This window comes from Ranitomeya variabilis, chromosome 4 (genome assembly GCF_051348905.1).
Source record: "Ranitomeya variabilis isolate aRanVar5 chromosome 4, aRanVar5.hap1, whole genome shotgun sequence".
NCBI classification, from domain to species: Eukaryota; Metazoa; Chordata; class Amphibia; order Anura; family Dendrobatidae; genus Ranitomeya; species Ranitomeya variabilis.
In genome coordinates, this window is record NC_135235.1 from 661,036,928 (window position 1) to 661,109,016 (window position 72,089).

The window sequence follows — 72,089 nt, forward strand, 5'->3', positions numbered from 1 at the left end:
ACAAATCCTCTTGTTCCTTCCTTTCTGCACAGCTATCTTTTTTGTTTGTCCACACTTTTTATTTAATTTGTGCATCAGTCCACTCCTTATTGCTGCCTGCCATACCTGGCTGAGATTACTGCAGGGAGATAGTAATTGTAGGACAGTCCCTGTTTTTTTTTTTTTTGTGGGAGATTAAGATTGGCATTTCTGCTAGAGTGCCATCCCTGTGTGTGCCATCTCTCACTCAGTGGGCCATAGAAAGCCTATTTATTTTTTTGCTTGATTTGGGTTCTAAAATCTACCTTTAAAAAAATCACTACATCAATCAGTGGGAGAAAAATATTGGCCTCAGTCAGGGCTTGTGTGCCACTCCTGACTCCTGTGTGTGCCATCTCTCACTCAGTGGGCCATAGAAAGCCTATTTATTTTTTTGCTTGATTTGGGTTCTAAAATCTACCTTTAAAAAAATCACTACATCAATCAGTGGGAGAAAAATATTGGCCTCAGTCAGGGCTTGTGTGCCACTCCTGACTCCTGTGTGTGCCATCTCTCACTCAGTGGGCCATAGAAAGCCTTTTTTTTTTTTGCTTGATTTGGGTTCTAAATTGTCCCTGAAAAAATCATTTTATCTTATTTGGTTTCTAAAGTCTCCCTGAAAAAAAATAAATAAATAAAAAAACAGTGGGAGATTAATATTGCCCTTTCTGCTTGTGTGCCAGTCTTGACTCCTGGGTGTGCCATCTCTCTCTCTCAAATTGTGGCCAAAGAAAGCCTATTTATTTTTTTGCTTGATTTGGGTTCTAAAATCTACCTTTAAAAAAATCACTACATCAATCAGTGGGAGAAAAATATTGGCCTCAGTCAGGGCTTGTGTGCCACTCCTGACTCCTGTGTGTGCCATCTCTCACTCAGTGGGCCATAGAAAGCCTATTTTTTTTTTTGCTTGATTTGGGTTCTAAAATCTACCTTTAAAAAAATCACTACATCAATCAGTGGGAGAAAAATATTGGCCTCAGTCAGGGCTTGTGTGCCACTCCTGACTCCTGTGTGTGCCATCTCTCACTCAGTGGGCCATAGAAAGCCTTTTTTTTTTTTGCTTGATTTGGGTTCTAAATTGTCCCTGAAAAAATCATTTTATCTTATTTGGTTTCTAAAGTCTCCCTGAAAAAAAATAAAAAAATAAAAAAACAGTGGGAGATTAATATTGACATTTGTGCTTGAGTGACAGTCCTGCGTGTGTGGCATCTCTGTGATTTGGTGCCACAGAAAACAGAGTGTGTAACATTGTGCCTGATTTTCCTTGTGGTCTCACCAACCTGTTAAGGGATATTGAAATCATACTGAAGTTATAGCTCACCGTGTAAGTTGTTTGACAGCAACAAATAAAGTTACTTTGGTTAAGTTTTTAAAACAATGAGGAAGTCTGGTGCAAGAGGTCGTGGCCGTGGGCGTTCATTGTCAGCTGGTAATGATGGTAGTGGAGCATCAGGTGGTCGTGGGGATAAAAATATTCCACCTAAGTCTGGAGCTGTGGAGCCAGTTTCGTCATCTGGCTACACAAGGCCTCGAACGCTCTCTTTTCTGGGAGTAGGAAAACCGCTTTTAAAGCCAGAGCAGCAACAGCAAGTTTTGGCTTACATTGCAGACTCAGCCTCTAGCTCTTTTGCCTCCTCTTCTAAAACTGGTAAATGTAAAAGCAGCGCGTCGCTTGTGGATGTTCACGGTCAGGGACAAGTCGCTTCCTTGTCCTCTTCAGCAAAAACTACAACAAGAGAGAAGGATGCAGCAGGCGATACAACGGGTTACTCCATGGAGCTCTTTACACATACCGTCCCTGGCTTAGAAAGTGAAACACTTAACAGGCCATGCCCTTTACAAGTAGATTCTGACATGGAGTGCACTGATGCACAGCCACAGCCAGAGTACTATGCTGCTCCTTTGACTCAGACCACAACATTGCCCTCTCAGGGTACTGATCCACAATCAGACCCTGATGAGACTATGTTGCCCCGCCACGAACGCTATACCACCGACCGACACAGTGACACAGACGAAGTTGCACATGAGCTCGAAGAGGAGGTAATAGATGACCCAGTTGTTGACCCCGATTGGCATCCATTGGGGGAACAGGGTGCAGGCGGCAGTAGTTCAGAAGCGGAGGTGGAGGAGGGGCCGCAGCAGGCATCAACATCGCAACAGGTTCCATCTGCCGGGCCCGTATCTGGCCCAAAACGCGTGTCAAAGCCAAAACCTGTTGGAGGACAGCGTGGCCATCCGGTTAAAGCTCAGTCTGCAATGCCTGAAAAGGGATCCGATGCTAGGAAGAGTGCAGCCTGGCATTTTTTTAAACAACATCCAATTGATCAGCGCAAAGTCATCTGTCAAAAATGTTCAACTAGCTTAAGCAGAGGTCAGAATCTGAAAAGTCTCAATACTAGTTGCATGCATAGACACTTAACCACCATGCATTTTCAAGCCTGGACTAACTACCAAACGTCCCTTAAGGTTGTAGCACCCTCGGCCAATGAAGCTAGTCAGCAACGCAACATCCCTTCCGGCACTGTAAGGCCACCATTTTCCGCACCACCGGCAGTATCTGTGCAGGTTTCTTTGCCAGCCAAAAGCAGTCAGGGTCAGGGAATCACCAGTTTTGTAGGAGGAAATATTGCATCTAGGGCACCGGCGGAAACAATACCGTCTCCAACCGTCTCTCAGTCTGCCATGTCCACCGGCACACCCGAAAGTTACACGATCTCCAGCTCTCCAGTCCAGCTCACACTACATGAGACTCTGGTTAGAAAAAGGAAGTACTTATCCTCGCATCCGCGTACACAGGGTTTTAACGCCCACATAGCTAGACTAATCTCGTTAGAGATGATGCCCTACTGGTTAGTTGAAAGCGAAGCTTTCAAAGCCCTGATGGAGTACGCTGAACCACGATACGAGCTACCCAGTCGACACTTTTTTTCCAGAAAAGCCATCCCAGCCCTGCACCAGCATGTTAAACAGCGCATCGTCCATGCACTCAGGCAATCTGTGAGTACAAAGGTGCACCTGACCACAGATGCATGGACCAGTAGGCATGGCCAGGGACGTTATGTGTCCATCACGGCACACTGGGTGAATGTGGTGGATGCAGGGTCCACAGGGGACATCAATTTCGGGACAGTTGTGCCTAGCCCACGGTCTAGGAAACAGTTGGCTGTAGGCGTTCGCACCCCCTCCTCCTCGTCTTCCTGCAGAAGCTACAGCTCTTCCACAGACCGCAGTCGGCCAACCACTCCATCGGCAGATGACACTGTTGCACACCAATTGTCCCATTATGGGCCAGCTACTGTCAAGCGTCAGCAGGCTGTATTGGCTATGAAGTGTTTGGGCGACAACAGACACACCGCGGAAGTTCTGTCCGAGTTCTTGCAACAAGAAATGCAGTCGTGGCTGGGCACAGTAGATCTTGAGGCAGGCAAGGTAGTGAGTGATAACGGAAGGAATTTCATGGCTGCCATCTCCCTTTCCCAACTGAAACACATTCCTTGCCTGGCTCACACCTTAAACCTGGTGGTGCAGTGCTTATTGAAAACTTATCCTGGGTTCTCCGACCTGCTCCTCAAAGTGCGTGGACTTTGCTCACATATCCGACGTTCGCCTGTACACTCCAGCCGTATGCAGACCTATCAGCGGTCTTTGAACCTTCCCCAGCATCGCCTAATCATAGACGTTGCAACAAGGTGGAACTCAACACTGCACATGCTTCAGAGACTGTGCCAACAGAGGCGGGCTGTTATGTTTTTGTGGGAGGATACACATACACGGGCAGGCAGTAGGATGGCAGACATGGAGTTGTCAGGTGTGCAGTGGTCGAAGATACAAGACATGTGTCAAGTCCTTCAGTGTTTTGAGGAATGCACACAGCTGGTTAGTGCAGACAACGCCATAATAAGCATGAGCATCCCCCTAATGTGTCTGCTGATGCAAAGTTTGACGCACATAAAGGATCAGGCGTCTGCACCAGAGGAAGAGGAAAGCCTTGATGACAGTCAGCCATTGTCTGGTCAGGGCAGTGTACAGGACGAGGTAGCGGGCGAAGAGGAGGTGGAGGATGAGGAGGATAATGGGGATGAGTATATTTTTAATGCGGAAGCTTTCCCAGGGGCACTGCAAATTGGTTGCGTGGCAAGGCCAGGTTCTGGTTTTTTGAGGGACACAAGTGACGTAGATTTACCTGAAACTGCCCCTCAAACAATCACAACCGGAGATTTGACAACTGGAACTTTGGCCCACATGGCGGATTATGCCTTACGTATCCTAAAAAGGGACACACGCATTACAAAAATGATGAACGATGACGATTACTGGTTGGCCTGCCTCCTTGATCCACGCTATAAAGGCAAATTGCAAAATATTATGCCACATGAGAACTTGGAACTAATATTAGCAACCAAACAATCAACTCTTGTTGACCGTTTGCTTCAGGCATTCCCAGCACACAGCGCACGTGATCGTTCTCACACGAGCTCCAGGGGGCAGCAGACTAGGAGTGTTAGGGGTGCACACATCAGAAGTGGCGTTGGACAGAGGGGTTTTCTGACCAGGTTGTGGAGTGATTTTGCTATGACCGCAGACAGGACAGGTACTGCTGCATCAATTGAAAGTGACAGGAGACAACATTTGTCCAGTATGGTTACTAACTATTTTTCATCCCTTATCGATGTTCTCCCTCAACCGTCATTCCCATTTGATTACTGGGCATCAAAATTAGACACCTGGCCAGAATTGGCAGAATATGCATTGCAGGAGCTTGCTTGCCCGGCAGCAAGTGTCCTACCAGAAAGAGTATTCAGTGCTGCAGGTTCAATATTAACCGAAAAAAGGACTCGTCTGGCTACCCAAAATGTTGATGATCTAACATTCATTAAAATGAACCACAACTGGATTTCGAAATCTTTTGCCCCACCTTACCCGGCCGACACCTAGCTTTCCTATGAAAAGCTCTTGCCTGTGGACTACTGTGAATTACTTTTCTGATGTCTAATTTGCTGCAGCTGATTGTCCAGCATACGACATGTTTACACCTCCCTAAATGGCCAAACTCCCCACACGGGGCCGTGGTATCGCGACTTGGCGCAAGCACCCGTCAGACTGCTGTTTGTCTGAAGAGGTGGGTGTGCTCGCTTTTGGTCGACGGCATTGCTACTGGGTCCCTCATAGTACAATAAAGTGTCTCTGGTGGTGGTGGTGCGCACCCAACGTCAGACACACTGTTGTAACATGAGGGGCCCTGGGCCTGTACCGCCGGCCACAAGAGAGTTCACCCACCCCCAGGTCAAACATTGCTCTACCACTTCCACAGTTATCTCTCACACTTCCACCAATGTTTAGTCTATGCGCTGACATCCTTCCATACCTGCCACTAACAATACCATTGTGTTGACATGTATGATGGTACTTAACATAGTCAGGGGCAGTGTCCTCTATTTACCACAGTAAATACTTTGCGCTAAATTAGTAGGTCTGAAACAACGCAGAGGATCCCACCCCTGAACCTAATGATTGCACCCTTTAGTGTTTTTGTTTTGTTTTAATGCGAGACATTCACATTTATTTGTTGTTTTGGACTACTAACTGGCAGACACTCATTACAATCGGCCTCCGTTGACCAGACCACTGCTGCCCGTGTACCCCTGGAACCTATGTTACAGTGCCTACAGCCAGCCCATTTTATGATGTTAGGCCTTTGAAGCCTGTCTGCGGTCCCTCCTTCCACTAGGCCTCCACTCACCTGACCACTGCTGCCCGTGTACCCCTGGAACCTATGTTACAGTGCCTACAGCCAGCCCATTTTATGATGTTAGGCCTTGGAAGCCTGTCTGCGGTCCCTCCTTCCACTAGGCCTCCACTCACCTGACCACTGCTGCCCGTGTACCCCTGGAACCTATGTTACAGTGCCTACAGCCAGCCCATTTTATGATGTTAGGCCTTCGAAGCCTGTCTGCGGTCCCTCCTTCCACTAGGCCTCCACTCACCTGACCACTGCTGCCCGTGTACCCCTGGAACCTATTTTACAGTGCATAGAGCCTATTTTTTTATTTTATTTAATATTAATAAAGCCATGATGGACTACGCTGTACCACGCTATGAGCTACCCAGTTGACAATTCTTTTGCGAGAAAAGCCATCCCACCCCTCCACCAGCATGTTAAAGACCACATTGTCCTTTCATTCTGTCAATCTGTGAGTCCAAAGGTACACCTGACAACAGACACATGGAGCGGTAGGCATGGCCGCGGAAGGTTACGTGTCCTTTGTGGCGCAATGGGTTAATGTATTGGATGCATGGTCCACACAGGGGACAGCCTGGTAAGTCTGTCTGCAGTCCCTAATTCAAGTTGTCCTCAACTGAATAAAGCTGAGCTTCTACCTTCTGGCTCTGATTAACTGCTGTTTTTTAAAAAATTGGTGGTTCCGGCCTACTTACGGTGTCTGCCCCTGCCTGGTGTTTGCCCTCAACTGAATAAAGCTGAGCTTCAACCTTCTGGCTCTCACTAAGTGCTGTTATTTTAAAAATTGGTGGTTAGGGCCTACTAACGGTGTCTGCCCCTCCCTGGTGTTTTTCCTCAACTGAATAAAGCTGAGCTTCAACCTTCTGGCTCTCATTAAGTGCTGTTATTTTAAAAATTGGTGGTTAGGGCCTACTAACGGTGTCTGCCCCTCCCTGGTGTTTTTCCTCAACTGAATAAAGCTGAGCTTCAACCTTCTGGCTTTTGGCCTATAGTATCAGATATGAAACTGCATTTGGCCTTCAACTTTGGTTACGGCCTACTAACGGTGTCTGCCCCTGCCTGGTGTTGTCCTCACCTGAATAAAGCTGAGCTTCTACCTTCTGGCTCTGATTAACTGCTGTTTTTTAAAAAATTGGTGGTTCTGGCCTACTAACGGTGTCTGCCCCTGCCTGGTGTTGTCCTCACCTGAATAAAGCTGAGCTTCTACCTTCTGGCTCTCATTAATTTTTTTTTTTTTTTTTTTTTAATTGCTGGATGGGGCCTAATACCTCTGTTTGCTGCTCCCTGGTGTTTGTCCTCAACTGAATAAAGCTGAGCTTCTACCTTCTGGCTCTCATTAAGTGCTGTTTTTTAAAAGATTGTTGGTTATGGGCCTACTAACGGTGTCTGCCCCTGCCTGGTGTTGTCCTCAACTGAATAAAGCTGAGCTTCTACCTTCTGGCTCTGATTAACTGCTGTTTTTTAAAAAATTGGTGGTTATGGCCTACTAACGGTGTCTGCCCCTGCCTGGTGTTGTCCTCACCTGAATAAAGCTGAGCTTCTACCTTCTGGCTGATTAACTGCTGTTTTTATAAAATTGGTGGTTCCGGCCTACTAACGGTGTCTGCCCCTGCCTGGTGTTGTCCTCAACTGAATAAAGCTGAGCTTCTACCTTCTGGCTCTGATTAACTGCTGTTTTTTAAAAAATTGGTGGTTCCGGCCTACTAACGGTGTCTGCCCCTGCCTGGTGTTGTCCTCAACTGAATAAAGCTGAGCTTCTACCTTCTGGCTCTGATTAACTGCTGTTTTTTAAAAAATTGGTGGTTCCGGCCTACTAACGGTGTCTGCCCCTGCCTGGTGTTGTCCTCAACTGAATAAAGCTGAGCTTCTACCTTCTGGCTCTGATTAACTGCTGTTTTTTAAAAAATTGGTGGTTCCGGCCTACTAACGGTGTCTGCCCCTGCCTGGTGTTGTCCTCAACTGAATAAAGCTGAGCTTCTACCTTCTGGCTCTGATTAACTGCTGTTTTTTAAAAAATTGGTGGTTCCGGCCTACTAACGGTGTCTGCCCCTGCCTGGTGTTGTCCTCAACTGAATAAAGCTGAGCTTCTACCTTCTGGCTCTGATTAACTGCTGTTTTTTAAAAAATTGGTGGTTCCGGCCTACTAACGGTGTCTGCCCCTGCCTGGTGTTGTCCTCAACTGAATAAAGCTGAGCTTCTACCTTCTGGCTCTGATTAACTGCTGTTTTTTAAAAAAATTGGTGGTTCCGGCCTACTAACGGTGTCTGCCCCTGCCTGGTGTTGTCCTCAACTGAATAAAGCTGAGCTTCTACCTTCTGGCTCTGATTAACTGCTGTTTTTTAAAAAATTGGTGGTTCCGGCCTACTAACAGTGTCTGCCCCTGCCTGGTGTTGTCCTCAACTGAATAAAGCTGAGCTTCTACCTTCTGGCTCTGATTAACTGCTGTTTTTTAAAAAATTGGTGGTTCCGGCCTACTAACGGTGTCTGCCCCTGCCTGGTGTTGTCCTCAACTGAATAAAGCTGAGCTTCTACCTTCTGGCTTTCGGCCTATACTATCAGATATTAAACTGCATTTGGCCTACTAGTGTGGTTGGGCCCTTGAAACAGTGTCTGCTGCTAATGGGTTTGCTACTCCACTGAACAAAGCAATGCCGCCTGTTTAGTCCTGTTACCAATTTTGAACTGCATTTAGCCTACTTTATTCTTTGGCCCTATATCTGTTTCCTCCTCATCCTGCCCATTGCCCAGCCACTGCTAGATGAGTCTGCTGGTACATTGACCTAGACCACTACATTCCCCTTGCACTCTACACAGCCAGAATCTGACCCTGCTGAAAGTAAGGTTCCCCTTCCCGCATGTTATACCACCTTACACAGGGACAAAGAGGAAGGTGCAGATGAAAGTGCAGGTTCCTTCATCAGGTGGGGGGGCATACTCGTTGGCGACGTCACTGGCACAGGGCCCCTCAGAGTACGCAAAAGTGTCGCTGCTGGTGGGAGGCGCCCCCGCCATGCAAACACACCGCCGTACTTTGAGGGGCCCTGTGCCAGTGCCAATGCGAACGAGTGGGCCCCCCCCTGCTTGCTCAGGATCACAGCACTTGCAACGTTGAAATACTTACCTCTCCCTGCTCCACCGCCGTGACGTAGTCCGCGTTTCCTGGGCCCACGAAAAACTTGAGCCAACCCTACTCCCCCCACAACTTTTGCCAAATGACCCCCAATTTTTTATGCCCAACTATTATTATAAAGTTAATTAAGATTGACAAGCTTCAGAAACAAGAATGGATGTTTTTGGCATTAAAATGGGCACTGTAGGTGTTTTCCTGGCCTCCACTCACTGCCGACTATGCTTCCCCATTGACTTGCATTGGGTTTCGTGTTTCGGTCGATCCCCGACTTTTAGTGATAATCGGCTGACTGCACTCGACTCGACTCTGGACAAAGTCGGGTTTCACAAAACCCGACTCGATCTTAAAAAAATGAAAGTCGCTCAACCCTAGTGAGGATCCTTCATGATCAGCACTGTTCTTCCTTGTGTTAGCCAAGCTGGGTGGTGGCCTGCTTCTAGCAGTTGGTTCATCTGCCTTGCCATGCATTCATGTACTGCTGTGTGTATATATATATTATTATTATTATTGGGACAGCTCATAGAATCCCACAGTATGCAGTACCATCTCTATGCTGATGACACGCAGATTTACCTATCCGGACCTGACCTCACCTCCTTACTTACTAAAATCCCGCACTGTCTGTCTGCTATTTCAGCCTTCTTTTCTGCTCGCTTTCTACAACTGAACATGGACAAAACAGAATTCATTGTCTTTCCCCCATCTCACTCTACCCCTCCACCAGACCTATCCATCAATGTCAATGGCTGCTCACTTTCCCCAGTCCCACACGCCCGGTGCCTCGGGGTGATCCTCGACTCTGCCCTCTCTTTCAAGCCACATATCCAAGCCCTTGCCTCCTCCTGCCGCCTCAAACTCAAAAACATTTCCCGGATCCGCGCATTCCTTGACCGCGACACCGCAAAAACACTAGTGCATGCCCTTATCATCTCCCGCCTCGACTACTGCAACCTCCTACTCTCTGGCCTCCCCTCTAGCACTCTGGCACCACTCCAATCCATCCTACACTCTGCTGCTCGACTAATCTACCTGTCTCCCCGCTATTCCCCAGCCTCTCCCCTATGCCAAGCCCTTCACTGGCTTCCTATCGCCCAGAGACTCCAGTTCAAAACCCTCACAATGACCTACAAAGCCATCCACAACCTGTCTCCTCCATACATCTGTGACATGATCTCCCGGTACCTACCAACACGCAACCTCCGATCCTCTCAAGACCTCCTTCTCTACTCCCCTCTCATCTCTTCTTCCCACAACCGCATCCAAGACTTCTCCCATGCTTCCCCCATACTCTGGAACTCTCTACCCCAGCACATCAGACTCTCGCCTACCATAGAAACTTTCAAAAAGAACCTGAAGACTCACCTCTTCCGACAAGCCTACAGCCTGCAGTGATCCTGAACCTACTGAACCGCCGCACAACCAGCTCTACCCTCTCCTAGTGTATCCTCACCCATCCCCTGTAGACTGTGAGCCCTCGCGTGCAGGGTCCTCCCTCCTTATGTACCCGTGTGCCTTGATTTTGCTCATGTTTAATGTATTTGTCTATATTTGCCCCGTATTTCACATGTAAAGCGCCATGGAATAAATGGCGCTATAAAAATGAATAATAATAATAAAATAAAAATAATATTATTTATATAGCACCATTGATTCCATGGTGCTGTACATGAGAAGGGGTTACATACAAGTTACAGATATCACTTACAGTAAACAAACAATGATGGACTGATACAGAGGGGCGAGGACCCTGCCCTTGCGGGCTTACATTCTACAGGATTATGGGGAAGGAGACAGTAGGTTGGGGGTTGCAGGAGCTCCGGTGTTGGTGAGGCGGTAGCTTCGATAGTGATGATGCGGCAGCGGTGTCAGTGCAGGCTGTAGGCTTTCCTGAAGAGATGAGTTTTTAGGTTCCGTCTGAAGGATCCGACTGTGGTTGATAGTCGGACGTGTTGGGGCAAAGAGTTCCAGAGAATGGGGGATATTCGGGAGAAGTCTTGGAGGCGATTGGATGAGGAGCGAATAAGTGTGGAGGAGAGAAGGAGGTCTTGGGAGGACCGGAGATTACGTGAGGGAAGATATCGGGAGATTAGTTCAGAGATATATGGAGGAGACAGGTTATGGATGGCTTTGTAGGTCAGTATTAGTAATTTGAACTGGATACGCTGAGGGAATGGGAGCCAGTGAAGAGATTTGCAGAGGGGGGAAGCGGAGGAGTAGCGAGGAGAGAGATGGATTAGTCGGGCAGCAGAGTTAAGAATGGACTGGAGAGGTGCAAGGGTGTTAGCAGGGAGGCCACAGAAAAGGATGTTGCAGTAGTCAAGGCGGGAGATGATGAGGGCATGCACAAGCATTTTAGTAGATTGAGGGTTGAGGAAAGGACGGATTCTGGAGATATTTTTGAGCTGGAGGCGACAGGCGGTGGAAAGAGCTTGGATGTGCGGTTTGAAGGACAGGGCAGAGTCGAAGGTTACTCCGAGGCAGTGGACTTCGGGTACGGGGGAAAGCATGATGTCATTGATTGCGATAGATAGGTCAGGTAAGGAAGATTTGTGGGATGGAGGAAAGATGATGAGTTCAGATTTGTCCACATTGAGTTTGAGGAAGCGAGAGGAGAAGGAGGAGGATATGGCTGATAGGCACTCTGGGATTCTGGACAGCAGAGCGATGACGTCTGGGCCAGAGAGGTAGATCTGAGTGTCATCAGCATAGAGGTGGTACTGGAATCCATGGGACTTTATGAGTTGTCCCAAGCCAAGTGTATAGATTGAGAAGAGTATGGGTCCAGGAACAGAGCCCTGGGGGACTCCAACAGAGAGAGGGTGGGATGAGGAGGTAGTGTGGGAGTGGGAGACACTGAATGTGCAGTTGGAAAGGTACGAGGCGATCCAGGATAGGGCGAGGTCTTTGATATATATATATATATATATATATATATATATATATATATATATACACACACACACACACACACACACGTGCATCTCCAACACTTCCAGTTAACATTCGTTTGCTTTTTTTATCATTACTTTGACTCTCTGTTATATGTTCTCTGGCACAGTTTGTCAAAAATACATGGTTTCTCCCTGTGTGAGTTTTCCTTTGTGTTCAACAAATTATGATTTTCAAGTAAAGCCTTTCCCACCTTCTAGGTATGGGAATGACTTCTCCCTTTGAGAGATATTTGATGTTTAGTAAGACTCCCTTTGTTTGTATAATATTTCCCACATTCTAAACATGAAAATGGCTTCTCCCCTGTGTGAGTTTTCTGATGTGCAACAAGATTTGACTTATCTGCAAAAGATTTTTCACATTCTGAACATGAAAATGGCTTCTCCCCTGTGTGAGTTCTCTGATGTGTGAAAAGATGTGATTTCTTGGTAAAACATTTCTCACATTCTGTACATGAAAATGGCTTTTCCACTGTGTGACCTCTCTGATGTGTAACAAGATGTGATCTATATGCAAACATTTTCCCACATTCTGAACATGAAAATGGTTTCTTCCCTGTGTGACTTCTCTGATGTGTAACAAGATTTGATCTATATGCAAAACATTTCCCACATTCTGAACATGAAAATGGCTTCTTCCCTGTGTGAATTATCTGATGTATAAAAAGATGTGATTTATGTGTAAAACATTTCCAACATGCTGAACATGAATATGGCTTCTCCCCTCTGTGACTTCTCTGATGTGTAATAAGATTTGATTTATCTGCAAAAGATTGCTCACATTCTGAACATGAAAATGGCTTCTCACCTGTGTGAGTCCTTTGATGTTTAACAAGTTTTGACTTACTTACAAAACATTTACCACATTGTGAACATGCATATGACTGCTCCTCTTCATGAACTCTTTTTTGTTTAAGAAGCTCTAAATTTTGGCTAAATGAATCAGAATATAGGACCTTTTTAAAATGATCAAATGATAGATCTTTGCTGTGAAAGGATGCTGGTATTTCTGGAATGGTGCCATAATTGTCAGTTATATCTTGTGTGATATTAAGGTCATCTGAGTTATAAACTGAAGAGGTCAGTTGTCCTTCCGATCTTCTAGTGCAGTCACCTGTCAAGAATAAAGATTATTATTAGACTTTTAAAATATCCATAGAAACTTAGGTTGACGTTAAAGAGCAAAATTCAGTGATTTACTAAGACAAAAACTATATACAATGAAATAGTAAACCTCAGAGCAGAAACCAGTAGAACAAAAGGTTTGACCCTCTTTGTTCATTCTGCCTTCCAAATATTGCAATAAGCCTCCAAAAAGTGTTATGTAGCACACAATATCAATAAAGACTTCTAATCCACCCCTCCCCCAAAAAATTAAGACTCCATCTACATCCAACATTTGTTAATGTAAAAATAGAGGGTTTCCACATTATTTGTAGATGGAGGACTCTTAAAAAGCAACATGGCTTCCATTAACCAATCCAGCAAATTCTGTGCTTTCAAAGCCAAATGACCCTCTTGCTTCTGAGTCCTGCAGTTTGCCCAAACCCTGTTAGCGTCCACATGTTTAGCATTGTAGTAAACTGAAGAACCCACTTAAACATTTAAAGTGTGTGAGTCTCCAGAAGTACAAGCTGGGCATCACTTATTGGGAACTAAAATGGCATATTGGAAATTTTTACTCTACAACATTCACTGCGTGCTAGTTTCCAGAGAACACCTGCAGAGTCAAAATATTGACTACGCCTATAGATGAAGTCAATGAGGAAAATTGAGTTAAGTTCATGAGATTTTCTATGTTCTGGCAGCTTATGAGATCTGCAAATGGTACCGACAAACTATTCTAGCAAAATCTGCATTCCAATAGCCAAATTGACCTTCTTCCCTTCGGCGCCCTGCCGTGTGCTCAAACAGTAAAATTTTGTCTGCTTCAAAAGAAGTTGCAAAATAAATTATGGCATCCATTTTTTTTATTACCCCTTCTGAAACTGAAAATAATTTAGCTAAATCAACATTTTAATTCAATTTTGTTTACATTCAAATTTTTGTTAATTATTGTGATACACAAAGGGTAAAACTTCCTGGATCTCGTTTTCTTTCATACTGTCAGGGATTACATTTTCTAAAATATATGTAGAGTAGCTGCGGAGACACCATCATGTGTTTCTCAACGCAAGCAGTGAATAGCCAGGCCTTTCCCCGGGAAGGAACAACCACGGGAAGGGCAGCATCCGATAAAGGAAAACATCCAATAAAGGAAAACCAACTATGCCAAGCATGGTATCCATTCACAGACAGCTGTTTCGGGGTTTTTGCCCCTCATCAGTGTGGAGTAGGAAACTGGCTATTAGGAGCAGTGCCTAGTAAAAAGGCTATGAAGGTACAGATGATTGACCTCATATTGGGGCAGTGTTCTGGTTCACTGCGTTGAGAAACACGTGATGGTGTCTCCGCGGTGTTGGATGTTTTGGTCTCCACGAGGTCAATCATCTGTACCTTCAAAGCCTTTTTACCCTGTATACGGATTCGGTACACTATTCTACAATAATTTGTTCTCCAAGAGCCAAATAGAGCTACTTCCCTCTCGAGTCTCACGGTGTGGCTAAGTGGTACTGTACAGCCACATAAAGGGTATTCCCATACTCAGCAGAAATTGTGTGCCAAATTTTGTTGCTATTTTAACCCATTTCCCCATGTGAAAATGTTAAATTTTGGGATAAAATGAAATTAATTGTGGTAAAAATGTAATTATTTTTTGTTCACTGCTCAATTGTATAAAATTCTGTGACACAGTCGTAGTGTCAATATGATCACTGCACCGCTAGATGAATTCACCAAGAGGGGTAGTTTGTAAAATGTGATCACTTATGAGGAGTTCTGCTGTTCTGACACCTCAGTGGCTTTTCCAGTGGTTCATGGTGTAAGGAGGTGGCGGGGACCCTCAATTGCCTTCTCTCTCCTGAATAATGAACACCGGTGTTGCATGCAGCTTCCTGACTTTTTCTAATGTTTCATGAATGTAATGTATGGATTTCTAATGCTCTGTTAATGTTTTACACTGTACTATAAATTGCATTCTTTAGCTTAGGGATAGAGTACTACGGGTTAAACAGATGGGAGGAGTTAAATGGGGGATGGTGCAAAATCTCTGGGACTTAGGGAAGGCACTTCCTGCTCTTGCAGCAGAACCCGGGCAGGCTTGCCCAGGGCAGGACATGTGTTATGACCCCAGTGGACAGGGTCTCAGAGGAACGTGTAAGTCTGCGAGATTCAAAAATCCAGCTCATAGGGCTGTGGTAACTGGGTTGACCAAATAGCTACTCCTAACGCCAACACTAGAAGTAGCCGGGGATCATGCCTACGGTGATCGCTAGATGACACGCGCCAGCCGGAGAATCTAACTACCCCTAGGAGAAGAAAACAAAGACCTCTCTTGCCTCCAGAGAAAGGGACCCCAAAGCAAGATACAAGCCCCCCACAAATAATAACGGTGAGGTAAGAGGAAATGACAAACACAGAAATGAACCAGGTTCAGCAAAGAGAGGCCAGTTTACTAATAGCAGAATATAGCAAGATAACTTATCTGGTCAACAAAAACCCTATAAAAATCCACGCTGGAGATTCAAGAACCCCCGAACCGTCTAACGGTCCGGGGGGAGAACACCAGCCCCCTAGAGCTTCCAGCAAAGGTCAGGATACAGATTGGAACAAGCTGGACAAAAATACCAAACAAAACAAAAGCAAAAAGCAAAGAAGCAGACTTAGCTTGAAATACAGGAACCAGGATCATAGGACAAGAGCACAACAGATTAGCTCTGATTTCAACGATGCCAGGCATTGAACTGAAGGTCCAGGGAGCTTATATAGCAACGCCCCTGAACTAACGGCCCAGGTGAGGATATAGGAAAAGACAGAAGCTCCAGAGTCAAATCACTAATGACCACTAGAGGGAGCAAAAAGCAAAATCACAACAGTACCCCCCCCTTAGTGAGGGGTCACCGAACCCTCACCACGACCACCAGGGCGATCAGGATGAGCGGCGTGAAAGGCACGAACTAAATCGGCCGCATGAACATCAGAGGCGACCACCCAGGAATTATCTTCCTGACCATAGCCCTTCCACTTGACCAGGTACTGAAGCCTCCGCCTGGAGAGACGAGAATCCAAGATCTTCTCCACCACGTACTCCAACTCGCCCTCAACCAACACCGGAGCAGGAGGCTCAGCAGAAGGAACCACAGGCACAACGTACCGCCGCAACAAGGACCTATGAAACACGTTGTGGATAGCAAACGACACAGGAAGATTCAGGCGAAAGGATACAGGATTAAGGATTTCCAATATCTTGTAAGGACCAATAAAACGAGGTTTAAATTTGGGAGAGGAAACCTTCATAGGAACAAAGCGGGAAGAAAGCCACACCAAATCCCCAACACGTAGTCGGGAACCCACACCGCGGCGGCGGTTGGCAAAGCGCTGAGCCCTCTCCTGTGACAACTTCAAGTTGTCCACCACAAGATTCCAGATCCGCTGCAACCTATCCACCACAGAATCCACCCCAGGACAGTCAGAAGGTTCCACATGACCCGAAGAAAAACGAGGGTGGAAACCAGAGTTGCAGAAAAACGGCGAAACCAAGGTGGCGGAACTAGCCCGATTATTAAGGGCAAACTCAGCCAACGGCAAGAAGGTCACCCAATCGTCCTGATCAGCAGAGACAAAACACCTCAAATAAGCCTCCAAAGTCTGATTAGTTCGCTCCGTCTGTCCATTAGTCTGAGGATGGAAAGCAGACGAAAACGACAAGTCAATGCCCATCCTACTACAAAAGGATCGCCAGAATCTGGAAACGAACTGGGATCCTCTGTCTGACACAATATTCTCAGGGATGCCGTGCAAACGAACCACGTTCTGGAAAAACACAGGAACCAGATCGGAAGAGGAAGGCAGCTTAGGCAAAGGAACCAAATGGACCATCTTGGAGAAGCGATCACATATCACCCAGATAACAGACATGCCTTGAGACACCGGAAGATCAGAAATGAAATCCATGGAGATATGTGTCCAAGGTCTCTTAGGGACAGGCAAGGGCAAGAGCAACCCGCTGGCACGAGAACAGCAAGGCTTAGCTCGAGCACAAGTCCCACAGGACTGTACAAATGACCGCACATCCCTAGACAAGGAAGGCCACCAAAAGGATCTGGCCACCAGATCTCTGGTGCCAAAAATTCCTGGGTGACCTGCCAACACCGAGGAATGAACCTCGGAAATGACTCTGCTGGTCCACTTATCAGGCACAAACAGTCTGTCAGGTGGACAAGAATCAGGCCTATCAGCCTGAAATCTCTGCAACACACGTCGCAGATCTGGAGAAATAGCTGACAAGATAATACCATCCTTAAGAATACCAACAGGTTCAGCGACTCCAGGAGCATCAGGCACAAAGCTCCTGGAAAGAGCATCGGCCTTCACATTTTTTGAACCTGGTAAATACGAGACAACAAAGTCAAAACGGGAGAAAAACAATGACCAGCGGGCCTGTCTAGGATTCAGGCGTTTAGCAGACTCGAGATACATCAGATTTTTGTGATCAGTCAAGACCACCACACGATGCTTAGCACCCTCGAGCCAATGACGCCACTCCTCAAATGCCCATTTCATGGCCAACAACTCCCGATTGCCCACATCATAATTTCGCTCCGCAGGCGAAAACTTCCTAGAGAAAAAGGCGCAAGGTCTCATAACAGAGCAACCAGGGCCTCTCTGCGACAAAACGGCCCCTGCTCCAATCTCTGAAGCATCCACCTCAACCTGAAAGGGAAGCGAGACATCAGGCTGGCACAAAACAGGCGCCGAAGTAAACCGACGTTTCAACTCCTGGAAAGCCTCCACGGCAGCAGGAGCCCAATTAACCACATCGGAGCCCTTCTTGGTCATATCCGTCAAAGGTTTCACAATGCTAGAAAAGTTAGCGATAAAACGACGGTAGAAGTTAGCGAAACCCAAGAACTTCTGAAGACTCTTAACTGACGAGGGCTGAGTCCAATCAAGAATAGCTCGGACCTTGACTGGGTCCATCTCCACAGCAGAAGGGGAAAAAATTAACCCCAAAAAGGGAACCTTCTGTACACCAAAAAGACACTTTGAGCCCTTGACAAACAAAGAATTTTCACGCAAAATTTTAAAGACCATCCTGGCCTGCTCCACATGCGAGTCCCAATTATCAGAAAAAAACAGAATATCATCCAGATAAACGATCAAAAATTTATCCAGATAGTTCCGGAAAATGTCATGCATAAAGGACTGAAAAACTGAAGGGGCATTAGAGAGCCCAAAAGGCATCACCAAGTACTCAAAATGACCTTCGGGCGTATTGAATGCGGTTTTCCATTCATCCCCTTGCTTAATGCGCACAAGGTTGTACGCACCACGAAGGTCTATCTTGGTAAACCACTTGGCACCTTTAATCCGGGCAAACAAGTCAGACAACAGCGGCAAAGGATACTGAAATTTGACAGTGATCTTATTTAAAAGCCGATAGTCAATACAAGGCCTCAAAGATCCGTCCTTTTTAGCCACAAAAAAGAATCCCGCACCAAGAGGGGAAGAAGACGGACGGATGTGTCCTTTCTCCAGAGACTCCTTGATATATGAACGCATAGCGGTATGTTCAGGTATCGACAGATTAAACAGTCTTCCCTTAGGAAATTTACTGCCTGGAATCAAATCTATAGCACAGTCACATTCCCTATGAGGAGGCAATGCACTGGACCTGGACTCGCTAAAGACATCCTGATAATCAGACAAATACTCCGGAACTTCCGAAGGCGTAGAAGAAGCAATAGACACAGGCAGGGAATCCTCATGAATACCACGACAGCCCCAACTAGACACTGACATAGCCTTCCAGTCAAGGACTGGATTATGGGTCTGTAACCATGGCAGCCCCAAAACAACCAAATCATGCATTTTATGTAGAACGAGAAAACGTATCACCTCGCGGTGTTCAGGAGTCATGCACATGGTAACCTGTGTCCAATACTGCGGCTTATTTTCTGCCAATGGCGTAGCATCAATACCCCTAAGAGGGATAGGATTTTCTAATGGTTCAAGACTAAAACCATAGCGCTTAGCAAATGAGAGATCCATAAGACTCAGGGCAGCACCTGAATCTACAAACGCCATGACAGGATAAGATGACAGTGATCAAATCAAAGTTACAGACAGAATAAACTTAGGATGCAAATTACCAACGGTGACAGGACTAACAACCTTAGATATACGTTTAGAGCATGCTGAGATAACATGTGTAGAATCACCACAGTAGTAGCACAAGCCATTCCGGCGTCTATGAATTTTCCTCTCATTTCTAGTCAGGATTCTATCACATTGCATCAAATCAGGTGTCCGTTCAGACAACACCATGAGGGAATTTGCGGTTTTTCTATCACATTGCATCACATCAGGTGTCTGTTCAGACAACAACATGAGGGAATTTGCGGTTTTGCGCTCCCGCAACCGCCGGTCAATTTGAATAGCCAGGGACATGGTATCATTCAGACCTGTGGGAATGGGAAAACCCACCATAACATTCTTAATGGCCTCAGAAAGGCCATTTCTAAAATTAGCGGCCAGTGCACACTCGTTCCAATGTGTCAGCACGGACCATTTCCGAAATTTTTGGCAATACACCTCAGCCTCGTCCTGGCCCTGAGACATAGCCAGCAAGGCTTTCTCTGCCTGAATCTCAAGATTGGGTTCCTCATAAAGTAAACCGAGCGCCAGAAAAAACGCATCAATATCAGCCAATGCCGGATCTCCTGGCGCCAACGAAAAAGCCCAATCTTGAGGGTCACCCCGTAAGAATGAAATAACAATTTTTACTTGTTGAGCAGAGTCTCCAGATGAACAAGGTTTCAGGGACAAAAACAATTTACAATTATTCCTGAAATTCCTAAACTTAAATCGGTCTCCTGAAAACAGTTCAGGAATCGGAATCTTGGGTTCAGACCTAGGATTTCTGGTAACATAATCTTGTATACCCTGCACACGAGCGGCAAGCTGGTCCACACTTGTAATCAAGGTCTGGACATTCATGTCTGCAGCAAGCTTAAGCCACTCTGAGGTAAAGGGGAAAAGAAAAAAAAAAAAAAAAAATGAGAGAGGGAAAAAAAAAACTCAAAATTTTCTTTCTTATAATCCCACTTCTGCAATGCATTAAACATTTAATACTGGCCTGGCATACTGTTATGACCCCAGTGGACAGGGTCTCAGAGGAACGTGTAAGTCTGCGAGATTCAAAAATCCAGCTCATAGGGCTGTGGTAACTGGGTTGACCAAATAGCTACTCCTAACGCCAACACTAGAAGTAGCCGGGGATCATGCCTACGGTGATCGCTAGATGACACGCGCCAGCCGGAGAATCTAACTACCCCTAGGAGAAGAAAACAAAGACCTCTCTTGCCTCCAGAGAAAGGGACCCCAAAGCAAGATACAAGCCCCCCACAAATAATAACGGTGAGGTAAGAGGAAATGACAAACACAGAAATGAACCAGGTTCAGCAAAGAGAGGCCAGTTTACTAATAGCAGAATATAGCAAGATAACTTATCTGGTCAACAAAAACCCTATAAAAATCCACGCTGGAGATTCAAGAACCCCCGAACCGTCTAACGGTCCGGGGGGAGAACACCAGCCCCCTAGAGCTTCCAGCAAAGGTCAGGATACAGATTGGAACAAGCTGGACAAAAATACCAAACAAAACAAAAGCAAAAAGCAAAGAAGCAGACTTAGCTTGAAATACAGGAACCAGGATCATAGGACAAGAGCACAACAGATTAGCTCTGATTTCAATGATGCCAGGCATTGAACTGAAGGTCCAGGGAGCTTATATAGCAACGCCCCTGAACTAACGGCCCAGGTGAGGATATAGGAAAAGACAGAAGCTCCAGAGTCAAATCACTAATGACCACTAGAGGGAGCAAAAAGCAAAATCACAACAGACATGCACCATAGCAAGAACAGAAGATTCCCCTGTCGGGGGGGGGGGGTAAAAGCTACCCTAGCTTGACGGGCAGCGTGGATGGACATTGGCTCTGTGGAATCAACCCCAGGAGAAATACGGGGTTCGGGACCAGGACAGGAGCTGGAGCCGTGCACCCTGCTGAAGTCGCAGGGAAAGTACAGGAAGCATTGTCTTCTTTGCACCGTGATCAGCAAAGTATTGCCGTTGGAACAGAACTTTGGCTTGTGGTGTTCCCTGAAAGCTCGTCCCCTGCAACCGAAGCGAGTGTGTGATGAAGGTAACTGACAGAACCGCAGGACTGGGACTTCACTTGTCTTTTTCATGTGCAAGGTGCCGAGGTGCTCACTGACTGTTGCTTAGTGAACTCGCCCACGACTACCACTCCGTGCCACCTTGTTACAATAGCACCCACAAATTATAACAGTAAAATCTGCAATATAATACGGCACTCCTTCCCTTCTGAACTTTGCACTGTGCCTGAACAGTATTTCCCAATTACATGTAGGGTATTGGCGCACTCAAGGTAAATTGCATAACTAACTGAGAGGTCCATTTTTTTGGCAGCACGGTGGCTCAGTGGTTAGCACTGCAGCCTTACAGCGGTGAAGTTCTACGTTCAAATCCCAACAAGGACAAAATCTGCAAGGAGTTTGTATGTTCTCCCCGTGTTTGCGTGGATTTCCTCCAGGTACTCCGGTTTCCTCCCACATTCCAAAAGACATACTGATACGTAATTTAGATTGATAGTGATAATAATGTGTGCAAACTGTAAAGCGCTGAGGAATATAAAAATAAAGATTATTGTTATTATTATTTTCTTAGTAGCCCTTATAAAAAATTAAAACTTGGGGCTAAAACAACTTTTTAGTGTTAAAAATGTAATTATTCTTTCTTCACCACTTGATGTAATAAAATTCTGTGAGGCACATGTGGTGTTAACATCCTCATTGCACCCCATAGAGGGGTCTGCTGTTCTGGCACCTTAGGATCTCACAATCAAACCATTCCAGCAAAATCTGCACTCCAATATGGCGCTCCTTTCCTTTTGAGCTTTGCACTGTGCCTCAAAAGTAGTTTTTGAAGATATGTGGTCCATTTTCCCCTGATATCCCTTTTTTAAATTAAAAACTTTGGCCAAAGCAATATTTTAGTGAAATAAATGGTAACTTTCCATTTACTCAGTCTAATACAATTCTGTGAATTGCCTGAAGGTTAAAAATGCTCACTACACCACTAGATAAATTCTGAAAGGGGTTTAGTTTTCAAAATGAGGTCACTTGGCATCCACAATCTATAACAGTCAAAACTGCACTCCAGAAAATTTTAATTGGCGCTCCTTCCCTTTCAAGGTCTGACGTGTGCCCAAACAGTAGTTTTAAACCCTATATGGTGTGTAGATGTACTCAGCAGAAATTGCACGACACATGATACAGTCAATTTTCTTCTGTGTGCCTTGTGAAAATAAAAAATATTAGGCAAAATTAACACGCCTCAATGTTATAAAATTCTGTGAAGCCCCTGAGGGTTCAAGGTGCTCGCCACACATCTAGATAAATTCCTTGAGGGATGTAGTTTTCAAAATGGAGTCACTTGTGGGTGTTTTTCACTGTGTTTGCAAACGCAACATGATGTTTGATACCTACGCCAGCCAATTTTGCACTCCAAAAGTCAAATGGGGCTGCTTCCCTTTTTTTTGAGCCCTGGCGTGTACTCAAGAGAAATTGAACAACAAATTATATGATGCATTGTCTCTTGTTACCCTTGTGAAAATGCAAAATTTGGCGCAAAGGCTAAATTTGTTTTGCAAAAGTTACATTTTCATTTTTTTCCTTCCATTTTTTAATTCCTATGAAGCATGTGTAGGGTTAATTAACTAACTGAATGTGATTTTGAGCTCTTTGAGGGGTGCAGTTTTTGAAATGGTGTTTTGGTAATATGTGTCATATAGGCCCATCAGTTACTTCAAACATGATCTAGTCCCTAAAAAAATTGGTTTTGTAAATTTTGTTGGAAAATGAGAAATTGCTGATAAACATTTAACCGTTATAACAAAAAAACATGTTTCAAACATGATGCTGATGTGAAGTAGACATGCAGTAAATTAGTTCACAAAATAGATAATAAATATCTGGAATAAGGGCTGTGACAGTCACTGGTAAAGTGCTGGAGTGTAGATATGTGTCACTAAGTTTAATTGTGCCAGGGATATAAAACCCAGAGTTTTATATCCTCCAGCACACTAAGTGCTATGAGGGTTAACCTAATATATAATGGGCAGGTTTTTATGTGGACATCCATAGAGCGGGTGGGTTGATGTCCACCTTATCTCCACCCCATGGTGTGGTCTGGGGCTTCAATAGCTGGGCTCCAGGAGAGAATAATGCAGAAATTCGATTGGCTGGGATGTTACTGGGATATCCTAAATTATTGTAGGTCCTGCCCCACCTGCCAGATAACCGTCACCTCTACTCACCTCCGAAGTCCCCTAGTCCCTTTACCTGTGATAGAGGTCCCATTTGAGAGGATTGTCATGGATTTAGTGGGTCCTCTAGTTAAATCTGCACGAGGGCATCAATACATCTTAAGACCTTAAAGGCGATGCTCAAGAAGATCATTGAGAAGGACGGTCCAGACTGGAACTATCTGCTTCCATTTCTGCTCTTCTTAGTATAAGAAGTAAGAAGTTCCTCAAGCATCTACTGGCTTCTTGCTGTTCAAGCTCCCAGTTACAGGCAAGGATGGCGGAAGTAATACCTATCGCGAAGGAGCATCTTCTCCAGGCACGATCAAGGGTGTATAACCGCTCACCGAGGCAGTTCCAGCCCGGGGACTGCATGCTAGTGCTTATCCCCAAGGTGGCAAGGCCCATACGAGGTGGTGGAAATACAGAGAGGTGAATTACAAAATACACCAGCCAGGTCAAAGAAAGCCGCAGCAAACATACCATATGACCTTGCTCAAGCCATGGCGAGATTGGGAGATGCTGGAAACCCCTTGCCTGGGAGCCAGTCCCAAAGCCACAGTGGACGATGTCACCATTGCAGACTCCAACGCTGGCCCAGAGGCAACAGTGTCAGGAGCTGTTGCAGCAGAACCGTGACCTGTTCTCTGGAGTTGCCAGGGCAGACACAGGTATTGAAGCATGACTGTTGTGAATTCTGCTTTTGGGTTCCCTCCGGTGGTAGCAGGTGGTAATGCAGTTGTCCCTGGGTTGCAGTCCTGGTCAGGTGTGTCTGCTGATTGCAGTTCTGACTGGGGTATTTAGGTGTGCAGGATTCATTTGTCCTTGCCAGTTGTCAATTGTTGTTGGGAGGTGTTGGACCTCTCCCTGGTTCCTCCTGCCTTTCTGCCAAATCAGCAAAGATAAATGTCTGGTTTTTTTTTTCTGTGGCACACATGCTGTGTGCTTCATAATTCAGTGCTATTCTTTTGTGTTTCCTTGTCCAGCTTAGATTGTGTCAGTATTTTCTCAGTCTTGTTGGATTCTCTGGGGTTGCAGATATTCATTCCATGTCTTTAGTTAGATTGTGGAATTTTTTGTATTATCTGCGGTGGATATTTTTGGAAGGGTTTTATTACTGACTGCCTAGTATTCTGTCCTATCCTTTCCTATTTAGCTAGAGTGGCCTCTTTTGCTAAATCCTGTTTTCTACCTGCATGTGTCTTTTCTTCTCCTACTCACAGTCATTATTCGTGTGGGGCTGCTTATCCTTTGGGGTTCTGCTCTGAGGCAAGGTAGTATTCCTATTTCCATCTATAGAGGTATTTAGTCCTCCGACTGTGTCGAGGTGTCTAGGGTTTGTTAGGCACACCACACGGCTACTTCTAGTTGCGGTGTTAGTTCAGGATTTGCGGTCAGTACAGGTTCCACCGACTCCAGAGAAAGTTTTATGCGGCTCCAAGGTCACCGGATCATAACACATGACGTCTTGACAGAACCGCATTTAAGGGTGTACCTCAAGCTCTATAGAATTCCCTTAGCACATCGGGAGGTAATATTAAATGATGTGAAGAGAATGTTAGACCTCGGGTTGATTGAGGAGTAGAAAAGTGGATGGTCGAGTCCCATCGTCCTCATGCCGAAGCCCGACAGTAAGTGGTGTTTTGCAATGTCTACCGCAGGCTGAATGAGCTCTCTAAATGTTATGCATAGCCGATGCCCCACGTGGAAGAACTAACTGAGAAAATATGAACCGCGAGGTACATTACAACTGTCGACCTGACGAAGGGCTACTGGCAGATCCCGATGTCCCAGAGTCCCAAGAAGACAGCCTTCTCGATGCCTGATGGGTGTTTCCATTACACCAGTAGTCATCTACCAAAAGTACAGCCAATCCTGGATGCGTTGAGGAATACGGAGTTCACTGTAAACCCCCAAAAATGTGCCATAGGGAAGGAAGAGGCCAAATACTTAGGCTATGTCATCGGGAGGGACGAAATCAAGCCACAGATAAACAAGATTGAGGCAATTCAGAAGTAGCCACATTCGCTTTCCAAGAAGCAAGTGAGGGCGTTTCTTGGAAGTGTCTGTTACTACCGGTAGTTTATCCCAAGTTTCGCCATAATTGCCGCACCGTTGACAAACCTACTTCATGGCACAAGATCGACGATGATTAAGGGGTCTGCTGAGAATGAGATGGCTTTCCAGGAGCTGAAGCAGGCTCTGTGCAAACATCAGGTTCTAGTCGCACCAGACTTCAGCAAAGAGTTCATGGTTCAGACAGATGAGTCAGAAGTCATCTTGGGAGCCATGCTGTCTCAGGAAGTGAATGGAGAAAAGAATCCCATCCTTTAACTGAGCCGGAACCTCTTTATGCTAGAGAAACTATGCCATCGTCGAAGGCGTGCTTAGCAATAAAATGGGCCATAGATACTTTGAGATATTATCTGCTAGGAAGTAGGTTTAAGCTGGTATCTGACCATACCCCTCTGAGATGGTTAAGGGAAAAGAAGGCTTTGGGCAGAGGGGGGAATATGTGACAAAGTCACTAGTAAAGTGCTGGAGGGGAGATAAGTGTTGCTACGCTTAATGACATTAGTGATATAAAACTCATAAAAAGTTTTATATCCTCCGGCACCTTAAGTGCCGTGAGGGGTTAACCTAATATATAATGGGCTGGCTTTTATGTGGATATCCATGGAGCGGGTGGGAGGATGTCCATGTCATGATCTGTACTTTTGCCCTGTCCTGTATTTGAATATGCCATTTGATGTATGTAACTGTTCTCTGGTTTCTATTAGCTGTAACTTATGTATTTAATTGTGCTAGGAGTTTACCTGTAACAATGTCTCCTTCCCCCAATACTTGCAGCCCTAAGCTTTAATGTAATTAAGCTTTGTCAACACTAGTGAAGGAATAGCCATTCTTCCTCTCAGCAGGTGGCTAGTCAAATGTACATACGACCTAGACTAAGTGGCGCCAACTAGAATAGAATCTTCTGGTGGACTCAGCCATTGAATAGAAGGTGTGACCCCTACCCCCTTCAGGGGCGGATCCCAGGAGCTCGGACAATCCATTCTTATTTTGAGATCAGATATGAGTTGATGCTAGAAGGAGAAGGAGTAGGGATTCTTAGCTGAGGCAAGACCCTACATTCATCTGTGACTGCGGAAGCGAGACTTGAGCTGAGGCCATATCTCGTCGTTCGTGAGATTGTTTGGGATCTCTTGGACTCGTGTGGACTATAATTTTGTTAGCTGGCACAAGGATTATCGGGAGGTGCCCCCGAACCTGTTTCGTTGGACTAATTGTGGACTCTGTAGATCTACCTGCCTGTGTTGTTCCAGCGTTCTTGATAATAAATCTGTGGAATCATCCCTTGGCCTGTTGTCCCTTCTTGCTCTGCCGTACACCCCGTCACAAACTGGTGGCAAGCAGTGGGATCAGAGGAGCAGAAGGAATGGAGGACAACGGCCCAACATCGGGAACCAGCACCACAGAGTACAAGAACTGGACTTTGGGGAGCCTACAATCAAAGGCCCGTGAAGTAGGAGTCCGTTTTAAAGGACTCTCCAAGGAGCAGCTAATTGCGGCTTTGGAAGGAGTTCGCCTGCAAGATGACGCTGAGGAAGGATCCTCACAGCAAATGGAGGAAAGACTGCAGCCGGAGGTAGATACCCAAAAAAGTCAGTAGGTTGTGTGGTACGAGGAGGAGTTGGCATTGCTGGGAGACGCGGCCACCATCGACGATAAGAGAGAGGCCATTCAGAGAGCTCAGGAGAGGGAGAGGGAGGCCATTCACAGAGCCGAGGAGAGGGAGAGGGAGGCCATTCACAGAGCCGAGGACAGAGCTCAGAAGATGGCATTGCTGGAGAGGCAGATCGCTTTGGAAGCAGCTAGAAGCTCCAGACAGACTGTAACCCCAGCACCCACCATGAGGGAACTCCCCAGAGTGTCCCGCAAAGACTTCAAGCCGTTTAATGAGGCTTCAGGCGACATTGAGGATTTCTTCCAGGACTTTGAGCATCAGTGTCGATTAATGGAAGTCCCGGACAGGGAGCGAGTCCGACATCTGGTGGGGCTCTTAGAGGGTGGAGATGCCGCAGCCTATAGAGCTATGGGCCCTCGAGTGAACTGTGAGTATGCGGAGATTAAACTGACTATTCTAGAACATTATGCTGTGATGCCAGACACTTACAGGACTCAGTTCCGTACTTTAGCCTGCAATGAGGAAGTGTCTTTCAAGATGTATGCCCACAGACTCAAACAAATATGTAATCGCTGGCTGGAAGCAGAGAAGGCCTTAACCTGGGAGACCTTTCTCCAGGTTATCCTAAAAGAGCAGTTTTACTTCAAGTGCCCTGCTGAGATCCGGGAATGGGTGCGTGAGAGGAGACCAGCCACTGTGGAGGAAGCTGCAGCTCTAGCTGATGAGGTTCTCACCATCAAGCCTCAGTGGAGGGTTCTGTTAGAGGATCGAGAGAGGCCTACCAGCCCCACAACCCCGGTGGCCCCCAGTTCTTCTGTCCCCATTGTTCCCCGTTCCTCTAAGCCACCACCTCATGCTGATACCCGTGTAAATGTCCCTCCAGTTGCTTCTACTGCGTTTTCTGGAATACGACGAGGAGAGGAAGTAGCAGAGCGCAGGTGTTATGGCTGTGGGCATCCGGGGCATCTGCAGGCCTCATGCCCAGCCAGCTCATGGAGGAGTCGTCCTCAAATCCCTACAGCACCTTCAGGTGGGGGCCGGCCTCCAGGTTCCCTTACCCCTCACCCAAGAGGACGCCTTGGATGGAGTGAGACCCAGCACAGATGCTATCGATGTGGGCAGCCGGGGCATCTGCAAGCCTCCTACCCAGCTGTTCAAATGAGGATTGATCCTGTACCCAGACATATTATTAATTATGTACAGCCAAGTGCCATGGAGGAAGACGTGTCACCACTACGTGAGGACTGGCCTAGTGCCTCACCCACCCATGTTGCACCGCTAGGAGTTTTTGGTGTGCGACCTGCAGCTATGATGACTTCCGCTCATCGAGGTAAGCACTTGCAGGAGGTCGTGCTGGATGGACAGAGACTTATTGGATTTTGTGACTCAGGGGCTTTCCTCACACTGGCTGATCCCCGAGTGGTTCGGCCTGAGGCAATTCATAGAGGACCTGGGATTGTCATTGAACTGGCTGGTGGACAATGGAAGACTATTCCCACAGCCACTGTGGATCTGAACTTTGGTTTTGGTGTCAGGCGATGTGTGGTTGGGGTGATGGGTGGTCTGCCTGCAGATGTTCTCCTGGGCAATGATGTGGGAGAGCTACGATGCCGATTCGTGGCTGCATGAAGCCACATGTAAGTTACGCTCTGCCTGTGTGTACTTAACCAGCGACCTGTGGAGGTCCCTAGTACGTACACAAATTGGGAGGGGAAGGGATTGTCATGATCTGTACTTTTGCCCTGTCCTGTATTTGAATATGCCATTTGATGTATGTAACTGTTCTCTGGTTTCTATTAGCTGTAACTTATGTATTTAATTGTGCTAGGAGTTTACCTGTAACAATGTCTCCTTCCCCCAATACTTGCAGCCCTAAGCTTTAATGTAATTAAGCTTTGTCAACACTAGTGAAGGAATAGCCATTCTTCCTCTCAGCAGGTGGCTAGTCAAATGTACATACGACCTAGACTAAGTGGCGCCAACCAGAATAGAATCTTCTGGTGGACTCAGCCATTGAATAGAAGGTGTGACCCCTACCCCCTTCAGGGGCGGATCCCAGGAGCTCAGACAATCCATTCTTATTTTGAGATCAGATGTGAGTTGATGCTGGAAGGAGAAGGAGTAGGGATTCTTAGCTGAGGCAAGACCCTACATTCATCTGTGACTGCGGAAGCGAGACTTGAGCTGAGGCCATATCTCGTCGTTCGTGAGATTGTTTGGGATCTCTTGGACTCGTGTGGACTATAATTTTGTTAGCTGGCACAAGGATTATCGGGAGGTGCCCCCGAACCTGTTCCGTTGGACTAATTGTGGACTCTGTAGATCTACCTGCCTGTGTTGTTCCAGCGTTCTTGATAATAAATCTGTGGAATCATCCCTTGGCCTGTTGTCCCTTCTTGCTCTGCCGTACACCCCGTCACAGTCCACCCTAACTCCACCCCGGGGTGTGGTCTGAAGCATAAATAGCTGGGCTACAGAGGCAGTCTTGGTTCAGCAGGGATGGAGAGAGGATCTCCAGTGGTTTGTGTCCTGAGGAGGAAAGACTAAACCTGTGTTGTTCCAGAGCGGGCTGCTAGCCGCAAACGCATTTTGCTTTCTTTGTTGTTTTCCTGTTTTTGCTTGAAGGGCTGTGTTTTACTTTCCCCTTCTTGTTGGTTTATGCCACCATATAATAAGCCAACCGAAGATTTAAAGAGACACTCTTCCTGTTTTTTTACCTCCGTGTTCCGCTGAGTGAGTTGAACTACCACAGGGTATAAAAATTAAAATTTTAAAATTGTAAAATGTTCAAAATGTAATAAATATTGTCCTAAATTTACCGCTTTCATAAACTACAGTCAGTCATAAAAAAGTCTCAAAATCACTGGGATAAGGTTATGCATTGTAAAAGTTACTACTCAGTAATGTGACATGTCAGATTTGAATAATGAGGCCTGATGAGAAACAAAAACCTGGCTGCAATGGAAAGTGATTAACCCCTTAGTGACAGAGCCAATTTGGTACTTAATGACCGGGCCAATTTTTACAATTCTGACCACTGTCACTTTATGAGGTTATAACTCTGGAACGCTTCAACGGATCCCGCTGATTCTGAGACTGTTTTTTCGTGACATATTGTACTTCATATTAGTGGTAACATTTCTTCGATATTTCTTGCGATTATTTATGAAAAAAATGGAAATATGTCGAAAAATTTTAAAATTTTGCAATTTTCAAACTTTGTATTTTTATGCCCTTAAATCAGAGAGATATGTCACACAAAATAGTTAATAAATAACATTTCCCACATGTCTACTTTACATCAGCACAATTCTGGAAACAACATTTTTTTTTGTTAGGGAGTTATAAGGGTTAAAAGTTGACCAGCAATTTCTCATTTTTACAACACCATTTTTTTTTAGGGACCACATCACATTTGAAGTCATTTTGAGGGGTCTATAAGATAGAAAATAACCAAGTTTGACACCATTCTAAAAACTGCACCCCTCAAGGTGCTCAAAACCACATTCAAGAAGTTTATTAACCCTTTACGTGCTTCACAGGAACTGAAACAATGTGGAAGGAAAAAATGAACATTTATCTTTTTTTGCAAACATTTTAATTCAGAACCATATTTTTTTATTTTCACAAGTGTAAAAACAGAAATTTAACCATAAATGTTGTTGTGCAATTTCTCCTGAATACGCCGATACCCCATATGTGGGGGTAAACCACTGTTTGGGCGCACCGCAGAGCTTGGAAGAGAAGGAGCGCAGTTTGACTTTTTCAATGCAGAATTGGCTGGAGTTGAGATCGGATGCCATGTCATGTTTAGAGAGCCCCTGATGTGCCTAAACGTTGGAAACGCTCCACAAGTGACACCATTTTGGAAACTAGACTCCTTAAGGAACTTAACTAGATGTGTGGTGAGCACTTTAAACCCCCAAGTGCTTCACAGAAGTTTATAAAGTAGAGCCGTGAAAATAAAAAATCGCATTTGTTTACACAAAAATGATCTTTTCGCCCACAAATTCTTATTTTCACAAGGGTAACAGGAGAAATTAGACCACAAAAGTTGTTGTGCAATTTCTCCTGAGTACGTCGATACCCCATATGTGGGGGTAAACCACTGTTTGGGCGCACCGCAGAGCTTGGAAGAGAAGGAGTACCGTTTTACTTTTTCAATGTAGAATTGGCTGGAATTGAGATCGGACACCATGTCGCATTTGGAGAGCCCCTGATGTGCCTAAACAGTAGAAACTCCCCACAAGTGACCCCATTTTGGAAACTAGACCCCTTAAGGAACTTATCTAGATGTGTGGTGAGCACTTTAAACCCCCAAGTGCTTCACAGAAATTTATAGCGTAGAGCCGTGAAAATAAAAAATCCTTTTTTTTCCCCTCAAAAATGATTTTTTAGCCTGCAATTTTTTATTTTCTCAAGGGTAACAGGAGACATTGGACCCCAAAATCTGTTGACCAGTTTGTCCTGAGTACGCTGATACCCCATATGTGGGGGGGGGCACTGTTTGGGTACCCATCAGGGCTGGGAAGGAGCGCCGCTTGGAATGCAGACTTTGATGGGATGGTCTGCGGGTGTCATGTTGCATTTGCAGAGCTCCTGATGTACCTAAACAGTAGAAACCCCCCACAAGTGACCCCATTTTGGAAACTAGACCCCCCAAAGAGATTATGTGGGGGATAAACCACTGTTTGGGCGCATGGCAGAGCTCGGAAGGGAAGGAGCGCCGTTTTGGGATGCAGACTTTGATAGAATGGTCTACGGGCATTATGTTACGTTTGCAGAGCCCCTGATGTACCTAAACAGTAGAAACCCCCCACAAGTGACCCCATTTTGGAAACTAGACCCCCCAAGGAACTTATCTAGATGTGTGGTGAGAACTTTGAATGCCCAAGTGCTTCACAGAAGTTTATAATGCAGAGTCGTGAAAATAAAAAAAAAAATTTTCCACAAAAAAGATTTTTAGCCCCCAAGTTTTTATTTTCACAAGGGTAACAGGAGAAATTGGACCCCAAAAGTTGTTGTCCAATTGATCCCGAGTACGCTGATGCCCCATATGTGGGGGTAAACCACTGTTTGGGTGCACGGCAGAGCTCAGAAGGGAGGGAGCACCATTTGACTTTTTGAGCGCAAAATTGGCTGTGGCGTTTAGAGACCCCCTGATGTACCTAAACAGTGGAAACCCCCCAATTCTAACTCCAACCCTAACCCCAACACACCCCTAACCCTAATCCCAACCTGATCCTTAATCCTAATCACAACCCTAACCCCCAAAACAGCCCAAACCCTAATCCCAAAGCTAACCATAACCCTAATCAAAACCCTAAACCGAACACACCCCTAATCCTAATCTCAACCCTAACCTCAAAACCTAACCCTAATCCCAATACACCCTTATCCCTAATCCCAACCCTAGCCTTAACCCTAATCCCAAACCTAACCCTAATCCCAAATGTAACCCTAATGCCAACCCTAATCCAAACCCTAATCCAAACTCTAACCCTAACTTTAGCCCCAACCCTAGCCCTAACCCTAACTTTAGCCCAAACCCTATCTTTAGCCCTAAACCTAGCCCCAACCCTAACCCTAACTTTAGCCCCAACCCTAACCCTAGCCCTAACCCTAGCTCTAACCCTAATCCTAGCTCTAACCCTAACCCTAGCCCTAACCCAAGCCCTATCCCTAGCCCTAACCCTAAGGCTATGTGCACACGTTGCTGATTTTGCTGCGGATCCGCAGCGTTTCCGCAGCGGCGGGTCCGCAGCAGTTTCCCATGAGTTTACAGTACAATGTAAACCTATGGGAAACATAAAACACTGTGCCCATGCTGCGGAAAAAACCACGCGGAAACGCAGCGGTTTACATTCCGCAGCATGTCAATTCTTTCTGCGGATTCCGCAGCGGTTTTACACCTGCTCCATAATAGAAAACCGCAGGTGTAAAACCGCAGGGGAATCCGCACAAAAACCGCGGTAAATCCGCAGGAAAAACGTAGCGTTTTGGCCCTGCGGATTTATCAAATCCGCTGCGGAAAAATCCGCAGAGAACCATTCTACGTGTGCACATATCCTAACCCTACCCCTAACCCTACCCCTAACCCTAATTAGAAAATAGAAATTCATACATTTTTTTTATTTTATTATTTTTTCCTTACTAAGGGGGTGATAAAGGGGGGGGGTTATTTACAATTTTTTTTATTTTGATCACTGTGATAGGATCTCACAGTGACCAAAATAAAACAAGTGGAAGAATCTTTCTCTGCTGGCCGGCAGATCATGGCAGGCGCACTGCGCATGCGCCCGCCATTTTCTTACCGGAGCAAGAAGCCGGCGGCCAGCAGGAGAAGCAAGAGGACCCAGGGACACCGGTAAGTATAACAGGGTCCCCGAATCCCCCTATTTCTCTGTCCTCTGATGTGCGATCACATCAGAGGACAGAGAATGACATCGCTTTTTTTTTTTTTTTTTGCGGTCGCCAGTAAACAGTTAATTACCCGCGATCGCAAAACAGGGGTCGGTAAAAACCGACCCCCGGCAGCCGAGACCCCAAAGATCTTCCGGGTGCCAGGCGCGGGCGCACTGCGCATGCGCCCACCATTTTTTCCCCGGAAAAAGATGGCAGCACCCATGGGAAGCCACGAGCACCGGGGGAGATAGGTGAGTATTGGGGGGCTATCGGGGGCGATCGGGGACCCCATTTCTCTGTCCTCCGATGTGTGATCACATCAGAGGACAGAGAAATTAAATGGAAAATCGCGGGTTTTTTTTGTTGCGACAGTCGGTAAACGGTTAATTACCGGCGATCTCAACTCGGGGGTTGGTAAAAACCCCCCGAATCATGTTCTCTGGGGTCTCGGCTACCCACGGCAACCGAGAAAATCCCAAACTGGAGGGCGCTATTCACTTTTTCCACAGCGCTGTTAATTAACGGCGCTGTGGTTTAAGTACCCTTAGCGGCCGCTGTTAAAAGGCATATCGGCGGTCGTTAAGGGGTTAAATCAGAATATCGTGGGCAGTAACTAATGTAGTCAAAAACTGTGACATCTCTGGGTAATTATAGTGTGTGACATGTTGGCACTTGACAATCTAAACTATTGTAGGGGCCAATATTTTTTGTCAGACGAGTTTCTTTAAGAAATATTACACATTTAGAGAGCATTAGGCTGGTTTCACACTTGCGTTTTGATCTGCATGCGTTTTTTTCCTATACTTAACATTAAAAAACGCATGCGTTTTTTAGCGTGCGTTTTGACGCGTTTTCGGCAACGCATGCGTTTTTTGACGCGTGCGTTCATTTGCAGAAATGCAACATGTAGTAATTTCTAGCGGCGTTTTTTTGCCGCAAAAAAACGCATGCGTTTTTTCACGGCAAAAAAATGCATTGCTGTCTATGTAAACGCATGCGTTTTTAAGCACATGCATTTGCTTGCGTTAAAAACGCATGCGTTTTTACCGAAAAACACAAGAAAACACAAGAAAAAACAAGAAAACCCTAACCCTAACCACAAGGAAAAACAAGAAAACCCTAACCCTAAACACAAGAAACAACAAGAAAACCCTAACCCTAACCCTAGGGTTACTAGGGATCCTAACCCTAAACCTAACCCTAACCCTAAGGTTAGGATCCCTAGTAACCCTAGGGATCCTAACCCTAGGGATCCTAACCCTAACCCTTAGGGTTAGGGTTACAGTTAGGGTTAGGATCCCAAGGGTTATGGTTAGTGTTAGGGGTAGGGTTTGGATCCCTATGGTTAGGGGTAGGGTTAGGGTTTGTATCCCTTTATCACCTTGATGGTGGGGGGTGGCTTATCAGTGACCTGGTGACCAGGACATTCTAATAAAAAGCTACCCCTAACCCAAACCCTAGGGATCCTAACCCTAACCCTAGCTAATTCTATTAATAGTGTGTTTTCTAGTTGATTTTGATGATTGGCAGCTGTCACACACTTCTCAGCATGCGTTTCAAAAATGCAAACGCGGGAAAAACGCATGTAAACGCGGGAAAACGCCGCGTTTTCCCGTTTTTTTTCTGGGTTCAAAAACGCATGCGTCTAAAAAATGCAGCGTTTGCATGCGTTTACATGCGTTTTTTCACCACATGCGTTTTTTAAAAAAACGCTGCAGATCAAAACGCAAGTGTGAAACCAGCCTTATTCAACCATATCCACTACACTGGAGTTACATTCATTTATGATGGAACGTTGGAGCTACTATAAGTCCTGACTTGAAAAGTAGAAAAAGTATTAGTGCTCCTTGTTTCAGGAAAAAAGACTGTGCTGTAATTTTCATTCCTTAAGATAAAAAAAATCATTAAATTAATGCTATGGAATCAGTAGAGCCAAGAACAACGCACAGAGACATATCATGACATAGGTGTCCTGCTTTTTTTCTGTTGCTTATAGTGAACTTATTTGAAGTTAATCTGTTCTTTTCTAACAGAAACTGCTATAAAGCCATTGCTTTACAATAGGTCCCACATCCCTGGAATTTTATTTTTTTATGTAGCTGAACCTATTTCTGTATAGTAATTTACCCTGATGTGACTCTTCTCTGCATTTCGTGGTTACTACTCACCTGGATAGTTATACATTTCTTCTTTACATCGCACATCTCCCATCACAAATGGTTGTATAATAATTTTGCTCATATCGTTACCCTGAAATAAATATTGTAAAAGTCGCGTGAAATGATTCAGAAAAACAGAAAAGATCAATTACTAACAAAATGACCAGAAATGTTTTAAATAAAATGGCCATTCAGTGTATAATTCTAGAGGATAAACAAAGACTGAGCACAAGACCTTCACAGCAATTACAGATCATAGAGATCTCATGACACCTTCTCTTCATCTACCTGATGATCCTGAGGAACATTGGGATCTTCTAGTTTACAGTCCTGTGGAAGAAGAGGATGGGGACATCTCTCTGGTGTTGTCCTCTTACTGGATAGAACTGGAAAAAACACATACAGGGACTGAATTAATTTTTTACATACAGATAATTATAGGCCGTGTGTATTTAGTGCGGTCTATTACCTGGTGATGTGAGGGGCTGGGGAACCTCCATCATGACGTCTTTGTACAGATCTTTGTGTTCTTGTAAATACTCCCACTCCTCAATGGAAAAATAGACGGCAACATCCTGACACCTTATAGGAACCTGACACATACAATGATATTGTCATACCCCCATCCCTTTATAGCGTTACTGTATAATGTCCCAGCATTCCCAGCAGTGTCACCTCTCCAGTCAGCAGCTCAATCATCTTATAGGTGAGTTCTAGGATCTTCTGGTCATTGATGTCCTCATGTATCAGGAGGTGAGGTGGAGGACCTGTGATTGGGCTCAGGGGTGTTCTCCATCCCTCAGACACAGGGGTCTGACTGCGCTCACTGGAGGTCTTCTTCACTACTGTGTAATCCTGATTATGGAGACACACATTAATAAATCTCACTACAGACATTCCCAGAGTCCTCACCTCTCCAGTTCTGTCCATCTGTTATTCCCATAGATAAGAATGATGTAATGTGACGTCATCAGAATCTCTCACCTCTCCAGTAAGTCGGAAGAGGATCTCTAGGGTGAGGTGTAGCATCTTCTCTGCCATCTTGTTCCTGTCCCTATCCATATTTGACAGATCAATCAGGAAAATTCTCTTATATAGAAGATCTTCACTGAGAGGATCCGATATTGTAGGGACCTGAATGGGGAGAAGATGTGTCATAAAGGTTCCCAGGAGATGTAACAAGTAGATTTTGTATTTATTATTTATCTATTATTGGGAAATCCTTTTAATTTCTTCCTGATCTCTGTCGTTACTGTACATCACAATGCAGAGGCAGTTTTCTCACTGCCACTAGTGATTGGCAGTCAGGGTCTTTTTGGTGATCTGGCTCTCCTGGCTGCGCTCACAAAAAAAAAGACTGCTCTTTTGGATCCCAGTACCGTATATACTTGTGTATAAGCTGAGATCTTCAGCACATTTTTTTTATGCTGAAAACACCCCCCTCAGCTTATAGACGAGTCATTGTCCAGAAAGTCGGCGGCTGTACTACAGCCGCTAGCTTCCAGAAGACATCAATACTCACACTCTGTTGCTGCATCTCTGTCCCTGCATCACTGTCCCGGTGCCGGCAGCTCTTCCTGTTCCTGTGCTCAGCGGTCAGGTGGTACCACTCTTTAAGTTAATGAATATGTATGCGTCTCCACTCACATAGGCGTGGAGCACATATTCATTACTGTATTTTCCGGCGTATAAGATAACCTTTTATCCCCTGAAAATCTTATTAAAAGTCGGGGGTCGTCTTATATGACAGGTGTCATCTTATAGGGCGGGTGCGGACCAATGTGCATATGGTGGGGGGGGGGGGAGTGATCCCGATGACTAAGAGAGGGAGCGTCTCACAGGGAAGGTATAAATGGAGTATCCCCCTATTACCTCATTGTGTCAGCGATGCTCTCTGCGGGTCTCTGTGCTGGAGGGCGGTAGCTCCTCTTTGTGCAACGTGGCCCTGGCAGCTCCATTGCTGCGATGTGGTGGCCTGCGGGAAAATGGCCGCAGGGGGCAGCGCATACTCAGATTCAGATCTCGTCCCGAGATCTCAGGAGACAAGATCTGAAACTGAGCATGCGCCGCCCCCAGCGTCCATTTTCCCGGAGGCCACCGCATCACAAAAATGGAGCTGCCGTGGCCTCCGGGCTTTGAGGAAATACCGGCAGAGCCCCGACACTGCACAGAGAGCCACCGCTGCCCCCCAGCACAGAGTCCCCACACTGCTGAAAGAGGAGCCGCCGCCGCAGCCCCCCAGCACAGGGACCCACAGAGAGCATCGCTGCCACAATGAGGTAATAGGGGGATACTCCGCTTACACCTTCCCTGTGAAACGCCCCCTACCTTCATCATCGGGACCACTCCCCCCCACCATATGCAGATTGGTCCTCACCCGCGCTGTAGGATGACACACGGCGTATAAGAAGACCCCCAACTTTTAAGAATATTTTATATTTTAACTGAAAAAGTTGGGGGTCGTTTTATATGCCCAGTCGTCTTATACGCCGGAAAATACAGTACCTTAATGAGCGGTACCACGTGACCGCTGAGCACAGAAACAAGGAAAAGCTGCCGGCACCGGGACTGAGATGCAGGGATGCGCGAGGAGGGTGAGTAGGATGGGGGGTGTGAGCCATGCGGGAGTGTTGGAGCCATGTGTGAGCCATGCGGAAGCGTGGGAGCCATGCAGGACCGTGGAGTCATGCATACAACAGGGGGAGCCACACATACCATGACAAAACGGGGGAGCTACTGTTGTGAATTCCATTCTCGGACTCCCTCCTGTGGTCATGAATGGTACTTTGGTTAGTTCTGCTCTTGGACTCCCTCTGGTGGCTTTGAGCGGAACTGCTGGTCACTGAGGTTGGCTTTGTCAGCTGCTCTCGTTATTGCTTGCTGGCTTCCCTATTTGACTCCACTCAGATCGTTACTTGATGCCAGCTGTCAATGTTTCAGTATTGGTTCAGATCTCTCTTGGACTTCTCTGAGGACCTGTCTACTCCAGCAGAAGCTAAGTCTTTGCTAGTTCATTTGTTGTTACTGCTTCCTGAATATATTTCTTAGTACTGCTAATTTCTAGCCCAGCTTGCTATCATGATATTCCCTTGCTAGCTGGAAGCTCTGGGGTGCAGAGTGGCACCTCCACACCGTGAGTCGGTGTGGGGAGTCTTTTTGCTTACTCTGCGTGGTTTTTGTAGTCTTTTGTGCTGACCGCATAGTTCCCTTTTCTATCCTCTGACTATTTTAGTGAAGTCTGGCCTCCTTTGCTTAAACCTGTTTCATTCCTGTGTTTGTGACTTTCCTCTTAACTCACAGTCAATATATGTGGGGGGCTGCCTTTACCTTTGGGGAATTTCTCTGAGGCAAGGTTAGGCTTCTATTTCTATCTTTAGGGGTAGTTAGCTCTTAGGCTGTGAAGAGGCGTCTAGGGAGAGTTAGGTACGCTCCACGGCTATTTCTAGTTTGTGTTATAGGAGTGGGGTTTGCGGTCAGCAGAGTTCCCACTTTCCCAGAGCTTGTTCCTATTACTAGTTTACTCATCAGGTCATTCCGGGTGCTCCTAACCACCAGGTCCATAACAGTACAGCTGGCCTACAAAGTGTTAATGCATCTCAAAAGAGGGATAAGAGAAGTTCTGAACCCATTTTTTTTTCTTTGCAGTGTGTTTTGTCTCTCTTTTCCCCTTAATCTCTGGGTGGTTCAGGACTCAGGTGTAGATATGGATATTCAAGGTCTGTCCTCTTGTGTGGATAATCTCACTGCAAGGGTACAAAGCATTCAAGATTATGTAGTTCAGAATCCGATGTTAGAGCCTAGAATTCCAATTCCTGATTTGTTTTCTGGGGATAGATCTAAGTTTCTGAATTTCAAAAATAATTGTAAACTGTTTCTTGCTTTGAGACCCCGCTCCTCTGGTGACCCCATTCAGCAAGTAAAAATTATTATTTCTTTGTTGCGTGGCGACCCTCAAGACTGGGCATTCTCCCTTGCGCCAGGAGATCCTGCATTGCTTAATGTAGATGCGTTTTTTCTGGCGCTTGGATTGCTTTATGGCGAACCGAATTCAGTGGATCAGGCAGAGAAAATCTTGCTAGCTTTGTGTCAGGGTCAGGATGAAGCGGAGATATATTGTCAGAAGTTTAGAAAATGGTCTGTGCTTACTGAATGGAATGAGTGTGCCCTGGCAGCAATTTTTAGAAAGGGTCTTTCTGAAGCCCTTAAGGATGTTATGGTGGGATTCCCCACGCCTGCTGGTCTGAATGAATCAATGTCCTTGGCCATCCAAATTGATCGGCGTTTGCGTGAGCGCAAAATTGTGCACCATTTGGCGGTGTCCTCTGAGCAGAGGCCTGAGCTTATGCAATGTGATAGAACTTTGACCAGAATTGAACGGCAAGAACATAGACGTCAGAATAGGCTGTGTTTTTACTGTGGTGACCCCACTCATGCTATCTCTGATTGTCCTAAGCGCACTAAGCGGTTCGCTAGGTCTGTCACCATTGGTACTGTACAGCCTAAATTTATTTTGTCTGTTACTCTGATTTGCTCTTTGTCATCCTACTCGGTTATGGCATTTGTGGATTCAGGCGCTGCCCTGAATTTGATGGACTTGGAGTTTGCCAGGCGCTGTGGTTTTTTCTTGGAGCCTTTGCAGTAACCTATTCCATTGAGGGGAATTGATGCCACGCCGTTGGCCAAGAATAAACCTCAGTACTGGACTCAGTTGACCATGTGCATGGCTTCTGCACATCAGGAAGATATTCGCTTTGGTGTTGCATAATTTGCATGATGTGGTCGTGTTGGGTTTGCCATGGCTACAGGTTCATAATCCAGTATTGGATTGGAAATCAATGTCTGTGTCTAGTTGGGGTTGTCAAGGGGTACATGGCGATGTTCCATTGGTGTCAATTTCTGCTTCCACTCCTTCTGAAGTCCCTGAGTTTCTGTCGGATTACCAGGATGTATTTGATGAGCCCAAATCCAGTGTCCTACCCCATCATAGGGATTGTGATTGTGCTATAAATTTGATTCCTGGTAGTAAGTTTCCTAAGGGCCGACTTTTCAATTTATCTGTGCCAGAGCACGCCGCTATGCGGAGTTATATAAAGGAGTCCTTGGAGAAAGGGCATATTCGCCCATCTTCATCACCGTTGGGAGCAGGGTTCTTTTTTGTGGCCAAGAAGGATGGTTCTCTGAGACCCTGTATAGATTACCGCCTTCTCAATAAAATCACGGTCAAATTTCAGTACCCTTTGCCTCTGCTGTCTGATTTGTTTGCTCGGATTAAGGGGGCTAGTTGGTTCACCAAGATAGATCTTCGAGGGGCGTATAACCTTGTGCGTATTAAACAGGGCGATGAATGGAAAACAGCATTTAATATGCCCGAGGGCCATTTTGAGTACCTGGTAATGCCATTCGGGCTTTCAAATGCTCCATCTGTGTTTCAGTCCTTTATGCATGACATCTTCTGAAAGTATCTGGATAGATTCATGATTGTATATTTGGATGATATTTTGGTCTTTTCGGATGATTGGGAGTCTCATGTGAAACAGGTCAGAATGGTATTCCAGGTCCTTCGTGCTAATTCCTTATTTGTGAAGGGGTCTAAATGTCTCTTCGGAGTTCAGAAGGTTTCCTTTTTGGGCTTCATTTTTTCCCCTTCTACTATCGAGATGGACCCTGTTAAAGTTCAGGCCATTTATGATTGGACTCAACCTACATCTGTGAAGAGCCTCCAGAATTTCCTGGGCTTTGCTAATTTTTACCGTCGCTTCATCGCTAATTTTTCTAGTGTGGTTAAACCTTTGACTGATTTGACAAAGAAAGGTGCTGATGTGGTGAATTGGTCCTCTGCGGCGGTTGAGGCTTTTCAGGAGCTGAAACGCCATTTTTCTTCGGCCCCTGTGTTGCGTCAGCCAGATGTTTCGCTCCCTTTTCAGGTCGAGGTTGATGCTTCTGAGATTGGAGCAGGGGCTGTTTTGTCTCAAAGAAGTTCTGATGGCTCTGTGATGAAGCCATGTGCCTTCTTTTCTAGAAAGTTTTCGCCTGCTGAGCATAATTATGATGTTGGCAATCGGGAGCTGCTGGCTATGAAGTGGGCATTCGAGGAGTGGCGACATTGGCTTGAGGGAGCCAAGCACCGCATGGTGGTCTTGACGGATCACAAAAATCTGACTTATCTCGAGTCTGCCAAGCGGTTGAATCCTAGACAGGCTCGATGGTCGCTGTTTTTCTCCCGTTTCGATTTTGTGGTCTCATACCTTCCAGGTTCTAAGAATGTGAAGGCGGATGCCCTTTCTAGGAGTTTTGTGCCTGATTCTCCGGGAGTCCCTGAGCCGGCTGGTATCCTCAAAGAGGGGGTAATTCTGTCTGCCATCTCCCCTGATTTGCGGCGGGTGCTGCAGGAGTTTCAGGCTGATAGACCTGACCGTTGTCCAGCGGAGAAACTGTTTGTCCCTGATAGATGGACTAGCAGAGTTATTTCTGAGGTTCATTGCTCAGTGTTGGCTGGTCATCCTGGGATTTTTGGGACCAGAGATTTGGTGGCTAGGTCCTTTTGGTGGCCTTCCTTGTCACGGGATGTGCGTTCTTTTGTGCAGTCCTGTGGGACTTGTGCTCGGGCTAAGCCCTGCTGTTCTCGTGCCAGTGGGTTGCTTTTGCCCTTGCCAGTCCCGAAGAGGCCTTGGATGCATGTTTCCATGGATTTTATTTCAGATCTTCCTGTCTCTCAAAGGATGTCTGTCATCTGGGTGGTTTGTGATCGCTTTTCTAAGATGGTCCATTTGGTACCCTTGCCTAAATTACCTTCCTCCTCTGATTTGGTGCCATTGTTTTTTCAACATGTGGTTCATTTGCATGGCATTCCGGAGAACATTGTGTCGGATAGAGGTTCCCAGTTTGTCTCTAGGTTTTGGTGGTCCTTTTGTGCTAAGATGGGCATTGATTTGTCTTTTTCTTCGGCTTTCCATCCTCAAACAAATGGCCAAACTGAACGAACTAACCAGACTTTGGAAACCTATCTGAGATGCTTTGTTTCTGCTGATCAGGATGATTGGGTGACCTTCTTGCCATTGGCTGACTTCGCCCTTAATAATCGGGCTAGTTCGGCTACTTTGGTTTCGCCTTTTTTCTGCAATTCTGGTTTTCATCCTCGTTTTTCTTCGGGGCAGGTTGAGCCTTCTGACTGTCCTGGTGTGGATTCTGTAGTGGACAGGTTGCAGCAAATTTGGACTCACGTGGTGGACAATCTGACCTTGTCCCAGGAGAAGGCTCAACGTTTCGCTAATCGCCGTCGTTGTGTTGGTCCTCGACTTCGTGTTGGGGATTTGGTTTGGTTGTCTTCTCGTTATGTTCCTATGAAGGTTTCTTCTCCTAAGTTTAAGCCTCATTTCATTGGTCCTTATAAGATTTCTGAAATTCTCAACCCTGTGTCATTTCGTTTGGTCCTTCCAGCTTCTTTTGCCATCCATAATGTGTTCCATAGGTCGTTGTTACGGAGGTACGTGGCGCCTATGGTTCCCTCCGTTGATCCTCCTGCTCCGGTGTTGGTTGAGGGGGAGTTGGAGTATGTGGTGGAAAAAAGTTTGGATTCTCGTATTTCGAGACGGAAGCTTCAGTACCTGGTTAAGTGGAAGGGCTATGGTCAGGAGGATAATTCCTGGGTTGTTGCCTCCGATGTCCACGCTGCCAATTTAGTTCGTGCCTTTCATTTGGCTCGTCCTGATCGGCCTGGGGGCCCTGGTGAGGGTTCGGTGACCCCTCCTCAAGGGGGGGTACTGTTGTGAATTCCGTTCTCGGACTCCCTCCTGTGGTCATGAATGGTACTTTGGTTAGTTCTGCTCTTGGACTCCCTCTGGTGGCTTTGAGCGGAACTGCTGGTCACTGAGGTTGGTTTTGTCAGCTGCTCTCGTTATTGCTTGCTGGCTTCCCTATTTGACTCCACTCAGATCGTTACTTGATGCCAGCTGTCAATGTTTCAGTATTGGTTCAGATCTCTCTTGGACTTCTCTGAGGACCTGTCTACTCCAGCAGAAGCTAAGTCTTTGCTAGTTCATTTGTGGTTACTGCTTCCTGAATATATTTCTTAGTACTGCTAATTTCTAGCCCAGCTTGCTATCATGATATTCCCTTGCTAGCTGGAAGCTCTGGGGTGCAGAGTGGCACCTCCACACCGTGAGTCGGTGTGGGGAGTCTTTTTGCTTACTCTGCGTGGTTTTTGTAGTCTTTTGTGCTGACCGCATAGTTCCCTTTTCTATCCTCTGACTATTTTAGTGAAGTCTGGCCTCCTTTGCTTAAACCTGTTTCATTCCTGTGTTTGTGACTTTCCTCTTAACTCACAGTCAATATATGTGGGGGGCTGCCTTTACCTTTGGGGAATTTCTGAGGCAAGGTTAGGCTTCTATTTCTATCTTTAGGGGTAGTTAGCTCTTAGGCTGTGAAGAGGCGTCTAGGGAGAGTTAGGTACGCTCCACGGCTATTTCTAGTTTGTGTTATAGGAGTAGGGTTTGCGGTCAGCAGAGTTCCCACTTTCCCAGAGCTTGTTCCTATTACTAGTTTACTCATCAGGTCATTCCGGGTGCTCCTAACCACCAGGTCCATAACAAGCTACATACCAGTACAGGGCGGGGTTTCCACACATACCAGGAAAAAACAGGGGAGCCACACACCAGGACAAAACGGGGGAGCCACACATACCAGGACAAGATGGGGGAAGCCACACATAGCAGGACAGGATGGGGGAGCCACATACCAGGACAGGACAGGGGGAGCCACACAGAGCAGGAAAGGGATGAGGGGACAATACATACCCAGCTTATACTCGAGTCAATAAGCTTTACCCAGTTTTCCATGGCAAAATTAGATGCCTTGGCTTATACTCGGGTCGGCTTATACTCGAGTATATACGGTAAATCTGTATTTACAATAGTTACAATATTGTACTTCATGACCATGGTAAAATTTGTTAGATATGGCACCACTCCAGTCTGTCCTCAACTCTGCTGCCCGCCTAATCCACCTCTCTCCTCGCTACTCCCCTGCTTCTCCCCTCTGCAAATCCCTCCACTGGCTCCCAATCCTTCAACGAATCCAGTTCAAACTACTAACACTGATCTACAAAGCCATCCACAACCTGTCCCCTCCCTATATCTCTGAACTAATCTCCCACTATCTTCCCTCACGTAATCTTCGTTCATCCCAAGACCTCCTACTCTCCTCCACACTTATTCGTTCCTCACACAATCGCCTCCAAGATTTCTCCTGAATATCCCCCATCCTCTGGAATTCCATGCCTCAACACGTCCGATTATCCACCACCCTCGGATCCTTCAGACGGAACCTGAAAACCCATCTCTTCAGGAAAGCCTACAGCCTACAATAACCGAGCCACCGCCTCAACACCGCCAGAGCTGCCGCCGCCTCGCCCCTACATTCTGTCTATTCCCCACTATCCCATAGAATGTAAGTCCGCAAGGACAGGGTCCTCTCCCCTCTGTACCAGTGTGTCACTGTAAACCTGTTTACTGTAAATGATATCTATAACTCTGTATGTAACCCCGTTCTCATGTACAGCACCATGGAATTAATGGTGCTATATAAATAAATAATAATAATAATAATAATAATATGGCTTTTATTTATTTCTGAAAATATCAGAAATTTGGTCAAAACTTTTAATTTTTATGCCCTTAAAACATATTTCTTTAATAGTTCCTAGAAAACATTTACCAAGTCTAAATTACATCAGCACAATTTTGAAACAATTTTTTTTTTACGAAGTTAGAAGGGTTAGAAGTTGATCAGCAATTTCTCATTTCCATGAAATTTACAAAACCTTTTTTTTTAGGGACCACATCACATTTGAAGTGACTTTGAGGGGCCTACAGTATATGACAGAAAATACCAAAAAGTGACACCATTCTAAAAACTGCACCTCTCAGGTGCTCAAAACCACATTCAAGAAGTTTATTAACCCTTCAAGTGCTTCACAGGAATTAATAAAATGTGGAAGGAAAAAATTAACATTTAACTTTTTCCCACAAGAATGTTACTTTAGCCCCACATATTTCATTTCCACAAGGGTAACAGGAGAAAATGCACCATAAAATTTGTTGTGCGATGTCTCCTGAGTATGAAGATACCCCATATGTGGTGTAAAACTACTGTATCGGTGTACAGCAGGGCTCAGAAAGGAAGGGGCACCGTTTGAGTTTTCGAATGCGAAATTGGCTTGAATCGATAGCAGATGCCGTGTCGCTTTTGGGGGTCCCCGATGTGCCTAAACAGTGGGAACTCCCCATTTTGTTGAGCTGTGAAAATTAAAAAACACATTTTTCCCACAAAAATTTTATTTTAGCCCCCAAATGTCTGATTTTCACAAGGGTAGTAAGAAAAAATGGACCCCAAAATTTGTTGTTCTGTTAGCTAATCTTTTGCAAAGACTTTCAGCCATTACAGGGACACTTGCCTAATGTTATATGATTTAATTCTATTATCTACTGTATTTCTTGTACTTTGCTGCCGTCTACTGGACGTTATTATATTATGTGGTCATGTATTACTGTGTTTTACCCATAATACCTTTCTTTCTGCAACTCCTCTTATCTTTAACACACTTCCTTTTTGTGGTCAGTGCCATCTTGGACAGCACAAGCTTCACAACTGAGAAAGGATTCTCTTTTTACAGCTAACTTCGTGCTTCAATATATCAGCTGTAATCTCGTGCTTCTAATACCAGCTCTAACCTTCAGTTCTAATTTCTACGTCATCTTCATCCCTTCATCTTCCCTGATATCTCACCTCATTTCATCAATGTACTGTGAATAAAACCTGTTGAATTCCTCACTGCATCATCCTTTTGGACTACTCACGTGCAGCTCATCAAGAATAGGAGCACAAGTTAGCGAGTAACACTATCGGCCATTGCTTATACAGAGATCAGTGTTCACATCCCTCGGACACATCTCACCCACATGCATCAGTTGCAGAATATTTGTTGTGCAATTTATCCTGAGTATGCAGATAACACATATGTAAAGGAAAACTGCTGTTTTGGCGCACTTCAGGGCTCAGAAGGGATGGAGCGTCATTTGATTTTTGGAATACAAAATTGGCTGGAATCGATAGCCAATGCCATGTCGTGTTTGGAGAGCCCCTGAATAGCCTAAACAGTGGAAACCCCCACAAATGACTCCATTTTGGAAACCTCTCAAGCAATTTTTCTAGATGTGTGGTGAGCACCTTGAACCCTCAGGAGCTTCACGGAATTTTATAATATTCAGCCATAAAAATAAAAAAATCACATTTGTCTCGCAAAAATGTTTTAGCCCCAATTTTTGGAAGCCAAAATTTGTTGTGCAATTTTTCCTAAGTACGCTGATACCCCATATTTGTTGGAAAATGACTGCTTGGCCACACAGCAGGACTGGAAAGGGATTGAGTGCTATTTTGGCTGGAATAGGTTGCAGATACCATGTCACATTTGTAACGTCCTAATATGCTACAACAGCAGAAACCCCCACAACTGATCACATTTTGTAAACTACACCTTTCAAGGAATTCATCTACACTCCCTGACAGAAGTTATGTCACTTATGCATGTTATGTAAATAAAAGCTTATAACCTGATGTTAAATTCATCCATTGGTTTAATAAATTATTCTTTTGAAAGCTGAAACCCTCCAAAATGTGGTTTAAGTTAAGAAAATAAATTGTCATCAATGCAGAAATATTGATCAGTTAATGGACATAGAATGGTCAGATTTTGGCAAGACAAAAGTTCTGTCGCCTGGTCATATAATGCACCCAATCCTAGTGTACATCCTCACCTGTGCTCAGTATATGATCAGTTAATTAGTTTGTGTGTATAAAAAGAAACCCAGCACCCCAGACCTTCACTTGAACTGCAACTTGAGCTCTGACAACATGCCAAAAATCCACCCTGCGACCAAAGCCTGGATTATCAAGAGGCTGAAGTCCAGATGCACTACAGAGGTGGCTGGCACCTTTAATGTGTCTCAGCGTCAAGTACAAAGAATTAAAAAATGATTTGAAGAGACTGGAGATGTGTTTGACAAGCCCAGGTCCTGCAGACGCCGCAAGACAACTGCTCAGGAGGAAAGTTTGTTGGTTAGAAAATCCAAAGTAAGCCCCTTTTCCACTGCAGCAGAGCTCCAACAGGCTCGGTCACCTCAAGTCCCTGTGTCAGCTGTTTGCAGGATTCTGTCTCGAAATGGCCTCCATGGTCGAATCAGTGTCCAGAAGCCAGCACTAAACAAAAGGCAAAAAAAGGCAAATAAAAAACCGTGTGGCATTTGCAAAGTCTCACAGCCCGCTAAACAGATGGACACTGGAAAAGTGGCAGAAGGTGGATTTCTCTGATGAATCTTCAGTAGAATTCCACCACAGCCACTGCAAATACTGCAGGAGACCTACTGGAGCCCGTATGGATCCAAAATACACCCAGAAAAAAGTTAAACTTGGTGGTGGAAAGATCATGGTCTGAGGTTACATTCAGTATGGGGGGTGTGCGAAACATTTGCAAGGTGGAAGGCAATATCAATAGCCTAAAATATCAAGAAGTATTAGCTACCTCTTATATTCCAAATAATAAAAGGGGTCAAATTCTGCAGCAGGATGGTGCTCGATCTCATACATCCATCTCTACAGCAAAGCTCCTCCAGGCAAAAAAGATCAAGGTGCTCAAGGACTGGCCAGCCCAGTCACCAGTAGTGTTGAGCATTCCGATACCGCAAGTATCGGCCGATACTTGCGGGTATCGGAATTCCGATACCGAGATCCGATACTTTTGTGGTATCGGGAATCAGTATCGGGATTAATATCAATGTGTAAAATAAAGAATTAAAATAAAAAATAGGGATATACTCACCTCTCCGGCGGCTCCTGGACTTTACCGCCGTAACCGGGAGCCGTTGTACCTAAGAATGCGCGCTTGCAGGGCCTTAGATGAGGTCACTGCGCTCTGATTGGTCCGTAGCGGTCGCGTGACCGCTACGCGACCAATCACAAAGCAGTGACGTCACCTAAGGTCTTTCAAGCGCTTGAAATACCTTAGAAGACGTCACTGCATTGTGATTGGTCGCCTAGCGGTCACGCGACCGCTACGCGACCAATCAGAAGCTGCGGACATCTTCTAAGGTATTTCAAGTGCTTGAAAGACCTTAGGTGACGTCACTGCTTTGTGATTGGTCGTGTAGCAGTCACGCGACCGCTACGGACCAATCAGAGCGCAGTGACCTCATCTAAGGCCCTTCAAGCGCGCATTCTTAGGTACAACGGCTCCCGGTTACGGCGGTAAAGTCCAGGCTGCGTCGGAGGGTGAGTATATCCCTATTTTTTATTTTAATTCTTTCTTTTACACATTGATATGGATCCCAGGGCCTGAAGGAGAGTTTCCTCTCCTTCAGACCCTGGGAACCATCAGGGATACCTTCCGATACTTGAGTCCCATTGACTTGTATTGGTATCGGGTATCGGTATCGGATTAGATCCGATACTTTGCCGGTATCGGACGATACTTTCCGATACTGATACTTTCAAGTATCGGACGGTATCGCTCAACACTAGTCACCAGACTTGAACATCATTGAGCATGTTTGGGGTAGGATGAAAGAGGAAGCTTGGAAGACAAAACCAAAGAATCTAGATGAACTCTGGGAGGCATGTAAGGCTGCATTCTTTGCTATTCCTGATGATATCATTAATAAATTGTATGAATCATTGTTGAACTGCATGGATGCAGTCCTTCAAGCTCATGGAAGTCACACAAAATATTAAATATGACTCTAATAGCACCACAAGTTCATTCACCAATGTTATGCAACATATTTGTATGTTAATTATTTGTTTGAATATCACATTACTTTCTGTGGGCGACAAAACTTTTGTTTTGCCGAAATCTGACCATTCTGTGTCCATTAACTGATCAATATTTCTGCATTGATGCCAATTTATTTACTTAACCTAAACCACATTTCGGAGGGTTTCAGCTTTCAAAAGAATAATTTATACAACCAATGGATGAATTTAACGTCAGGTTATAAGCTTCTATTTACATAACATAGATAAGCGACATAACTTCTGTCAGGGAGTGTAGGGGAGTAGTGAGTATTCTTACCTCTCAGGCAATTCACAAACTTGTATAACATTGTATAAGATTGGGCTGAGTAAATGAAATATTACTATTTTTCCACTAAAATGTTGCTCTGACCCCAAGTTTGCAATTTTCAAAAGTGGCAATAGGAGAAAATAAAGAGTACAATATGTTACACAATTTCTCAGGAGTTCATCAATACCCCATAAGTGGTCAAAAACAACTTTTGAGGCACAGTGCAAAGCTCAGAAGGGAAGGAGCGCCATATTATAGTGCAGATTTTACTGTTATGGTTTAAGGATACCATGGCTCATTGGGAGTGCCCATGAGGTGCCAGAACAGTAGAAACCCCAATCAGTGACCCCATTTTACAAACTACACCTCTCAATGAGTTCATCTAGGGGTGCAGTGATCATACTGACACCACAGGTGTGTCACAGAATGTTATACCATTGGGCATTGAAGAAAAAAATAATTACATTTTTACCACAAAAAAAATTGTTTAAAGGGACTCTGTCACCTGAATTTGGAGGGAACAATTTTCAGCCATAGGGGCGGGGTTTTCGGGTGTTTGATTCACCCTTTCCTTACCCGCTGGCTGCATGCTGGCTGCAATATTGGATTGAAGTTCATTCTCTGTCCTCCGTAGTACACGCCTGCACAAGGCAATCTTGCCTTACGCAGGCGTGTACTATGGAGGACAGAGAATGAACTTCAATCCAATATTGCAGCCAGCGGGTAAGGAAAGGGTGAATCAAACACCCGAAAACCCCGCCCCTATGGCTGAAAATTGTTCCCTCCAAATTCAGGTGACAGAGTCCCTTTAAGCCCCAGATTTTACGATTTTACATTGTCACACGGGAAATGGGTAAAAATGGTGCCAAAATTTCTCAGACAATCTCTGCTGTACTTGACAATACCCCATATGTGGCTGTACAGTACTGCTTAGCCACCCGACAAAACTCGAGAGCGACGGAGCGCTATTTGACTCCTGGAGAACAAATTATTGTAGAATAGTTTGTGGACTCCATATACATAACCGAAGAAGAGCAGAATCCCCCCTCAAATGACCCCATTTTGGAAATTACACTCCTCTGGGAATTTATCTACAGGTATAGTGATGATATTGACTCCATAAGTGTTTTTCAGAAACTAGCTGTAGTGGATGTTGCTGAGTGAAAAATGCAAACTGCCGCTGCAGTGACAGTACATCGTAATAACCAGTACGTTGTGCCCAGCTCATGCTTCTGGAGACATGCACCCATAAATTAGGTGGGCTCTCCTCACTACAGAAATGCCAAACATGTGATTTAGGTACACTCTGGGGCTCAGAAGGGAGGGGGGCATTTGGAATTGGGAGCACAGAATTTGTTGAATTTCTTTTCACGAAGGGAGGAGCTATAGCACCTTTACAGAACCTTTGTACTATCACTAAAGTGGAAGCGCCCTATATTTCCATCAACCTGAGTGGGAATTGCTTTTTTTGTGGATAGAGTAGAAGTTTATATTGGGAACATTTTACATAACATTTTGGATTACATTTATCCAGCGCTCTACGCTGAGCACTCCGAGTGACGTGATTCAGATGAAACCCATGAGGGATCCATTCACTGCAATGAGACAGCAGAGTTACCCTGGACTCTGTCTGGCCTCTGCAGTGTTGTCTTTCTTTTACGCCTAAAAGACAGACACCACTGGAACACAGGTCAGACGGCGTCCACAGTGCCTCCATCTGCCTCATTATAGGGAATCTTCTGCCGGTGGTTCCACCTGAATTACGTATTTCAAATATTTACACGGAAACCCTGCTGTAACTCACTGCAGAGCGCAGAATAAATGTGAGCCTTGAGCCATGTGCACACATTGAGTATTTGGTGAGTTTTTTACTCCAGTATTTGTAAGCCAAAACCAGGAGTGGAACAGTCAGAGCAAAAGCATAATAGAAATATTTGCACCCCTTCTGCATTTATGACCCACTCTTGGTTTTGGCTTACAAATACTGGGGCAAAAAAACTCACCAAATACTGAATGTGTGCAGTTGTCCTTACTGCGATATTTGGGAGGAAGAATAAACAAATCAACAGGCGGTGAAGAATCGTTTTTATTTATTTTCTATGCCATTCCTCATGCAATATAAGTGATTGGACGACTTTATTCTTCAGGTTGGTGCTAGCGATAACAGATTTATATTGTTTTTTATGTTTGGCCGCTTTCACACACAAAAAAAATGTTTGTGTTTTTTTTTTTTTTTTTTAACAGAGCCAAGTGAGGGCTTTTTTTTGCCAGACGAGTCTACGTTTCTATTGATACCATTCGGGCACATGATATTTTTTTGATCACTTTCTATTCAGATTTTTGGGAGGCAGAATAAAACAGAATAAAAAAAAACAAAAAACAGCAAATCAAGAATAGTTTTTTTTATTGCAGTTCCGTGTGTGGTAAAATTGATAAGGAGCTTTATTATTTGGGTCAGTACGATTACAATGATTTGTTTTTGCATTGCTTTATTCTGATAGCTATAACTTTTTTATTTTTCCAATGATGGAGCTGTATGACGGCTGCTTTTTTGCGAGACAAGAAGCCGTTTTTTCCATTACTACAATTTTTATTTCCATATGACTTTTAGATCGCGTTTTAGTCCACTTTTTGCTCAGTGGCATGATGATAAAGCATATTTTTTAGCTTTGTGTGTGTTTTTTTTTTTTTTTTACAGTGTGCACTGAAGGGTTAGCTAGTGTGACAGGCAATACCAAATACGTTTAATTTATTCCTTTTACATAAATATACATATTTATTGGTTTAATATATATATTTTTTTTTTTTTACTAGTTTAAAAAAAAATCACTTTTTTTTTTTTTTTTTACTTAGTCCTTGTCATTTCTATGATCACTGGTCTCATGCATTCCAATACCCATGTATTGCATTGTATGAGATCTGTCAGTGTTGCACAGGCAGATCGCGTGTTAAGGTACCGTCACACTAGGCGATATCGCCAGCAATCCGTGACGTTGCAGCGACCTGGATGGCGATATCGCTGTATTTGACACGCAGCAGCGATCTGGATCCCGCTGTGAAATTGCTGGTCGCTGCTAGAAGGTCTGCACATTATTTGGTCGCTAGGTCGCCGTGTATCGCCGTGTTTGACAGCAAAAGCGACGATACCAGCGATATTTTACACTGGTAACCAGGGTAAACATCGGGTTACTAAGCGCAGGGCCGCGCTTAGTAACCCGATGTTTACCCTGGTTACCAGCGTAAAAGTTAAAAAAACAAACAGTACATACTCACCTGCGCGTCCCCCAGCCTCTGCTTCCTGACACTAAAGCGCCGGCCCTAAACTGAAAGTGAAAGCAACAGCGGTGACGTCACCGCTGTGCTGTTAGGGCCGGAGCTCAGTCAGCGTCAGGATGCAGAGGCTGGGGGACGCGCAGGTGAGCATGTACTGTTTGTTTTTTTAACTTTTACGCTGGTAACCAGGGTAAACATCGGGTTACTAAGCGCGGCCCTGCGCTTAGCAACCCGATGTTTACCCTGGTTACCCGGGGACCTCGGCATCGCTGGTCGCTGGAGAGCGGTCTGTGTGACAGCTCTCCAGCGACCACACAGCGACGCTGCAGCGATCGGCATTGCTGTCGCTATCGCTGCAGCGTCGCTTAGTGTGACGGTACCTTTAGGCTAGGTTCACATTGCGCTAGGGGAGTCCTTCTAACGGACACGTTTTTAAGTAGTGAAAACGCAATGTAACGGACATTGTAACGCACCCATAGACTTGCATTGTATGACGCATCGTGACTAGTGTTGAGCGATACCGTCCGATACTTGAAAGTATCGGTATCGGATAGTATCGGGCGATACCCGAAAAGTATTGGATATCGCCGATACCAATACAAGTTAATGGGACACCAAGTATCGGAAGGTATCCTGTATGGTTCCCAGGGTCTGAAGGAGAGGAAACTCTCCTTCAGGCCCTGGGATCCATATTAATGTGTAAAATAAAGAATAAAAATAAAAAATATTGATATACTCACCTCTCCGACGCAGCCTGGACCTTAACGATGTAACCGGCAGCTTCCGTTCCTAAGAATGAGCGCTTGAAAGACCTTAGATGACGTCGCGGCGTCATCTAAGGTCTTTCAAGCGCTCATTCTTAGGAACGGAAGCTGCCGGTTACATCGTTAAGGTCCAGGCTGCGTCGGAGAGGTGAGTATATCAATATTTTTTATTTTTATTCTTTATTTTACACATTAATATCGATCCCGATACCGATTCCCGATATCACAAAAGTATCGGATCTCGGTATCGGAATTCCGATACCGCAAATATCGGCCGATACCCGATACTTGCAGTATCGGAATGCTCAACACTAATCGTGACGCATGTCAAAATTGGCATGCGTTTGCCACATTCCGTTTTTTTATGACGGACCTTCGAACGCGGCTTGCAGCGTTTTCGGGTCCGGTCAAGCTAACGCAAGAGTAACGGAAGCGTCAATTCTGCCATTGAAGGCTATTGCAAACGCAGCCAGACGCAAATCATGCAAAATTTCCAAATAAACCATACGTTTGAATTGCGTTAATGAGGGTGGTCCATGTGGTCATGTGAGAGGAAATATGATTTCAGCCATTTTTAGGAGGAGAGACTCTGCAACACATTGTGAACAGGCCTGCAGCTGAACATACAGGGTGTGAAAGGCACCATATGTATTCCGTAAAAAATTCACTTCATGGATCCAATATCTCCTTTGGGAAATACGCTTTCTCTGCCGAAGTCGCAACTGCATCAAGCGAAATCTAACGAGCTCAGACACAAACATCTTGCTAGCAGAAGTTCACTCAATGCTTTCAAAATGGAGAATGTGTATGCACCCACACTCGACGCTGACAAAAGGAGAAAAAAACAACTTTATTCAGTGCCTGAAGGCAGACAAACGGATGCTTCACGAACGGACATCAGAATGACATAACGCAGTCAGGTGCGTTAACGTGAAGCCAAATTTTCAACAAATTTGGCTCATTTCTGTACATGCGTTTAACGGATCCGTTAAACGGTATGTACTTAACACAATCTGAACCTAGCCTTAGGCTGGGTTCACACTGCGTTAACAGCAGCCCGTTCAGCACATACGTTAACGGGCTGCTGTTAACGCAAGTGCCGACTTGTCACATAGCTAGCGCAGGTAGAGCATCTGCTAGCTCTATCTGCGCTAGCAGTGACGGACCCGGAAACGCTGCAGCCCGCGTTCCAGGGTCCATCACTCAATGACGGCACATGGCTAGCGCACGCCCATTGTTACTGCCCCCCGACCCCCAGTAATGGGGAATCTCCAGCACCTACCTCCACCTGCAAAGCCGCACACCACATATATGGCTGCTCTGTGCGCACAGGACCTGTGATGAGGTCACAGGAGGGGAGGAGTCAGTGGTCACATGATCAGGGGCCTCAGTGTATGCAGGACTCTGCTGTGCTGGTTGTCATGGTGCTGGATGAGGGGAAGTTTATGTGCTGGGTCAGGAGGGGTTTACAGTGTGGATGTAGCAGAGCTGTGTGTATATGAGGTGTATGGAGCAGAGCTGCGTGTGTATGAGGTGCACGGAGTGGAGCCGCATGTGAACGAGGTGTACGGAGCAGACCCGCTTGTGTACGAGGTGAACGGAGAGGAGCCGTGTGTGTACGGTACTGAGCGGAGCTGTGTGTGTACGAGGTGTACGGAGCGGTGTGTGTACGAGGTGTACGGAGCAGAGCGGTGTGTGTACGGAGCGGTGTGTGTACGAGGTGTACGGAGCGGTGTGTGTACGAGGTGTACGGAGCGGTGTGTGTACGAGGTGTACGGAGCGGTGTGTGTACGAGGTGTACGGAGCGGTGTGTGTACGAGGTGTACGGAGCGGTGTGTGTACGAGGTGTACGGAGCGGTGTGTGTACGAGGTGTACGGAGCGGTGTGTGTACGAGGTGTACGGAGCGGTGTGTGTACGAAGTGTACGGAGCGGTGTGTGTACGAGGTGTACGGAGCGGTGTGTGTACGAGGTGTACGGAGCGGTGTGTGTACGAGGTGTACGGAGCGGTGTGTGTACGAGGTGTACGGAGCGGTGTGTGTACGAGGTGTACGGAGCGGTGTGTGTACGAGGTGTACGGAGCGGTGTGTGTACGAGGTGTACGGAGCGGTGTGTGTACGAGGTGTACGGAGCGGTGTGTGTACGAGGTGTACGGAGCGGTGTGTGTACGAGGTGTACGGAGCGGAGCGGTGTGTGTACGAGGTGTACGGAGCGGAGCGGTGTGTGTACGAGGTGTACGGAGCGGAGCGGTGTGTGTACGAGGTGTACGGAGCGGTGTGTGTACGAGGTGTACGGAGCGGTGTGTGTACGAGGTGTACGGAGCGGAGCGGTGTGTGTACGAGGTGTACGGAGCGGAGCGGTGTGTGTACGAGGTGTACGGAGCGGAGCGGTGTGTGTACGAGGTGTACGGAGCGGAGCGGTGTGTGTACGAGGTGTACGGAGTGAAGCCGTGTGTACGAGATGTATGGAGCGGAACCGCATGTGTACGAGCTGTGCGGGGCGGAGCTGTGGGTGTACGGGGAGGATCCGTGTCCGTACGAGGTATATGGAGTGGAGCCTTGTATATATGGAGTGGAGCCGCATGTGTACGGAGCGGAGCCGTTGTCTAGGTGTATGGAGAGTGGAGCTCTTCATGTGTACAGGGCGGAGACGTGTGTTAGGGCTGGCAATCTGGTCCGGACGTTAGTCCAGGCGCCATCAGCTTCCCTGTGACACAATCGCAGTGAGCAGATGGACCGCTCTGACAGACAGGTGCTCACTGAATCCCCCCGTGCCTGTCATGCAATCGATTCTTTGACATCCAGCCTGTGGATGAGCATCAGTGTAGACAATGATTTTTAGAATATACAGCAGGGGTCACTTGTGGCTCGTGGACCCATGAATATTGCTCTTGGTTGTCTGCCAGCTTGGTGCATCAGCTCCAGGTCTAGCAAACAAGTATGAAGAGCACATCTCAAAATGGTGAATTTGGTGAGTATCCCTGCTCCTCAACCTCAGATCTCTCCTAATAAAACACAAAACAAGCCGCCCACTCTCCTTCTCTCACCTGCTCAGTCTCTCTCTGCTTCTCCTCACTACTGGCAACATATCTCCCAATCCTGGACCCACGGGCGCTGCTACCATGTGGCAAGTTGAGTGCTTTGCCTCAAGCGGCACTGCCTTCAATGGAGAGAGGGGGCGGCAGATTCTGCTGCTGTAGCAGAGGTGTTTCTAGCCTTTCCTGCACCCGGGTCAAAGGATCAGTTTGGCGCCCCCCCAAAAAAACCCTCCCCCTTTTAAACCTTAAAGCGAACTTGTCACCCCCAAAATTGATGGTGAGGTAAGCTCACTGTCATCAGGGGCTTACCTACAGCATTCTGTAATGTAGATTATACTCACCCAGGGGCAGTCCCACTGCGATGGGCATCTCAGGTCTGGTACAGCTCCTCCCATCTTCATTCCATGATGTCCTCTTCTGGTCTTCGCGCCGCTACTCCGGCGCAGGCATACTTTGTCTGCCCTGTTGAGGGCAGACTGTCATGATCTCAATGGCAAGAGAACATAGCATAAGCATATATAGGAACTAGCTCTTGGAAGATGGGAACTGAGCTGACCATGAACTAAACCTAACGCACAACTAGCAGTGGCCGGGTAGCATGCCTACGTTGATTCTAGATGCCCAGCCCAGCCGGAGGACTAAATAAAGCTAGCAGAGGAAAATATTAGTCCTAGCTCACCTCTAGAGAAATACCCCGAAAGGAGACAGAGGCCCCCCACATGTATTGGCGGTGAGTTGAGATGAAATAACAAACGTAGTATGAAAATAGGTTTAGCAAATTTGAGGTCCACTTACTACATAGCAGAAGACAGAAAGGACACTTTCATGGTCAGCTGAAAACCCTATCAAAAACACCATCCAGAAATTACTTTAAAACTCTGGCATTAACTCATAACACCAGAGTGGCAATTCCCGTTCACAAGAGCTTTCCCGACACAGTAACGAAACTACAGCTGTGAACTGGAACAAAATGCAAAAACAAACATGGACAAGAGTCCAACTTATCTAGTAGTTGTCTAGGAGCAGGAACAAGCACAGAGAGGCTTCTGATAACATTGTTGACCGGCAAGCAACTAACAGAGCAGCAAGGTTATATAGCGACTCCCACATCTTGATGGGAACAGGTGAACAGAGAAGATGAAGACACCAGTTCAATTCCACCAGTAGCCACCGGGGGAGCCCAGAATCCAAATTCACAACAGTACCCCCCCCTCAAGGAGGGGGCACCGAACCCTCACCAGAACCACCAGGGCGATCAGGATGGGCCCTATGAAAGGCACGAACCAGATCGGAGGCATGAACATCAGATGCATTCACCCAAGAATTATCCTCCTGGCCGTATCCCTTCCACTTGACCAGATACTGGAGTCTCCGTCTGGAAACACGAGAGTCCAAGATTTTCTCCACAACGTACTCCAACTCACCCTCAACCAACACCGGAGCAGGAGGCTCAACGGAAGGCACAACCGGTACCTCATACCTGCGCAATAATGACCGATGAAAAACGTTATGAATAGAAAAGGATGCAGGGAGGTCCAAACGGAAGGAAACAGGGTTAAGAATCTCCAATATCTTATACGGGCCGATAAACCGAGGCTTAAACTTAGGAGAAGAGACCCTCATAGGGACAAAACGAGAAGACAACCACACCAAATCCCCAACAGAAAGCCGAGGACCAACACGACGGTGGCGGTTGGCAAAAAGCTGAGTCTTCTCCTGGGACAACCTCAAATTGTCCACCACCTGCCCCCAGATCTGATGCAATCTCTCCACCACAGCATCCACTCCAGGACAATCCGAAGATTCCACCTGACCAGAGGAAAATCGAGGATGAAACCCCGAATTACAGAAAAACGGGGACACCAAAGTGGCAGAGCTGGCCCGATTATTGAGAGCGAACTCCGCCAATGGCAAAAAAGCAACCCAATCATCCTGGTCAGCAGACACAAAACACCTCAGATATGTCTCCAGGGTCTGATTAATCCGCTCGGTCTGGCCATTCGTCTGAGGATGGAAAGCGGACGAAAAAGATAAATCTATGCCCATCCTAGCACAGAATGCCCGCCAAAATCTAGACACGAATTGGGTCCCTCTGTCAGAAACGATATTCTCAGGAATACCATGCAAACGAACAACATTTTGAAAAAACAGAGGAACCAACTCGGAAGAAGAAGGTAACTTGGGCAGAGGAACCAAATGGACCATCTTAGAAAAACGGTCACACACCACCCAGATGACAGACATCTTCTGAGAAACAGGCAGATCTGAAATAAAATCCATCGAGATGTGCGTCCAAGGCCTCTTAGGAATAGGCAAGGGCAACAATAATCCACTAGCCCGAGAACAACAAGGCTTGGCCCGAGCACAAACGTCACAAGACTGCACAAAGCCTCGCACATCTCGTGACAGGGAAGGCCACCAGAAGGACCTTGCCACCAAATCCCTGGTACCAAAAATGCCAGGATGACCTGCCAACGCAGAAGAATGAACCTCAGAGATGACTCTACTGGTCCAATCATCAGGAACAAACAGTTTATCAGGTGGGCAACGATCAGGTCTCTCCGCCTGAAACTCCTGCAAGGCCCGCCGCAGGTCTGGAGAAACGGCTGACAATACCACTCCATCCTTAAGGATACCTGTGGGCTCAGAGTTACCAGGCGAGTCCGGCTCAAAACTCCTAGAAAGGGCATCCGCCTTAACATTCTTAGAACCCGGTAGGTATGACACCACAAAATTAAACCGAGAGAAAAATAATGACCAGCGCGCCTGTCTAGGATTCAGGCGCCTGGCGGTCTCAAGATAAATCAAATTTTTGTGGTCAGTCAATACCACCACCTGATGTCTGGCCCCCTCAAGCCAATGGCGCCACTCCTCAAAAGCCCACTTCATGGCCAAAAGCTCCCGATTCCCAACATCATAATTCCGCTCAGCGGGCGAAAATTTACGGGAAAAGAAGGCACAAGGCCTCATCACGGAGCAGTCAGAACTTTTCTGCGACAACACTGCCCCAGCTCCGATCTCAGAAGCGTCGACCTCAACCTGAAAAGGTAGAGCAACATCAGGCTGACGCAACACAGGGGCAGAGGAAAAACGGCGCTTAAGCTCCCGAAAGGCCTCCACAGCATCAGGGGACCAATCAGCAACATCAGCACCCTTCTTAGTCAAATCGGTCAATGGCTTAGCAATATCCGAAAAACCAGCAATAAATCGACGATAAAAGTTAGCAAAGCCCAAAAATTTCTGAAGACTCTTAAGAGAAGAGGGCTGCGTCCAATCACAAATAGCTTGAACCTTGACAGGATCCATTTCAATGGAAGAGGGGGAAAAAATATATCCCAAAAAGGAAATCCTCTGTACCCCAAAAACACACTTAGAACCCTTCACACACAAAGAATTAGACCGCAAAACCTGAAAAACCCTCCTGACTTGCTGGACATGAGAGTCCCAGTCATCCGAAAAAATCAGAATATCATCCAGATACACAATCATAAATTTATCCAAATAATCGCGAAAAATATCATGCATAAAGGACTGGAAAACTGACGGAGCATTAGAAAGACCAAAAGGCATCACTAAATACTCAAAGTGGCCCTCGGGCGTATTAAATGCGGTTTTCCACTCATCCCCCTGCCGGATTCGCACCAAATTATATGCCCCACGAAGGTCAATCTTAGAGAACCACTTGGCCCCCTTTATGCGAGCAAACAAATCAGTCAGCAACGGCAATGGGTATTGATATTTAACAGTGATTTTATTCAAAAGCCGATAATCAATACATGGTCTCAAAGAGCCGTCTTTTTTTGACACAAAGAAAAAACCGGCTCCTAAGGGAGATGACGATGGAAGAATATGTCCCTTTTCCAAGGACTCCTTTATATATTCTCGCATAGCAGCATGTTCAGGCACAGACAGATTAAATAAACGACCCTTTGGGTATTTACTACCCGGGATTAAATCTATGGCACAATCGCACTCTCGGTGCGGAGGTAACGAACCAAGCTTGGATTCTTCAAAGACGTCACGATAGTCAGACAGGAACTCAGGAATTTCAGAGGGAATGGATGATGAAATGGAAACCACAGGTACATCCCCATGAGCCCCCTTACATCCCCAGCTCAACACAGACATAGCTCTCCAGTCGAGGACTGGGTTGTGAGATTGCAGCCAAGGCAATCCTAGCACCAAATCATCATGTAGATTATACAGCACCAGAAAGCGAATAATCTCCTGGTGATCCGGATTAATACGCATAGTTACTTGTGTCCAGTATTGTGGTTTATTATTAGCCAATGGGGTGGAGTCAATCCCCTTCAGAGGAATAGGAGTCTCCAAAGGCTCTAAATCATACCCACAGCGTTTGGCAAAGGACCAATCCATAAGACTCAAAGCGGCGCCAGAGTCGACATAGGCGTCCGTGGTAATAGATGACAAAGAGCAAATCAGGGTCACAGATAGAATAAATTTAGACGGTAAGGTGCAAATGGAAACAGATTTACCAAGCTTTTTAGTGCGCTTAGAGCATGCTGATATAACATGAGTAGAATCACCACAATAGAAACACAACCCATTTTTCCGTCTAAAATTCTGCCGCTCGCTTCGGGACAGAATTCTATCACACTGCATACTCTCTGGCGACTTCTCAGTGGACACCGCCAGATGGTGCACTGGTTTGCGCTCCCGCAAACGCCTATCGATCTGAATAGCCATTGTCATGGACTCATTCAGACCCGCAGGCACAGGGAACCCCACCATAACATCCTTAATGGCATCAGAGAGACCCTCTCTGAAAGTCGCCGCCAGGGCGCACTCATTCCACTGAGTAAGCACAGACCATTTACGGAATCTTTGGCAGTAAATTTCCGCTTCATCTTGCCCCTGAGATAGGGACATCAAAGTTTTTTCTGCCTGAAGCTCCAAATGAGGTTCGTCATAAAGCAACCCCAAGGCCAGAAAAAACGCATCCACATTGAGCAACGCAGGATCCCCTGGTGTCAATGAAAAGGCCCAGTCTTGAGGGTCGCCCCGGAGCAAGGAAATCACAATCCTGACCTGCTGTGCAGGGTCTCCGGCAGAGCGAGATTTCAGAGACAAAAATAATTTGCAATTATTTCGAAAATTCTGAAACCCGGATCTATTCCCCGAGAAAAATTCCGGCAAAGGAATTCTCGGCTCAGATACAGGTGCATGACAAACAAAATCTTGCAAATTTTGTACCTTCGTGGCGAGATTATTCAAACCTGCAGTTACACTCTGAAGATCCATTACAAACAGGTGGACACAGAGCCATTCAAGGGTTAAGAGGAGGTAAGAAGCAGCTAGACAGCAATTAAGGGCTAGGCAGCAAAACTCTGAGGGGGAAAAAAAAAAAAAAAATTTCCCTTCAACACTTCTTTTTCTCCTGCTTCAGCCCAAACAATTAACACTTTGTTGGCCGGTCAAACTGTCATGATCTCAATGGCAAGAGAACATAGCATAAGCATATATAGGAACTAGCTCTTGGAAGATGGGAACTGAGCTGACCATGAACTAAACCTAACGCACAACTAGCAGTGGCCGGGTAGCATGCCTACGTTGATTCTAGATGCCCAGCCCAGCCGGAGGACTAAATAAAGCTAGCAGAGGAAAATATTAGTCCTAGCTCACCTCTAGAGAAATACCCCGAAAGGAGACAGAGGCCCCCCACATGTATTGGCGGTGAGTTGAGATGAAATAACAAACGTAGTATGAAAATAGGTTTAGCAAATTTGAGGTCCACTTACTACATAGCAGAAGACAGAAAGGACACTTTCATGGTCAGCTGAAAACCCTATCAAAAACACCATCCAGAAATTACTTTAAAACTCTGGCATTAACTCATAACACCAGAGTGGCAATTCCCGTTCACAAGAGCTTTCCCGACACAGTAACGAAACTACAGCTGTGAACTGGAACAAAATGCAAAAACAAACATGGACAAGAGTCCAACTTATCTAGTAGTTGTCTAGGAGCAGGAACAAGCACAGAGAGGCTTCTGATAACATTGTTGACCGGCAAGCAACTAACAGAGCAGCAAGGTTATATAGCGACTCCCACATCTTGATGGGAACAGGTGAACAGAGAAGATGAAGACACCAGTTCAATTCCACCAGTAGCCACCGGGGGAGCCCAGAATCCAAATTCACAACAGCAGACCAAAGTACTGCAGTGCGCAGGCGCCGGTAAGGTCAGAGAGGCCCGGCGCCTGCGCACTGCAGTAATTTGCTCTGCCCTCAACAGGGCAGACAAAGTACGTGTGCGCCGAAGCCGCGGCGCAGAGACCAGAAGATGATGTCATGGAGTGAAGATAGGAGGCGCCGGAGTGGACCTGAGACGCCCATTTGACCGCGGACCAGCAGCGGGACCGCCCAGGTGAGTATATTATAACCTCTTTTTCTCCTCTTTCAGGTAACATCGGGGGCTTATCTACAGCATTACAGAATGCTGTAGATAAGCCCCTGATGACGATGAGCTTACCTCCCCATCGATTTTGGGGGTGACGGGTTCCCTTTAACTCTATTGAAACTGTATCACCAAGCCAAGGTACATTCCTGAATCTCCATAATGTTAAAATAGATACCAATAAAAGTAAAATTAATTGAGACATCAGTAGGTTAAGTGTTTTTGAATATCCATATTGAATCAGGAGCCCCATATAATCCTGCATAAAAGTTAATAATGACCCCATAAGATGCTCCATAGAGACATTTGCCCCATATAGTGCTGCACAAATGTTATGGCCCCATAAGATGCTCTATATAGACGCTTGCCCCATATAGTGCTGCACAAACGTTATGGGCCCATAGATGCTCCATACAGACACTTGCCCCGTTATTAAGTGCTGCACAAACATTATGGCCCCATAAGATGCTCTATACAGACACTTGCCCCATATAGTGCTGCACAAACATGGCCCCATAACATGTTCTCTACAGATACTTGCCCCATATAGAGCTGCACAAACATTATGGCCCCCATATAGTGCTGCACAAACATTATGGCCCCCATATAGTGCTGCATAAACGTTATGGCCCCAAATAGTGCTGCACAAACGTTATGGCCCCCATATAGTGCTGCACAAACATTATGGCCCCCATATAGTGCTGCACAAACGTTATGGCCCCATATGGGGCTGCATGTCACGCTCGCGCCCAGACTGGTTGGCGCGGGCGTGTGGCCCCACTGTGCCACAAACCAGACTACCCTGGAAGGGGCGTGACTAAGTAGCTTCCTAGGTGTTCGCTGGAGCCTCTGATGGGGAGGTCAGACTTGTGCAATAGGAAGCTACAAGGTGCCACTCCAGGGTGATGTCTGGCTGTGGCTGCTGATCCCACCAAGGAACGGAACATAGACAGGCAAGCGGGCACGGCTGGCACTCTGGCTGACAGGCGGGCAAGGCTGGGACACAGGCAGGCAGACGGGTACAACAGAGACACTGGCGGGCAGGCGGACACGGCTGGCTCTCTGGTAGGCAGGCAGGTACGGCTGGAACACAGGAAGAACCGGTAGGGACCGGTCTGCAGGCATGTGAAACAAGTAGGAACCTGTTCAGACAGGAGGACTAAGTAACAAGTAGAGAAAGACCGCAAGAGCGGATGCAGAGCGAAAGCACAGGAGCTAGAACCAAGAACAGAAATGCAGAAGGCGGAGTCAAGAGCAGGAGGCGGAGCCAAGTGCCGAAGCGCAGGAGGCGGAGCCAAGAGCGGGAGAAGTAGAACCGCAAGGAGCGGAGCCAGGTAGAACCGCAAGGAGCGGAGCCAGGAAGAACCGCAAGGAGCGGAGCCAGGAAAAACCGCAAGGAGCGGAGCCAGGAAAAACCGCAAGGAGCGGAGCAAGGTAGAACCGCAAGGAGCGGAGCAAAGTAGAACCGCAAGGAGCGGAGCAAGGTAGAACCGCAAGGAGCGGAGCAAGGTAGAACCGCAAGGAGCGGAGCAAGGTAGAACCGCAAGGAGCGGAGCAAGGTAGAACTGCAAGGAGCAGAGAGCGAGAGCTGAGCGGAGCCGCATGGCAGAGCCACAGAGTGCAGAGCAAGGTCACAGAATGCAGAGCAAGGAGCAAAGCAAGGTTGCAGAGAGCGGAGCCAAAAGCAGAGTAAAGCAAGACACAGAGCAGGGCAAAGCAAGACACAGAGTATGCACAGCAGGGAAAGGAAACCAAGGCAGGAATATAAACGGACACAGGAGCAAGACTAGGCTAAGACAAAGTCAGGAACCGGACAAGACACAAAGACATGGACACAAGCCAGGGTACGACGCCCCTCTGGATGGCTACATAGAACACAGAGTAAGCGAGAGAGGGCCTGGCACCTCAGTAGCTAAGAACTGACTGAGGGAGTAAGTTGCACAGGCCCCCACCAATGGGTGGGGATGTCTTAAATACAGGAAGCCTCAAGGCGATTGGCCAGGGACACCTTAGCAAGGTGCACACAGTCTCTATAAGACACAGGAGTTGCCGGTGCCGCCCCCCTATGCACACAGAGAGCATGCACAGAGCAAACAGCAGACATGAGGCATAGAGCATGGAGCTGGCAGCAGAGAGAAGTCAAAACAAGGCCCAGAGAAGTAAGTGAGTTTGAGTGTAATGCAGGTGGGGGATGGGAGGCCATGCAGTGATGCCAGCAGAGTTGTTACAGTACCCCCCCCCCCTTTACGACCCCTCTTCTTCAAGCTCACCAGGATGATTTGCAGAAGAAGAATAGGACCACACAGAGTCCAGGCCAACATGACATCTTCAGGGTAGAAGGTGGCAGGAGGGTCACCAGGTATCTTAGAAAACAAAGTCTCTTGGTGTTCAACAGGGTTAGCTTCCACAATGAGCAGGACCACCTCCTCCAGGTACATAGGTAACAGGGACTTGAATGCTGCTGTCTTAACATCTTCACCAGCCGGACACATGGAAACTGAAAACCTTCTCATAGGATTCAACTTTTGCCCAACAGGTAGCAGAGATGTTCGTAGGTACGGAACACAAGAAAGGTTATTAGAGATAAGTGTGGAGAACAACAGCTCCACCGGGTCAGAGAAAAATTGAGGTGAACAAACTTCTGTTTTGAAATTTTTCACCAGCCGGCCACAAGGATGCTGAAGGTATAAACATAGGAACCATCTTCTGCCCGTTATCCGGAAGAAATCGTCCAAACAGCGGGGATGTTCCTAGGAACGGATTACAGGTAGAGTCGTAGGAAATGTGTGGAGAGATCGTCACCGCTTTCCCATCTTCGGTGACGTCAGCACACCTTGACTCGACGACTAACTGTTTACTGGTATAGTCGCTGGAGATGTGTGGAGACATCGTCACCGTTTCCCCATCTTCTGTGACGTCAGCACACCTTGACTCGACGACTAACTTTACTGGTATAGTCGCTGGAGATGTGTGGAGACATCGTCACCATTTCCCCATCTTCGGTGACGTCAGCACACCTTGATTCGACGACTAGCAGACCAGTTGAAGAAGATGACACTGCTGAGTGTTTTTGACGCATGGGAACCAGACACTTCTCAAGACTGGGTAAGTTCAAACGAAGCACTTTACTGGAACTCTTGACCAGAGCGGGTGGTAGAGTCCTTGGCACAGAATGACCCATGGGCATAACAGACAGCATACGGAAAACAAACTTCTTCGTGTATAAGGCTCCAACTTGGAGCTGTAGTTGTCCTTGCAGGACCAGACTGCTCTTTAGCAGGGCTAGGCCATTATTAGGCAACGCCCACAACGGGTTCTGGAACTGTAGAACGGAGATCATACACCGACTCCATATGATAGGTGGCTTACACACACCAAAGTTCCCAGAAGGCAGAGAAACAGTCATTAACTTAGATGGGGAGGAAGTACTCTCACCAGGGACAGCCTCTCCTACTGGCCCAGGGTTTTGGAGTACAGGCTTCACAGGGCAAAGACCATCTGAATGTTCTTTACAACCACAGGGATACCGTATTTCAATCTCAGCACAAGATTCAGGCTGAAGATTTGCCAGCCCCCTCTTATTAGACCTCTTGGATCTTGCTCGGGTGGCCGCTTTGGCCGGTTGTGGAACAGGTGAGTCTTGGACGGTCATGGACGGAAGCGACGGTTTACCTATAGGTTTCTTTAGTCTGGACCTTCTCTGTGAGCTTGGAGGGGAAGACTTTTCAGGAGATGCAGGACGAGGTATGTCAAAGACTTTACGGAAGGCCACCAGGAAAGCCCCAAGACTCATGACGATAGGATCCCCTGCTTCCCAGAGGGGACATATCCATAATAAAGCATCTCCTGCTAGGTAGGACATGATGTAGCCCACCTTAATCCGGTCAGAGGGAAAACAAGCTGCATTTTGCAGGATGTAGCGCAAGCACTGTTTCAGGAAGCTTTGGCATTCCTCTGGATTCCCATAGAACCTAGGCGGATCTGCTGGGTAGTGCTCCTCCTCATAGGCCTGAAGCTGTTTGAATAGAGCGTTAGAGACTATAATTGGGCCCGAGGTCTCCTCAAATGGAACGACACAGGGCGGAACAAATTCTTCAGCTTGCTCATACGGGCAGGAAAAAAGTTCATCATGCTCTGCGAGCGGTAAGACATGGGATACAGCGAAGGCCATGGCCTGTGCAAACTGTCACGCTCGCGCCCAGACTGGTTGGCACGGGCGTGGCCCCACTGTGCCACAAACTAGACTACCCTGGAAGGGGCGTGACTAAGTAGCTTCCTAGGTGTTCGCTGGAGCCTCTGATGGTGAGGTCAGACTTGTGCAATAGGAAGCTACCAGGTGCCACTCCAGGGTGATGTCTGGCTGTGGCTGCTGATCCCACCAAGGAACGGAACATAGACAGGTAAGCGGGCACGGCTGGCACTCTGGCTGACAGGCGGGCATGGCTGGGACACAGGCAGGCAGACGGGTACAACAGAGGCACTGGCGGGCAGGCGGACACGGCTGGCTCTCTGGTAGGCAGGCAGGTACGGCTGGAACACAGGAAGAACCGGTAGGGACCGGTCTGCAGGCAGGTATGTGAAACAAGTAGGAACCTGTTCAGACAGGAGGACTAAGTAACAAGTAGAGAAAGACCGCAAGAGCGGATGCAGAGCGAAAGCACAGGAGCTAGAACCAAGAACAGAAACACAGGAGGCGGAGTCAAGAGCAGAAGGCGGGGCCAAGTGCAGAAACGCAGGAGGCAGAGCCAAGAGCTGGAGGCGGAGCCAAGTGCAGAAACGCAGGAGGCAGAGCCAAGAGCTGGAGGCGGAGCCAAGTGCAGAGACACAGGAGGCAGAGCCAAGTGCAGAAACGCAGGAGGCGGAGCCAAGAGCAGGAGAAGTAGAACCGCAAGGAGCGGAGCCAGGAAAAACCGCAAGGAGCGGAGCCAGGAAAAACCGCAAGGAGCGGAGCCAGGAAAAACCGCAAGGAGCGGAGCCAGGAAAAACCGCAAGGAGCGGAGCCAGGAAAAACCGCAAGGAGCGGAGCCAGGAAAAACCGCAAGGAGCGGAGCCAGGAAAAACCGCAAGGGGCGGAGCCAGGTAGAACCGCAAGGGGCGGAGCCAGGTAGAACCGCAAGGGGCGGAGCCAGGTAGAACCTCAAGGAGCAGAGCTGCAGAGCGAAAGCTGAGCGGAACCGCAGGGCAGAGCCACAGAGTGCAGAGCAAGGTCACAGAATGCAGAGCAAGGAGCAAAGCAAGGTTGCAGAGAGCGGAGCCAAAAGCAGAGTAAAGCAAGACACAGAGGGCAGAGCAGGGCAAAGCAAGACACAGTACGCACAGCAGGGAAAGGAAACCAAGGCAGGAATATAAACGGACACAGGAGCAAGACTAGGCTAAGACAAAGTCAGGAACACAAAGACAAGACAAGACATGGACACAAGCCAGGGTACGACGCCCCTCTGGGTGGCAGACATAGGCCAGAGTACAAAGCCCCGCTGGGTGGCTACACAAGGACATAGACCAGAGTACTAAGCCCCTCTGGGTGGCTACACAGGACACAGAGTAAGCGAGACAGGGCCTGGCACCTTAGTAACTAAGAACTTACTGAGGGAGTAAGTTGCACAGGCCCCCACCAATTGGTGGGGATGTCTTAAATACAAGAAGCCTCAAGGCGATTGGCCAGGGACACCTTAGCAAGGTGCACACAGTCTCTATAAGACACAGGAGTTGCTGGCGCCGCCCCCCTAAGCACACAGAGAGCATGCACAGAGCAAACAGCAGACATGAGGCACACAGCATGGAGCTGGCAGCAGAGAGAAGTCACAACAAGGCCCAGAGAAGTAAAGGTACCGTCACATTAAGCGACGCTGCAGCGATATCGACAACAATGCCGATCGCTGCAGCGTCGCTGTGTGGTCGCTGGAGAGCTGTCACACAGACAGCTCTCCAGCGACCAACGATGCCGAAGTCCCCGGGTAACCAGGGTAAACATCGGGTTACTAAGCGCAGGGCCGCGCTTAGTAACCCGATGTTTACCCTGATTACCAGCGTAAACGTAAAAAAAACCAAACACTACATACTTACATTCCGGTGTCTGTCCCCCAGCGCTGTGCTTCTCTGCACTGTGTAAGCGCCAGCCGGAAAGCACAGCGGTGACGTCACCGCTGTGCTTTGCTTTACGGCCGGCACTGACACATTCAGTGCAGGAAGCTCTGAGCAGCAACACGGACGCCGGGGGACGTGACAGACATCAGAGGGTGAGTATGTAGTGTTTTTTTTTTTTTACTTTTACAATGGTAACCAGGGTAAATATCGGGTTACTAAGCGCGGCCCTGCGCTTAGTAACCCGATATTTACCCTGGTTACCATTGTAAAACATTGCTGGCATCGTTGCTTTTGCTGTCAAACATGACGATACACGCCGATCTGACGACCAAATAAAGTTCTGGACTTTCAGCAACGACCAGCGATATCACAGCAGGATCCTGATCGCTGCTGCGTGTCAAACACAACGATATCGCTATCCAGGACGCTGCAACGTCACGGATCGCTATCGTTATCGTTGTAAAGTCGTTTAGTGTGAAGGTACCCTAAGTTGGTTTGAGTGTAATGCAGGTGGGGGATGGGAGGCCATGCAGTGATGCCAGCAGAGTTGTTACACTGCACAAACGTTATGGCCCCCATATAGTGCTGCACAAACATTATGGCCCCCATATAGTGCTGCACAAACGTTATGGCCCCCATATAGTGCTGCACAAACGTTATGGCCCCATAAGATGCCCCATACAGATATTTGCCCCATTTGCTGTTGCTGCGATAAAAAAAAAATCACATACTCACCTCTCCGTCGCTCAGGCCCCCGACACTTTCAATATTCACCTGCTCCTTGTTCCAGCCGCCGCTCCATCTTCCGCCTTCTCTGCACTGACGTTCAGGCAGAGGGCACGCACTAACTACGTCATCGCGCCTCTGACCTCAGCATCACTGCAGAAGACGGAGCAGCGGCTGGAACGAGGAGCAGGTGAATATCAAGCAGCGCTCCCCTCCCCGTTATACTCACCTGCTCCTGGTGCAGTGCAGTCCCTGCTTCCCCGGCGCTGCTGCTTCTTCCTGTACTGAGCGGTCACCGTTACCGCTCATTACAGTAATGAATATGCAGCTCCACCCCTATGGGAGGTGGAGCCGCATATTCATTACTGTAATGAGCGGTACCATGTGACTGCTCAGTACAGGAAGAAGCCGGGGCGCCGGGCAGCCAGGGACCTGCAGGGACCGCGCCAGGAGTAGGTGAGTATAATTAGACAGCCCCCGCTCCCTGGCACTGATAACCCCCTCCTTGGACCGCCGCATCATCAGGCAGCCCGCTGGCGACCCCCTGTCAGCTGCGCCCGGGGCTCAGCTCCGTACACCTTGTACTCACACGGCTCCGCTCCATACACCTCGTGCACACATGGCTCCGCTCCGTACACCTCGTACACACACGGCTCCACTCTGTACACCAAGTACACACACGGCTTCACTCCATATACCTCGTACACACACGGCTCCGCTCCGTACACCTAGTACACACATGGCTTCACTCCATACACCTCGTACATACACAGCTCCACTCTGTACACCAAGTACACACACGGCTCCACTCCTTACACCAAGTACACACACGGCTCCACTCCACACACCTCGTACACACACGGCTCCGCTCCGTACACCTCGTACACACATGGCTTCGCTCCATACACCTCGTACACACACGGCCCCGCTCCATACACCAAGTACACACACGGCTCCCCTCCATACATCTCGTACATACACAGTTCCGCTCCATACACCAAGTACACATACGGCTCCACTCCATACACCTCGTACACACACGGCTCCTCTCCATACACCTCGTACACACATGGCTCCGCTCCATACACCTCATACACACACGGCTCCACTCTGTACACCAAGTACACACACGGCTCCACTCCATACACCTCGTACACACACGGCTCCGCTCCGTACACCTCGTACATACACAGCTCCACTCTGTACACCAAGTACACACACGGCTCCACTCCTTACACCTCGTACACACACGGCTCCGCTCCGTACAGCTCGTACACACACGGCTCCGCTCCATACATCAAGTACACACACGGATCCGTTCCACACACCTCGTACACACATGGCTCCGCTCTGTACACCAAGTACACACACGGCTCCACTCCATACACCTCGTACACACACGGCTCCACTCCATACACCAAGTACGCACACGGCTCCACTCCATACACCTCGTACACACATGGCTCAGCTCCATACGCCAAGTACACACACAGCTCCGCTCCACACACCTCGTACACACACAGCTCCGCTCCATACACCTCGTACACACATGGCTCCGCTCCATACACCTCGTACACACACGGCGCAAATCTGTACACCAAGTACACACATGACTCCACTCCATACACCTCATACACACATGGCTCCACTCCGTACACCAAGTATACACACGGCTCCACTCCATACACCTCGTACACACATGGCTCCGCTCCATACGCCAAGTACACACACAGCTCTGCTCCACACACCTCGTACACACACAGCTCCGCTCCATACACCTCGTACACACATGACTCCGCTCCGTACACCTCGTACACACACGGCGCAAATCTGTACACCAAGTACACACGTGGCTCCACTCCATACACCAAATACACACACGGCTCCACTCTGTACACCAAGTACACACACGGCTCCACTCCATACACCTCGTACACACACGGCTCTGCTCCGAGCACCTTGTACACACATGGCTCTGCTCCGTACACCAAGTACACACATGACTCCACTCCATACACCTCGTACACACACGGTTCCACTCCGTACACCAAGTACACACATGGCTCCACTCCGTACACCTCATACACACACGGCTCCACTCCAT

At 46.8% G+C, this 72,089-nt stretch overlaps 1 protein-coding gene across 1 annotated transcript; it reads right to left on the reverse strand.

Annotated features, from left to right (window-relative positions):
- Positions 1-11,890: 11,890 nt before the first annotated feature.
- LOC143767531 (oocyte zinc finger protein XlCOF7.1-like) lies at positions 11,891-55,034 on the reverse strand. The gene is made up of 7 exons (XM_077255943.1): positions 55,006-55,034; positions 36,561-36,710; positions 36,252-36,431; positions 36,046-36,169; positions 35,865-35,962; positions 35,586-35,667; positions 11,891-12,953 (listed from the first exon to the last, which is right to left on the reverse strand). Exons 1-7 carry the CDS (start codon positions 55,030-55,032, stop codon positions 12,037-12,039), a joined length of 1,578 nt encoding a protein of 525 aa, XP_077112058.1. The 5' UTR covers positions 55,033-55,034; the 3' UTR covers positions 11,891-12,036.
- Positions 55,035-72,089: the final 17,055 nt, after the last annotated feature.

Bases quoted from the DNA above. Each gene is read 5' to 3' on its own strand.
- LOC143767531 (XM_077255943.1), bottom strand. From the start codon at position 55,032: ATGTGGTGTGCGGCTTTGCAGGTGGAG. The intron at 36,170-36,251 runs GTGACACTGCTG...TGTATGTGTCAG, and splicing joins TTGAGCTGCTGACTGGAGAG to GTTCCTATAAGGTGTCAGGA. The intron at 35,963-36,045 runs GTAATAGACCGC...TGTTTTTTCCAG, and splicing joins CCAGCCCCTCACATCACCAG to TTCTATCCAGTAAGAGGACA.